The 71,876-nt window shown below is 40.4% G+C and overlaps 4 protein-coding genes across 6 annotated transcripts; 3 read left to right on the forward strand and 1 right to left on the reverse strand.

Annotated features, from left to right (window-relative positions):
• Positions 1 to 16,808: 16,808 nt before the first annotated feature.
• Positions 16,809 to 33,622, forward strand: cry1b (cryptochrome circadian regulator 1b). Of its 2 annotated transcripts, none has more exons than XM_044356043.1 (12): positions 16,809 to 20,116; positions 20,642 to 20,808; positions 24,613 to 24,721; positions 24,908 to 25,050; positions 25,146 to 25,330; positions 25,491 to 25,579; positions 28,138 to 28,278; positions 28,430 to 28,741; positions 28,873 to 29,024; positions 29,782 to 29,984; positions 31,787 to 31,924; positions 32,393 to 33,622. In XM_044356043.1, exons 1-12 carry the CDS (start codon positions 20,015 to 20,017, stop codon positions 32,491 to 32,493), a joined length of 1,842 nt encoding a protein of 613 aa, XP_044211978.1. In that variant the 5' UTR covers positions 16,809 to 20,014; the 3' UTR covers positions 32,494 to 33,622. The 2 variants fall into 2 exon arrangements, with proteins under 2 accessions (XP_044211978.1, XP_044211979.1); XM_044356044.1 differs by having other exon boundaries at positions 16,811 to 20,116; positions 20,523 to 20,808.
• Positions 33,623 to 35,139: 1,517 nt separating this feature from the next.
• zgc:153031 lies at positions 35,140 to 40,857 on the forward strand. The gene is made up of 6 exons (XM_044356772.1): positions 35,140 to 35,423; positions 36,602 to 36,651; positions 37,146 to 37,251; positions 37,394 to 37,520; positions 39,141 to 39,256; positions 39,919 to 40,857. Exons 1-6 carry the CDS (start codon positions 35,317 to 35,319, stop codon positions 40,007 to 40,009), a joined length of 597 nt encoding a protein of 198 aa, XP_044212707.1. The 5' UTR covers positions 35,140 to 35,316; the 3' UTR covers positions 40,010 to 40,857.
• A 3,248-nt stretch (positions 40,858 to 44,105) lies between these two features.
• On the reverse strand, positions 44,106 to 46,747 carry mterf2 (mitochondrial transcription termination factor 2). Of its 2 annotated transcripts, none has more exons than XM_044357663.1 (2): positions 46,625 to 46,747; positions 44,106 to 45,508 (listed from the first exon to the last, which is right to left on the reverse strand). In XM_044357663.1, the coding sequence occupies exon 2, from the start codon at positions 45,480 to 45,482 to the stop codon at positions 44,355 to 44,357; it is 1,128 nt and encodes a 375-aa protein (XP_044213598.1). In that variant the 5' UTR covers positions 45,483 to 45,508; positions 46,625 to 46,747; the 3' UTR covers positions 44,106 to 44,354. The 2 variants fall into 2 exon arrangements, with proteins under 2 accessions (XP_044213598.1, XP_044213597.1); XM_044357662.1 differs by having other exon boundaries at positions 44,106 to 45,598; positions 46,625 to 46,660.
• Positions 46,748 to 61,541: 14,794 nt separating this feature from the next.
• Positions 61,542 to 70,803, forward strand: si:ch73-62b13.1 (Carbohydrate sulfotransferase 1-like). The gene is made up of 3 exons (XM_044356864.1): positions 61,542 to 61,624; positions 67,891 to 68,062; positions 68,921 to 70,803. Exons 2-3 carry the CDS (start codon positions 67,924 to 67,926, stop codon positions 70,048 to 70,050), a joined length of 1,269 nt encoding a protein of 422 aa, XP_044212799.1. The 5' UTR covers positions 61,542 to 61,624; positions 67,891 to 67,923; the 3' UTR covers positions 70,051 to 70,803.
• The last annotated feature ends 1,073 nt before the right edge of the window (positions 70,804 to 71,876 follow it).

Consider the following 71,876-nt stretch of genomic DNA (forward strand, 5'->3'; position numbering starts at 1 on the left):
TGCCAAAGATTGTAGATGAGTTCCTGTCAGGCAGACTCACTCTGTGCCATAAATATGTACATCTGTGTAAATAGGCTCAGGTTCTAGTCTTAACCCTTACATACTGTTCATATTCTGGCCCTTCACAGTATCCCTTCATTAGTTTCTATACCAAATTTCTCAACAAATCCATTTTTCATTCATAAATACACTAATGATAAATGTCATAGATAAATAAGTCATTAATAAATGGGTGATAAACCCTTAATTGTAAAAGCTTTCAGAGAGCAGAGAAAGTATTCTTTAGGTTTTGCTATTTGTTTATAGAGAGAAAACATTCACAGTCACACTATATTATGGTCCTGTCTTACCTTGAACAGCCATAATGATTTTGAATATGAATAAAGCAAAAACATTTTTGGTTTGGTGTTTTTTTTGGGTCAACTTTAACCCATAACACTAATCTACATAGAAAAAAAGAGTATCAGCTGCACAAAACATATAAGTTGAAATATTACCGTTTCTGTATATTCTGGTTCACTTAGGGAAAAGTCATAAAATTATCAGGCTAAAAGAACACTGTGTTCAGGTGGTTTTTACTGTTCTCAAATGTAAAAACAGGTCAACCCAAACAGTATGTAAAGGTTAAACCTGCTGTATAGGACTCTCCACCTTCGGACAAATAGTCTCCCTCTATGGTTAATTGTCAGTCATTGTCATCGTTGGAATGTCAGACAACAGCTTTCCGGTGTCTGTAATATCATGTACTGTTAACTTGATTAACTGTAAGCTGACCCTACATAATGCTAGTTCCTTTTTTTTTATTGCTTGCACTTCAGTTGTATACATTAAGTGGTGTTTTACATTTAATAGTAATTGTGAACTTCTACATATTACTTCCATGGCTTAAATGAATGCCATATGAATTAAATGTTTTAATTTAGTGATGTTTTACCATTTAATAGTGAATAATTGTAATCACTTTCTATGTAAACAAATTCCATGAGTTTAATAAATTCCATGAGTGAAATATATCTTCTTGCCAGTTGATGTACATACAATAATAAGCTTTTCCTAGTTCTTTCCTTACATGTATTTCAGTTTATGAGCACACCCACTTGTTCAATATGAGTAAATACAACAAATTACATTAGCAACTGAAATGAAAACAATGAAAAATACAATAATGACAAAGAGGCATATTTAAGTTGGACACAAGTTAATTTAGTTATTTGTATCTGTGAACATTTAAATAGTCTCAAAAATCATTTGATATCATTCAGTGCTTGAAAAGTCATTATAAAAGTAAAAACATCAAGGTGCCAAACACAAAAACTGTTCAGTATAAAACTTAAGATCATCCAAGACACACTCTCTTCTTTGTGCATTGTAATTATTTACAGTTCATTCAAAAAAGATATAATATTAATAATAATCAGCAGTGCAGCATTGAGATACCTGAAATATATGTTTGAGGCAAATCCAAAGTGAAATATATTTTCTTGACAGGTTATGCACATACAATAATAATTATTAATAAAATATAAATAATTTCCTCACACGTTCTGTTACAGGTTCAGTTTATGAGCATATCCACTGGCTCAATATATGAGTAAATACAACAAATTACATTAGCAACTGAAATGAAAACAGGATTAAAAATTGAAATGTGTACAAATGACAATCAAGTCGAGTAAATCAAGGCACTACGGGCTGTGTAAGCAAGTCCACTCAACAGGGCAAATAAGTAAATATTTACAAATATACAGGTTCAGGATCTTTTCAAACGTGAACTACCATCCTCAGTCAGCATCCTCATGGATGATCTCACCCCGCATGTTCACAAGTGCTGCACAGATTCGGAGGATTTTGTCCATTTTGTGTGCCAGGTTGATGGGAACAGTCTGGGAGATTATTTTGAACACCTTGAGCCTCCTGATGACTCCACATGTATGTGGACATTTGCAATCCTCCTTGTGCTTGTGACATCCTTGTCAGACAACTGCCCTCTTTTCTGAGTGAATGCAGATTAACTCTTCTCTCGAACAACAAATCTCTGATAGTAAAACCTCTGTCTGCCATCTCTTCATCACCAGGACGCAGGTGCTCCAGAAAGCCAGACTCCTGAGTAATGAACTTGTCGCTACATCTCCCTCCATAAGCAGGAGAAATGAACATAACAAGTCCACACGGGGCAACAGCAACTAAATACTTAAGAGTATTACTGGAATAATAATGGCTGTATGATTGGCCTCTGGAGTCAAGATTATGTGGTTTCTGCAGCGTGGTCTCAGTGCAGTCGATGATGCAGGTTGTGTTGGGGAACTTCTCCCTGAAGCACTGAGGCATTGTGCTCTGGATTGTCTCCCGTGGCAGCCAAGGAATATAAATCCTCATGTGCTCCTCCATTGTGTCTATCCAGTAGAAGAGGATCCTACTCACTACCCCCTGGGACACAGCAAAGCTTTCTGAAAGATCACCATGGAATAAATTCAACTTCAACTTCATCATGGTCATCAATATTTGATCTGTTATGTGCATTTTAAAGTTTGCTTTGTAGAACTGCTGAAGATATTTAACATGATTAAAAAAGACGGTGAGAGAAAGGCCTGTGTATAACAAAGAGCTAGTGTCATTCTTCAGGATGGAATCGGCAATGGGTTCTTCTCCACCACATTGTGCTTCCCTGTCACATACAAGTTTCTTATTTTCTCCTGATGAGTAGAGTGATCCATCAGCGCCTGAACCTCCCAGCATCCCAGCTGTCAGCATCTTTATGCTGTGGTGTCACTGACAGTGGACCAGTCTGGTCAACCTCAGCATCACAGTGCCTGTCATCTGCCAAACATAAGACCACCACCAGTTAAGCATACAACATAAAACATACCCAGACTATTTACAAGTAATTTAACACACCAGAAGCTAATATCTACTACATTTTGCATATGCCCTGTGCTAGCAGTGATGAGCATTATACAGTATAACTTATCTTAAAGACAGTTTGCTGGACAAGCTTTGTATGAGATGATATATTAACTGTCATTAGGGGCGCCAACTGACACTAAGTTACTTTTAAGAGTTAACATTAGCTAGCTTAGAAAACATTAACTGTTAGCCATTCAAATGTCCGTTACCTGCGGCTGTCGATCTCTTGACAAGACCTTGGAGTTTTAATTGGGGCTTCGTAGCCCAGCCACCTCTCTGGTATCGGGTGGTCTTCCGTGGGTCTTTTGTCGACAAAATGGAAAGAACAAACATACGGTCGCTTAGGTGGTTTCTTCAAATTATAAGCTTTTAACCACCGGCGAAGGAATTCCTCATTCTTCGGAGGTGGATGAAGGTCGTAGGGTGCCTCGCATCCACACTCAGCTCTCGTATGCGGTCGATGTTCAAAACACTCGTCCTCCAAGAAAATCTTTCATTTGTACCAGTTGTTATGGCACCCCCTGACTGCACAAACAATTCCGGTTTTCCTCGAAGCCATCATTCAATTCAATTCAGTTTATTGATATAATGCCAGATCCTAAAAAAAAGTTGTGGTTGTCCAAAGAGTTGTGTTAGCTGCTGCTGTGAAAAGAGAGTTAATGTTAGCTAGCCAACGACCGGAGGTGCCTGACTGGAAGTCTCGCACAAAAAAAGGTAAAATGGCCACAGCCGTATTTCTGTTGAAAATAAGGTGGATAATGTAGTGGTTCTCATCCATTTTGATGAGTGCTCCCTAAAATCAGAGGAATGCCTTTTTTGAAATTGTGTAGTTTACCAGAATAGCAATTTCTTTAGTGTAGCTATTGATCTTTTTATGTTATTTATATTGTGTATTATAAGTTGGCAGATTCGAGTAATTCAGGCGCCCCCCCCCCCCCCCCCCCCCCCTCCTCTGCTCTCTTTTGTGTGTCCATGTTTTTTGGACTCAAAAACTTAAGAAAGAAAGGCTCCAGGGACCTTAGGTACCTTTATCGATTTGGAGGAGACTTTTGATTCTGAAGAACCAAATATCTCTCTTTCTGAAAAAATATGTGGGTTCAGATCGCTAATTGAGAGACATTTTGCATTGTTTTGTTTAAAACTTCAAGAAAAGCACATTCTCCCCAAAACTATTTGGCATACTATTACAAAACATTGATTGAACTTTTTAATGAACAATCTAGAGACCTTCTACAGTTCTGTTTTGAAGAAGCAAATATTGAGATTGTCATTCAAACTTGAAGTCCTTGGTTTAAGGCAACCTCTTTGGGAAATGTTTTGATGTTATTGTGTTGGACTATCAGTTTGTGAGATACTGTATAAGAGAGTTTGGGTTAATTGAACCAGTCAAGTATTTACTTGGATATGACTCAACAGGAAGAAAAGAGACTTTCCAGTACATTCCCATTTTGGAAGTTTTGGAAAAATATTCTCAAGAGATGATGTTTTTCATTATGTTGTGGTGGACACAGTTTTTGAAACACTTCAAGACTTCACAGATGGATTAATTTTTCAACAGCATGTCTTTTTTAAATGCTCTGAGACACAGTCGAGGCTCCATTTATATACTGATGAATTTTAAATTGTAAATTGTTTGGGATCCAAAAAGCAGATTCACAAAATTTCAAGTGTCTGCTTTGTTCTTGGAAATATTCCTATCATTCCAGTCTTCAAAATATACATGTGGCTGTACTTGTTGGAAACTGATGGTTTCAGAAGTATGGTTATGAGCCAATTTTGCATCCTCTTCTTTGTGACCTTTGTGAACTTCAGTGCTGTGGTGTATCAGTTGACTTTGAGGACCAGTCCCGTGTTCTCAAAGGCTCTGTGACTTCCATTTGTGCTGATAATTTATCAGCCCATTCTTTGGCTGGCTTCAATACTTGTTTTAGTCGGCGACGGATCTGCCGGTTCTGTCTGTTCCATCACAGCGATATTGGTAACAAAACTGAGGAAAGTGAGTGTATTCTCTGGACTCCTGACACACACCATAGACATTTACAAGTGCCAGATGGTAGATCTTTGTATGGTGTTACTGGACGCTGCCCTTTTGATAAACTGCCTCATTTTGAGGTTACTCAATCCTTTCTGCCTGACTTGATGCATGATACTCTTGAAGGGGTCATTCCACAGGTCCTGAAATTAGTCTTGCTAAAGCTTAGCCATGAAAGACTGCTAACACTACAACAGTTTAATGACCAGCTACAACAGTTCCTTTGGACAAAACGATGTCACTCACAGGCCTGTTTTACTGAAGTGTCATCCCAGAAAAAGCAGTTGAAAAACTGACCCTTTTTCAACTCTTACCTCTTTTAATTGGAAGCTTCGTCCCTCAGGAAAACACTTACTGGGGTCTCTATTTGCTATTTAGATTTATATGTGACATAGTTCTTGCACCTGTGATCAAAACAAGTTGGCTGAGTCCACTGTCTGCTCTCATCACAGAATTTCTGTAGAGTTTTCAGAAGCTTTTTCTTTGAGAAATTCACCCCAAAGATTCACTTTCTGGTTCACTATCCTCGATTAATCAAACAGCACGGTCCACTGAGAGCACATTGGTATCTCACATACGAGGCCAAATTCGTGTGCTTTAAATGCCTTTCATCAATTGTAAACAACTACCAGAATATTGCGAAGACTCTGGCAAGGCGCTATCAAATGCACCAGTGCTGGGAAGCACAATCAACTGGAAACCTTGGTTCGGAGGATGTCCCATACTCTTTAATAGAATCTAATAGAATTTAATCTTTGTGTGCACCACCCTCTGAGCTTAGAGAGATTATTGCAGAGGACACAGCTGAATTGAGCGAGATGCTTTGGAAAACTAAACAACTACTGTACGACAGAGTCAAATACACCACTGGAGACTTCTTAATCTTTTACCTTGTGCATGCTGAGGAAATCCCAGTTTTTTTTAAAATAAGTTATACACATTGTGAAGTACTGCAGTCAGTGGAAATTGTGTGGAAGACTCAACAAAACTTGGTGCTACTCTGAGCATGTGCATGTTTACGGTGTCCAATCAACAACTCAATGGTTGGCCATTACACCTGGGGAGGGAACTGACTTCCACGCCCTTGATGCATACACGGATCAAGAGGACAACCTGTGCATCACACTGCTTCATCAGCCTGTGAGATATACTAAGTTATTTGCAACTTCAAATTGATTTAAAATTAATAATCTGTTTGATTGCAGTGATGAACAGAATCAGAAAACACTTAAGTTACCAAGTATAAGTGCACTAGGAATTTGCTTTGATGTCAGTGGCACATAATAGGGCTGTGCAAATATGTAAAGGAAAAGGTGTCCATTATCAGGGATTAGTGGATGAGGGGGAGTCCAATAAAGGTTCTGTATGTAGGAATCAGAAATTCCTTCTCATTAGTGACATCTGTTGCCGTTAAATGTGGTGTAGTCAACATCCTGGTGCTCGCGCTGGCATGCTTGCGGTGTGAGACTATTGCAGGTGATGTCTTTTTCCTTGCTTACACTTCACATAATTACATTAAAGATCCCTAACGTTGTTTTGCACCGTGTTTCAGCAAAGCTGTATAGGTGCGCTTGCTTGCTCACACAGACACACACACAGAGGCTTCTGCTGCACTGTGGCCGCTGACCAGTGAGAGCGAAACCACACTGCCCAACTCATGCAAATATACGTTAATCAACCACCCAAACCTGACCCGACCTGCAAACCGACTTTTTTTTTTTTTTTTACCAACCATGTTTACTAAACACGGGTAGGCCCAGTGAGCTGTGGCTGGGGATCAACGCGCTGTGTCTGGGGAGCAATGAGCTGTGGCTGGGGAGCAACATGCTGCGGTTTTGTTGTGAAATGTGTGCTTATTATGACCTTTAGACTACCAACAGGAAAAACAAAAGGGGTAAACTATGTTTTGCTATCGCTCTGGAGCTTGTTTTCTGCTCCTTTGTTGAGGAAATAATATTGTTTTAGCTGTGTGTGTTCGGGAGTGGGCAACTTGTCATTGGCTTACCTTACTCTGGAGTGACAGGCATTCCAGATAGTCATAGCCCTGCTAATGATAGCACTAGCGTTGACTTTGCTTTGCTGTAGGAAATGGGCATGTACTTTGACATGCAAGCCAAAAACTGCAGACTGACTGACTATAGTCGTGTTTATTTCATTATTATTATTTAATTATTATTATGATATCATTATTGACATGAATTTTATTGCTATCCTGTACTGAGATCATTTCAACGCCCAGCCCTAGTTGTGTTTATAGGTGAAGCAATGTTATGATCGCTATTTGGCCAAACAAGACTAAGCTGGAATGCAACCACGTTGCTTTCTCATTAAACACACAGACACTGTGTCGGTCTCCGGGAGACGGACAGTAGTAGGAAATCATGCCAGCTCCTCCTACCTTCTTGACTAGCTACACAGGTCTGTTGTGTAATGAAGAAACACAACGGGCAACACAACATGGGTGGGATACAATTGTCGAGTCGTGCCATGCTGGTCAATGGAGGAAGTGCCATATGTTGAAATCTGTTGAATTTCGATTGTTTTTGCATGTGAAGATGGATACAATTCAGGATTTGGAAATAATGGGGGCTTGAGGAAAAAATGCTGAAAATGCATCATATGCCCTTGAAAATCAATTAAAGGGGGGCAAAAAATGCCCTGAGAAAAAAGTTAACTTCAAACTCAGTTTGCGAGTGTATGTATTACTCATTTTCACTTACTCACTCACTCACACTCATTCTAATGTTAAAAACTCTTGACTAGTTCTTTATTTTGTTCAGAAAATCTAATGTAGGACTAAGCCTGTAGGCCAAAAGGAGACCTGCTTACAGGGCTGCAGTAAATGGCTATGGGCCAGAATGTTTGTAAATCAGGACTCTCTTCCACAAAATGTAACATATTTTAAGCTTGTTGCAATATTTTGTATTTCTATATTGTATTTTTTACAATATTTTGTATTTCTATGTTGCATTTGTTGCAATATTTTGTATTTCTATATTGTATTTGTGGTAGTACTTTTTAAGGGCAATATATTGTTGTGTGTGTGTGTTTTTATATATTTATTTTTTCCCTGACTTGTTAGCATTGAATTTATTTGCTGAAAGAAAGAAATATAAAAGATTTAAAAGGATAATATATTGTTTCTCAGTAAGCATTTAGTACAGGATTCTTAATCTTTTAAGTCACCATTTGGTAATGTTGGGCCTCAAACCACGAGGTCACACAGAGAGGGCCTACATGTAACCTGTGAGACCTGACCACGAGGTGCTTTGTTCCTTTGTTTCCCCTGAGACAAAGGAATAGCGCCTAAATGCTGCTTACAGACAATGGGAGTCCATTGCAAACTCCATTTCCAAGGATGCTTTGCAATTTTCACACCTCAGCAGGGAACAGTCAACATACAGCCTCATTGGCAGAGACGCTCCTGCACAGCGGAGCGTCCTGATGATGCAGCCATGACATCACCGCCCCTTTAAAAACTGAACGTGCCCTGAAGCACACGCCTTTCCCATGTCACTGAGCTAGGGGTAACTACCGTTCCTCTTTGAGTCAGCTGACTAAAGGGGGTACCCCACGCACGTGTTTTCCCCTCATCGAAGACTCCCCTCGCCGGACGAGATGAGACTTCGCCCGTGTTCACCCGAACACATTCCCGGATCCGACAGAGACCGCTGCTGCAACCAGCGTCCTCAGATAACATCGGACAAAGCTTTGCTTCGTCTTTCCTTATCCACCATCAGACACGTGTGTTTTCCACAGAAGTGGGTGAGTGCGAGACGCCGTCCACCAGGCGCCGCCGTCTTGCTTCTGTCTAACCAAGACACCGCCACATTTCTGCCATCCGGTTCTCGTGCGACATGACTTCCTCCCATAGTCACGTCCACGTTGCAGACCGACGACGTCATCATGTCAGGCCCCGTCGCCATCTTGTTACACACACACACACACACACACACGCATTCCCCTGCATGTGTCCAACCCTGTACATAGCTGTTGTGTTTTGTTTGGTAGGATTAGATTTTAGAATAGTTGTTTATTGAATGAAGCATTTGTTAACTTTGTTAATTTTACTAAGTTTAATAAACACTGTTATATCTTTAAAGAGAAGTTCTTCTGTCATTATTGTGTGTAATATTGTGAAAAGTGGCTGATTGAAGGAGTCAGAGCTCGAATTCACCCTTCTTTGTTCACCTTTGAATGTTGATATCTCTCAGATATTAACATTCTAGGTGAACTCCTTTTATGAGACTACCTTGTTTGGTTATTGGTCCCGGTTTCCGGGTGGTGCCCTGTATTTAATTCATATTAATAATTCTATTAATTGTTATAATTAGTTAATTATCCTTGATAATCCTCCTCCTCGGAGTCTGAGCCAGGTTCGCGGGGCACGCCGGGTCCCTCCAGCGCTGAGAGGTTCTTTTGAGCCATCCTTAGAGTCCAGAGCAAAAATAAATAAATAAATGAATAAAACTAAAAATGGCGTCGTTCTCCTGATGCGGTCTCTTTGTCCTCTCATCCTCTTCTTCCCCTCTCCTCCTCTTTCTTCATACTCACCTCTCACTGCCGTTGCAGTCGCTATGCATCCTCTCACACCTCGTCCTCGGAGTCCAGCGCTAAAAAAAAAAGAAAAAAACTAAATAAATAAAGAAAGAAAGAATTAAATAAATAAATAAAAATTTTAAAAAAGAATAAAAAAATATATACATAAAGTCAAAAAGTAAAGACAATACATAAAAAGAATAAAGACAAAAAGACTGCGCCGCGGTCTCTTTGTCCTTTCATCCTCTCATTTCCTACCTTTCCCAGAGCCTTCTGACTCTGGCTTGCTGATGTGTGAGCTGGTCTGTTTTATTCAAGGGGTGGGACATAGTTGAGGGTTGAGAGAGCTCGGTCGGACAATTCATGCTTGCTCAATGAGTCAGAGGAGGAAGCTGGGAGTTTGTGTGTGTGTGTGTGTGTGTGTGTGAGTGTGAGTGTGAGTGAGGGAAACTGTGAGGGAGAGGACGCAGAGGAGAAAAAAGAAGCAGGACGAAGGGAAGGAAGACTTAGACTTAGAAATTTCAAGTATCCAGTAGCAGCATACACACATGACAAAAATAAACATTAAATACACCTGAAAAACAAGACAAAAAAAAATGCTCTTAAGGACTGAAAAAGAAAAATATTATACAATAAAAAAAGAATAGAAAAAACTGTATGATCCCTTAAGGAGATTGAACTGTGGTACATTATGTATGCAAAAGAGTTTACCAAGTCTGTTTGTGTGGCTCGGTAGGGATAATAGTCTGTCACACACTCCTCTGCCTCATGAATGTGCTACACAGAGGGTCATGAGCGTTGTTCAGGATGGAGTGCACTTTCTCCAGTGTCCTCCTCTCCACACCACTGTGACCGGAGGATCCAGCTCTGTGCCCACAACAGCCAGCCAGCCAGCCAGCCAGCCCCCCTCACCAGTCTGTTCAGTCGTGCCGAGTCCCTCTTCTCCCTGTTTTCTCCCCAGCACACTACAGCATAGAGGAAAGACCCAACGCCGACGGGGAGGAACGGGACGTGCCTGTGAGGGGAACGGCGAGGGAGAGGTCACGGAGGAGGAGAAGAAGAAGAAGAAGGAAAGGAGCGACCTCGCGTCGGGTCACGGAGACACGATGCTTACGGGGAGGAACGGGGGCGTGTACGTGAGGGGAACGGCGACGGAGAGGACATAGAGGAGAAGAAGCGGCGACGTCGGGTCACGGAGACCTGATGCTTACGGGGGGAGGAACGAGGGTGCGTGAAGGTAATAAGAGAGACAGTGAAGAGCAGAAGAAGAAAAGGGAGACCGCGGGGACAGAGTGCAGCCTCGTCTGCCGCTGAGACGCTCCAATTCTCTCAGCCCCAGTAGCGATGGTGGCGGCGGCAGCCTCATCCCCTGTACGGAAGAGTTCTGCTGGGATGACGGCTTCAACGACGCTCAGACGATCCAGGTCTGCTCGCACCTCGTCAGCATGTGCGACGCCATACAGAGATGGTCCCGACGAAATTTACAGAACTGACTAAAGTGATGTGTGTTAGTTTTTTTTTGTGTGTGTGACCTTTTGTTACGATGACAACAAAGAAAAGGATAACTAAAATAAAGTAGTGGCTCTGTGATACGAAGTGTTTGTGTCATCATTTCCTTTATTCTGTTTCTTACTCTGTTCCTATTATTCAAAAAAACCAAAAGATAACTGTTTCAAGAATCACAAATGTCATGCACAACGAGAACTCCTACTGCACGCACCCAGGCATGTACATACGTATGCACACACAAAGGGACGTTATCAGCCGCCGGGTCACCTCGACCCAGAGGACAACGCTAGGGCTACAATAAAGTAGCGGCTCTGTGATATGAAGTGTTTGTGTCACCTTTTTCCTTTATTCTTTTTTTTTGTTTTTCTTACTTTCTTCCTATTACTCAAAAACAAAAGATAACCGCTTCAAGAATCACAAATGTCATGTGCACGACATATCCTACTGCACACACGCACAAAGGGACGTTTTCGGCCACCGGGTCACCTTGACCTAGAGGACAACACGAGGGTTAATTATTTTAATGATGAATCACCCATCCCGTATTCATTTGATCAGGTTTTCAGGAAGATCCAACACTCTTTTCATTTTCGCGATTTTTTGAGTAATCCCCGGCCCTTACTCGTTTTACCCGATTTCCAATCTTACTAATTTGACCCATTTCTCCATTAACACCCACCCCGCACTCATTGTAACAGGTTTTCAGGAAGATCTGACTATTTCCATTCTCGCCCCTTTTCTGCCATTTTTCCGGTAACCCCCGGCCCTTATTCGTTTTATCCATTTAATGGCCGACACCCAATCTTACTAATTTTACCCATTTCACCATTAAAACCCACCCCATATTCACTTTATCACATTTTGGGGAAGATCTCACTCTCTTTTCATTTTCGCCATTTTTCGGCCCTTTTTCGGGTAACCCCCGACCCTTGCTCGTTTTACCCATTTTTCAGCTGTCACCCAGTCTTAATAATTTTACCCATTTCTTCATGAACACTGTTGGGCTGTGGCTACAAGTTTGGCTATCAGCAATAATTAATGATTATCGAAGATAATTAATTATTAAAATCAATAAAATTATTAATAAGAATTAATAATAGCGGGGCACCACCCTGGACTCGGAAAAAGATAGCCAATTCAAAGTGTACTAATCTATGAATTTGGGACTTTGATTAATAAGTAATTTAATAACTATAAACAAAATCACCATATCAATAGCTAGTTATGGTTGAAGGATTTGGAGTTCTTTACAGAGCAGGGGTTGGCAAAACTCATTCTTGTGCAACATTAAAACAGACAACAGGTATATCCAAAAGCATTTATTTAACAAAAGGGGCGCCAAACTAGGTTTTAACCTCTTAACTGTGTGGTTCTCTATTCAAGGCCAATTGGTGTATGCTAAAGGTGCCAGGTTAAAATGAGGTTAGTTGCGTGCAAGGCCTAGTTACTGGATGCAACATGTGTTAAGCATGCTAACATTAACCTAGTGGTGTGGCTATGCAGTAACCTGACTATAGGCAACAAGGACATCACAAAGAGCTTCTCACACCACACATGAGGAGTCGACTGGAAGGCTGCCCCCAACTGCAAACCCTGATTATTGAAGCAATGGAAAGGTGTGGGGTGACAAAAGCCACAACCCAGCCACAGGAAAGAAGCAGACAGGGCCAACCAAAGAGAAAGAGGTGTCAGATCTGCCTGGGTAACAAAAATCGCAAAGTCAACAATAGGTGTGGGAAATGCAATGTACCTGTGTGCAATGATCACAGCCAGAAACAGGTAGTTTGTCTGAACTGCAAACAGTGATGAGACAAGAAGGCAAAACAGGGAAAAGAGAGAGGAACTGTCAATGACTGGACAGTTACACACACACATGCACACAATAGATGTTCACATTTTTCTATTGCTCTTCTGAGTAATTTTCTTTTTCAAAAATGTTAAAAAGTGAAAAATAAAGATATTTCAAACATGAAATCATTCGTGTGGTCCTAAATATAATACTAAACATTATACAAGTGATTATTCTTAACCAAAATGACAAAAATGGCATAAAAACACATTGATTCTAATATGGGTCATTTTTGACCCACTATGGAAGAGTGTAGCGTCCAGTCACTCATGCATCTAAGGGTTAAAGACTTGTTAGGGCAGCCTGATAATAAGGAATTGCAATAATCCAGCCTAGAAGTAACAAATGCGTGGACTAGTTTTTCTGCATCTTTTTGGGACAGGGTGTGCCTGATTTTTGCGATATTACATAAGTGAAAAAAGGCAGTCTTTGAAATTTGATTTATGTGGGAGTAATAGTACATATCCTGATCAAAGATAACTCCCAGATTCCTTACGGTGGTGCTGGAGGCCATGGTAATGCCATCAAGAGTAGCTATATCATTAGATAATGTGTTTCTAAGGTGTTTAGGGCCAAGCACAATAACTTCAGTTTTATCTGAGTTTTGTAGTAGAAAATTGCAGGTCATCCATGTCTTTAAGGCATGCCTGGAGTTTGTTTAAGTGATTGGTTTCATCTGGCTTCATTGATAAATATAATTGGGTATCATCTGCATAACAATGAAAATTTATGGAGTGTTTCCTAATAATATTACCTAAAGGAAGCATATACAAGGTGAATAGTATTGGTCCAAGTACAGAACCTTGTGGAACTCCGTGTCTAACTTTTGCCTTCATGGAGGATTCATCATTAAAATGTACAAACTGAAATTGGTCTGATAAATAGGACTTAAATCAGCTTAATGCAGTTCCTTTAATGCCAATTAAATGTTCCAGTCTCTGCAAAAGGATTTGATGGTCACAAATCCTTTGTCCAATGCAGTTAGGAGGTCATTTGTGATTTTCACCAGTGCATCATAGTACTCTGTGCTATGATGTGCTCTAAATCCTGACTGGAAATCCTCAAATAAACTTTTGTTATGTAGAAAGTCACATAACTGATTAGAAACTGCTTTCTCAATGATCTTAGAGAGAAATGGAAGGTTAGATATAGGTCTATAATGGGCTAAAATGCCTGAATCAAGAGTAGGCTTCTTAAGAAGAGGTTTAATTGCGGCTACTTTAAAAGACTGTGGCACATGGCCTGTTACTAAAGACAGATTGATCATATCTAGTGAAGAAGCGCTAACTAAGGGTAAGGCTTCCTTAAGCAACCTAGTTGGGATGGGGTCTAAGAGACAGGTTGATGGTTTAGCTGAACAAATCATTGAAGTTAGTTCAGGAAAGTCGACTGGAGAAAAACAGTCCAAATATATGTCAGGATTTACAGCTGTTTCTAAGGTGCCTGTGTTTGGGGAGGAATCAGTGCCTGATGAGGGCAGGAGGTGGTGAATTTTGCCTCTAATAGTTAGAATTTTGTCATTAAAGAAGCTCATAAAGTCATTGCTACTGAGAGCTATAGGAATACATGGATCAATAGAGTTATGACTCTTTGTCAGCCTGGCCAAAAGGAACCTAGGGCTGTTTTTATTCTCCTCTATTAATGCTGAGTAATAGGCGGCTCTGGCATTACAGAGGGCCCTCCTATATGTTTTAAGACTATCTTGCCAGACTAAGCGAGATTCTTCCACTTTGGTGGCACGCCAAATCCTTTCAAATTTTTGCAATCTTTGTTTTAATTTGCGGGTTTGGGAGTTTAGAGTTTGTGAGAGCTAACCTCCTATGTTTTATTATCTTCCTTTTTAAGGGGGTGATGGAGTCGAGTGTTATTCGTAATGAGCCTGCAGCACTATAAACAAGATTATCAAGTTGGGAGGGACTTAAGTTAACATAAGAGTCCTCTGTAGTATTGAGACATGGCATTGAATTCAGTATTGATGGAATTGCTTCCTTAAATTTAGCTACTTACTATCATATAGACATCTAGTGAAGACGTTTTTGTCTAATGGTGTGTAATCCAGTAATAGGAATTCAAAAGTTATTAAGTAATTGTCTGATAAAATAGGATTTTGTGGAAAAATTATTAAATGTTAAATTTCAATCCCATAAATCAGAACAAGGTCGAGGATGTGGTTAAGACAGTGGGATTATTAGTGGGATTATTTACACACTGAGAGAAGCCAATTGAGTCTAACAATGAGATAAAAGCAGTGCTAAGACTATCATTATCAACATCCACATGAATACTAAAATCATCTACTATAATTACTTTATCTGTACAAAGGACTAAGTTTGAAAAAGAAGAGAATTCAGGTAGGAATTCAGAGTATGGGTCAGGAGGACGGTACACTAAAACAAATAGAACTGGCTGTAAAGTTTTCCAGGTTGGGTGAGAGATATTAAGAACAAGGCTTTCAAATGAGTTATAATTAAATTTAGGTCTAGGGTTGATGATTAGGCTTGAGTTGAAAATGGCTGCAACTCCACCTCCTCAGCCAGTGTCTCGAGGAATGTGAGTATTAATATGACTGCAGGGAGTGGATTCATATTCTTCATGACACAGCCAGGTTTCAGTAAGACAAAATAAATCAATATGATGATCTGAGATTTAATCGTTTACTAATATGGCTTTAGATGACAGATCTAATGTTCAAGAGTCCACATTTAATTATCTTATTTTGTTGTACTATTGCAGTAGTGGTTTCAGTTTTTATTAGATTTTTATGAATGAATCCTCTTCTGTTTACTTTGGATTTAATTGATTTAAGTGGTTGGGGGACAGACACAGTTTCTATGTGGTTTTGGGTGGGTAACTGCTCTAATGGAAGCGCAGAGAAGCGTGTAGGACTGCAGCTCTGCCTCCTGATCTCAACTCTGGGTTGTCATGGTTTTGGTCTACTAATAAACTTGGCCATATTTCTAGATATGAAAGCAGCTCCATCCAGAGTGGGATGTATGCTGTCTCTCCTAATCAGACCAAGTCTTCCCCAGAAAGTCTGCCAATTATCTACGAAGCCCACATCGTTTGCTGGACACCACCTCGACAGCCAGCGGTAGAATTGTGACATGCGGCTATACATGTCATCACTAGTCAGATTTGGCAGGGGCCCAGACAAAACTACGGAGTCCGACATTGTTTTTGCATATGTACACACCGACTCAACATTAATTTTGGTGACCTCCGATTGGCATAATCGGGAGTCGTTACCGCCGACATGGATGACAATCGTACCATATTTACGTTTATCCTTAGCCAGCAGTTTTAAATTTGATTCTATGTCGCCCACTCTGGCCCCAGGAATACATTCAACTATGGCTGCTGATGTTGCTAACTTCACGTTTCTGACGATTGAGCTGCCAATAATCAGAGTTGGTTTCTCAGCAGGTGTGTTGCTGATTGGGGAGAACCTGTTAGAAACATGAACTGGTTGGAGGTGAACCGTGGGCTTCTGCTTAGGGCTATGCTTCCTTCGTACAGTCACTCAGCCACCCTGGCTTCCTGGCTGCTCGGGAACCACCGGGAGAGTAGGAGCTACACTAGGTTGGCCCGCACCGGATTCTGGGGGCATGGCTAACCACATTAGCTACTAATTGTTTTTCCATGGTGCGGAGCCGCGCTTTGAATTCACTGAGCCTTGCCTTTTCATTTTACCCATTTTTCGAATTTTTTGTTGAAGTAATATAGTGCTATATGGCACCACTAATTATTCTATGTAGCACCATTTGGCAAAAGTGCTATATAGCACCAAAAACAGTTCCCCTATCAGTAAAAGCCAAAGAACCACTCTTAGTGCTATTCAGCACCATTTTTTTAGTGTGTGGTTTGGTAATGAAATTCTATTTTTTTTAAAAAGGCATCTTCCCCGACAACTGCAAGACTTTCCTTTTTTATGTTATTGATAATACATTTTTCGACAGCTATGTACAGCTGAAACCATACACGACAAACATGTGATGCATGTGCATATCAGTACGTACAATGTCTGTGTTGTGCTGGAAAGATATCGATTTTGAAATACAGTCAAATGACAACATGAAAGAAAAAACGTGTTTCTCCAACATTGAGTTATAGTAGTTTGTCTCCCTGCTCTGAATGTGCACGGTGTAAACAGAATAATATCTTTGTATATCAAAGAGCACCACAAAGATTTAAACAATGTAAATGCAGCAGGATGAGAGAAGTCAGAAACAGCTGACAAACCTTGCTGGATAAGCTGATAATATGAGTGAGAGGGGGGGACTCACAGATCACAGAGCATCTGTATTCGTGAGATATTGTAGGAAATTAGGCAGATAGTCAGTAGTGATGTGGCTGACTTGGACGGGATATGATAGGATATGTCCACCTCCAATTAACCATGTTCTTTGTCTCGTGGTATTGTCACACAATTTGCGTGTGACAAAGAGGAGAGGACAGGGAAAAGGGGGCATTGTTGAGAGCAGGTCCTATAATTATAGTGGATAATGAACAGAGAAAATGTGAGACCTGGCTCCAGAACATTAGTGTCCTCTTCCAGCAGGTTCAGCGAGGATAAAAGAGAAAGAAAATAGAGAGATGATTTTAAAATTAAGTTAATTTATTTCAGTAACCTCAGATGACTTCATAATTTCTCCATTCTTTGAGGAGAGCGGCTGTAATGTTGGGCACCAAAGAAATTTGGAGAATTAATGTCTTTAAAATTAAAGTGGTTAAATCAGGTTTTGAAACGACCCTTGAAGGTCTTTTATAGTCCTGGAGGATAATTTAATATCACAGTTTTGTGACTATGTTGGGTGCAAATTAGCCTCTCCAGCTGACGGACTGCTTTCATCAAACTTAATTTAGAGGGAGCAGCATGTCAGAGGGAGCAGAACACAGAATGAGGTAATTTTAAAAAAAGTGATTTTATGGCAAACCTTATATTTTCTTGTTAAAATCAGGTGCCTAAAGCATGTAAAAACCTTTAAACAATTCCTGGTTAACACTGCCATCTAGTGACCTTTTGCAAGGCTAAACAGAATGACTTGTTTTCTCCTGTATATTACAGTGAAGTTGGAAAAAAGTTATCTTAACGCAGCCTGATTCAATTACTTGTTAATCGTGTAGTGTAACCAGGTCCTTGAGCAATCATAATAAACTAATCACTGTAATTCTTTAGCTTGAAAAATGCATACTATAGATAAAATTGGCTTTTGGTAGAAGTGAAAAGTAAGGAAAGGTTCATAGTGAACTAGCATTCAGTACCAGCCAAAAGTTGGACACAAAAGTTTGTATGTTTGAAAAAATGTCACCAAACATCGGTCAGTAATTCAAAGTTCTTGTACAGTAAGATATCCTGAGCTAACCACTTTAACTACATGATGCTGGAAAGCCAGGGTATGCCCTAAGACACAGTGTGTTTTGGATTAGGCAAATCCACTATAATTTACTCAAGAAGTGACGAATGTATGTTGAGGGAACACTAGGCCACAAAGGCAGTTTCTGAAGCTGCCGAACAAGGCAGCTGGTTTGCGTTAGAAAGCTGCAGAAACACATCTCATGACAATGCCAGGAGTTATTATGGATTAGCCACAGAACAGACTTTACTGCCTTACATTAAGCTTGCAGTTTAGCTCTTATGACCTTGGTTTCTGAATCACTGAGCAGGATGTTTTAAACGGGTAGATCAGTTTTACCATTAATATAGCACACAGAATACAACAGAAACAGAAATGTAAGGTGTAATGTTCTGAATACATTGAAAGGCTTTATAGGTAGATATTCACTACAATAATAGATATACTGTATGACTTAACAGGCCTGGGTTCATGGCAATAATATATTTTGACATCCTGCTCCAGGGGGATACAGTATCAACACAGTGTGTTCTTTGCTCTTAGATGGGCATTTCTGTGTGATATGAGATAGTAGGAGAGAAAATTTGCATATAATCACAAAAGTGATTATATTAGAAAATAGCTAACTGTAGGCCTACTTAAAATCAAACTTTCATTGTGGAGTAGAAACAAGTTTGGTAAACGATGCTTTTAGACTATTTAAGTTACACAAAAAATGCATTAATGTATGCCACAATTATGACAAACAATACAATGGATTTCTATCAGTAATGCTGGTTTGTCATGCTGTACGTTTACAATGTTAGTTAAAGTTCAACTTACATTTGAATTCACAGTTGAATTTTCAATTTTTCCATAGTCATACAAATCTCTCTTAAGCTGAACAGCACAGAGACAGACTGGAAGTGTATAGAGACAAATCTAAGAACTGAACCCATATTTCACAATGGCAACACCTATGTAATGCTTATTTTACTGGTATATGCAAGCAAGGCCACGTTGTTTGAGTCACAGCTGTAAGTACAAAAGTCAGATAAAACTCATTATTTCTAACAATGATAGATTACAGGCACTGGACAAAATAAATTGTCACTGATAATCAACTTAAGGTTCTGACACAGATTTTCACCTCAGGAATACAGCTGGGTTTGTTGACATATACTGTTCACAAATAACTAGAATATTAACAATAACAAGAATAACAACAACAGCTCAATGTAATTTATGATCTAAGGAGTATTTCCTCAATGTAAAACTGAAACTGTAATTTACGTTTTTTTTTATTTTGTTTTGTTTCATAAGTGTTGTAACTAATCTTATTTGTCGCAGACAACAATAATCTTATATGATTAAATATTCGCTACAGTAGAATTAATATCACAGTTCACTTTTATGTAATTTAAAGTGCATGACATTGTTTTCGGATTATCGCTGCTAGAAGCGGGCGGGGTTGCATAACTGCGACCAAACGTATAGTTGCAGTGTGAGCGGTGCGGACTGTGCAACAAATCGAACACACCCGCTCCTCGCCGCGCGGCATGTGCCCATCCGGGTACTTCTAGCTTTTACTACATAACTCTATCCAAAACCTCTGATGAGCTGCTTGTAGTTGAAATGTTTAGGGTTTTTTTAAATTCTGACCTCCAAAATTGGACCCTGTCACAAAACGTCTGGATAATTTGACCGAATATCAACGTTTGGATGATTTAAAACAACCGTAGATGACGTGTCAGCAGGGGTTGGACAGCACGTTAAGGAAACGTGATGGAGGAACGGTTGCATAACGGTTTATTCTGACCAATCAGAGCGTGCCATTCCTCCCTGCGTATGCCTGTGGGAGGAGATATGTTGATACAGAAAGGACGTCTTGCATGGCCGAAGAGTTTACATGGCGTGACTATCAATTTATACTCAATGTTTAACGTGTTGGTGAGTACATTTTTCAATTACAATTAGTCTAACATTTGCGTTTGGAAACTACTCGGAAAGCTTTGCGTGTTTCTACTTTTGGTGAGCTTGTAGCTTTATTACACCGCGACTCATGCGATAGCAAAATAACAGTTCAAACATCGCAGCTGCTTGAAAACGTCTTTTTCCGGAATTCATCTTCGTGTAATGTGTTCACTTCGTCGTTGCTACTAATCAAGACAAGTGCCGAGTTGCTGTTTTTCTTTTCTTTTTTTCTTTTTGCGTCTGCTGTGGTTACCTGCAGTCCACACATGCGGCCGCTGCTGGTCAAGAGACCCAACTCTGTGGATATATTCATGGAGCAAGGTTAAAGTTACACCAACCCCACAAATCCAGCGACCTGCTTAAAAAACTGTTTGGTCCTCAGGTGTGAATGGACACCTGACTATTCTGCTGCCAAACAACGCAAGAGGGCGCCTTTTTGTTGTTTGTTGGGGGAACCCTTCCCTCTTTTTGACCCCACCTGGGATAATTAACTAATTTAAGGCAGGCGACATGGTGGTCAACACCATTCATTGGTTCAGGAAGGGACTGCGGCTGCACGACAACCCCTCTCTGAGGGACTCCATCCCGGGGGCCGACACCTTGCGCTGCATCTACATCCTGGACCCCTGGTTCGCCGGGTCCTCCAACGTGGGCATCAACAGGTGGAGGTAAGTGAGTAGGACAGGATGTCAGGATGTTGAAAGATGTGAGTGACAGATGGGTGGAGATTATGTATCATTACTGAAAATCAAAATCCAATGAAACCCCAATTAAATTCTTACTGATGACCTATCCAATCATCTCCCACTTCCACTGACGTCACAACCTACCTGCCATTGCAGATGTGCCATATATTAGCATTTTGATTTAATTCTCTTCAGCTGATTGAAGATTGCACATTTCTAAATACTGGCAAATTTGAAAGTAACTCACCTGTAAAAGACAACTTACTCTATGGTCGCTATATAGGAAAATGTATGTAACATGCATATGGTCTGTTTCCAGTTGTCAAAAAACTATGGACATAATTCAGGTCATCTACAATGCATGATTGCACTTCTTTAATAACCATTGCTTTATCAATACTGTGGTATCTTAGAATAAATTAAATCCACTATAGAGGATGTAATTGTCATTAGAGAGTTAGGACAGCACTACAAAATGCAGAGCGACATCTGTGAACACTCTCTGTGTATTGTAATAGTAATACTATGTTGTAATGGTATTGTGATCCACCATGTTGAAGTTGCCATGGTCACTCCCCCCTGTGTTGCAAGCATGCATCAAAAGCATGGGGGTGGGGGATATTGTGAATAATGGTTGTATAGATTAAAAAAGAATACTTTCTAAATAACATTAACTAAGCACAGAGTTTTCAGAATGAAATCTGCAATAAGAACAGAATTTTTTTTTTTTTTTCAAACCTGTCCATAGACAACCACAATTTATTAATTTGAAATCCTTGTGAATTCAACTAGACTGACACATCTTGCTTTAAAATAGGACCAGGTGTTTAACGTGCCTTTAGGCTTTGCATCATTTTACTCTCCACATGCACATGTATATATCAGGAAACAACATTTTTGTCCACAGACCTCTGATCTGTCCACTCTGTTGCACCAAGCGCTGTCTACTCTGATGGCTGTTGCTTTTTCAAGAATTGTTTGCTTTCCTCCTCGTGTCATTGCTCTCCTCATTTATTGCAGCCAGAACAGACAAGATTTGCTACTCAGTTGTGGTTTGGGTGGTTGCACCATGAAAAAAACAGGCATCAATTCATCCTTGTATTAGTAGGGTGTCTCCAACCGGTGTCTAATTAGAAGGTAACCTAGGCCAAAACAGAAAAATACTAAAATATAGGATGTTAAAAACATTGACTGGCAGTGTTTGTTTTCTTGTTGTCATGCCAATATTTATTCTGTATTCGACTGTGCAGTGCAGGTTTAGGATTGGTCAGTTTTCCAATATTATCATCAGCCCTGATTTGTGATGGAAAATCCATAGAGCCGGGTAAGCGTGCAGTCTCCATTTGTGTCTCTTTCAGTTTTATCTGTGGTATGATTGTATCAGTTGGCCATTCAGTAATTCTAGGAAATAGTTGCTGACAAGAATGTAAGTTACTTTGTATGCTCATTTGCCACATATTGGGACATTATATACATATATGGTCTTTGAATCTTTAAGACTGCATTCCACAACCGAGCATGCAGTTATTTGCCAAAGTGTAAAGGAAAGACTTTGACCTTCGTGTCCTGAGCAGACTGAGTTGTCTGAAGGCTCCAGGCAGTGAGCATGGTGCCTCACCACCATGACGATATGCTCACTCACTTTTCCCGCTTACTAACTCTGCTGCTCAGCCCTGAATGAAGGGGCTGGGAAAACTGGGTCAGTGTGTGGTTATGGTCAAATACATCATGCCCTCTCACAGCTTTGACCTACAGTAGATTTAACACACTCACACTTACTAGACACCCTCCCCCTTTAGTCAGACTACAGCACCTCATTTACTATGTGCATGCTATTTCTGGCTCGTCACAAAGATCCATTTTGTTCAGATTTCCCCACCGTTACTGTTCCACAGGACATCAAACAGCTTTTAAGTATATTAATCGGCAGTATTTTCAATACAATGACATGTTTATTTCTCACTGTATCTGATCCAGCTGAGCTATTTATGGCAGCAATCCTCTTCATCTTAAGTTTCTCCTTTTTAATGCCTCAAAACACATTAAATCTGGTCTTTGTTTGGAGGCTGCTGCTGCTGTTGTGCTGTTTTTCATAATGGTTAATTTTTTATTATGTGGTTTGTGAAAACTGAGGACAAGAGAATGATAGTTTGCTTAAACAGAGGACAGAATTCAATGGAATTCAATATTCATGATTATACTACAAGAGACTCCTCGAATAATACTGTTGGTTACACATGCTGTGGTTGGCAAACAAGTAAGAGTTGTGTTGTAGACTTTTTTAAAATAATTGTGACCACTTGTTGAGTAAGAAGCTTAAAGTTGTGTAGTAGATAAAGACACTTGCACATCAGCATCACAGATTTTAGGAATAAAGTCTTTGTTTTTGTTCTGGCCTTTAGTTTATTAGGTGTAAACGGTTGTTTGGGAATCAGTCAGCAGAATTATTCTTAACAAATCACTCATTCTTAACATTGGTTATTTGGAACCAGATCTTGATACCCAACCATAACAATGGCAGGTAAAAAACATGAAAAGAAATATTACATTGATAGGATTGTAAAAAGTCCAATATTGATAATGAGACAAATAGAAGTCCACCAAATTAGTCTTGTGTGAGTATAAAGTTTGACTCTTTCTGATTTTGAGTTCAGGTTTGTCAGTGTGCTGGTTTTAGGTGCTCTTTTCTCTGAGCTGTGCTGTAGGAGAAAACACAAATGCAGGAGCATAAATTATTCAAAATTGTCTACACCTGTTTTCTGTTTTCAGAGTAACAAGTGATAGGAAGGTACTGCACTTACAGAGGACACATCCTCCAGGTTTCTCTGCTGCATTATGTGTCGTTTTCTGTCTGCTACTTATGAAGAGCAGCATATTGTGCTGTGTCTAAAAAAAAAAAAAAAAAAAAAAAAAAAAGGGCTGTCTCTTCACACTGAAACACTTTCATGCGTTCTACAATGCATGAATGCATTGTGTGAGAGATTTTTGTTCTGTTATATTGTTTTTTATGTATATTGTTCACATCAGATGATGGCCTTAACTGCCAATTTTATTACATTATCTCTTTTCTTTTTTTTTTCTTTTTCTCATGTCGGTGCTAGTATGTTCACGCGGATGCAAAATACTTGTGTTTCTGCAGAGTTTATTAAATTTCAATTAAATAAGTTGTAAGCTTAGTATTTCATTCTAAGCCTAATATTTAGTTACTGTAAATGGTGGGTTGTGAAAATAATATTAACACTAACTATTGTTGCCTATTGTACAGTAATGCTGGTGATAGTTAACTTGCTTATTCTTGAGAATAAGGATTGAAAAATTCAGTTGCATTGTGACGTGTAATGAAGTGTTGCAGTATCGTGTATCATCAGCTGCAATTTTATAATTTTCTCATCATGACATTTTTTTAGGTTCTTCTTTTTAAGGGTTGAGCTGTCAAGACTTTTAATCCTTTTTATTGACATTTTGTTACATTACATAAATAGTCACAGTTGATAATCAGATTATTTCTATGTGGAAATATTTTTTTTTAGTTTTTGACAGTTGAAATCAAACATTTCTCTTTTTTTTAACTGCCACACATGTCAGTCTGATTCTTACAACTATTGCATTACTAACCAGATTAATTCTCAGAGACAATACCATGGAAATGTTACCTTGTGACACAAACATCAAATTAGCTACGCCTCTGATCAGTGTATTTTGTGTAGCCGTGACCTTTGGCAGGAAGTTAGCTCACATGCACATAAAGCTAATCAATTAATTTATTATTCTGTCTGTTGCTTCCAGGTTTTTGCTGCATTGTTTAGAGGACTTGGATGCCAGCCTGCGCAAACTCAACTCCCGCCTGTTTGTCATTAGAGGTCAACCTACAGATGTCTTCCCTCGTCTTTTTAAGGTATGAATCATATTAATGATTGTGTGAAATTTTAACACTCATCCGAATTCTTCAGCTGCAGGATGAATACAGGGGAAATGCTGCATTGTGGTCTCTGTCAGTCAATCTTTGGCATGAATTTCAGGTCAAAATTATACAATAGATTATATCTATCACTGTGCATGTGTGTATTACATTTTTCCTCAGGAATGGCAGATCACCCATCTATCTTATGAGTATGACTCTGAACCTTTCGGCAAGGAACGTGATGCTGCTGTCAAAAAATTAGCCAGTGAGGCCGGAGTGGAGGTCGTGGTGCGGATTTCACACACGCTTTATGATCTGGACAAGTGAGTGACTGTGTAGAATGTATACCCCTGTTTCAAACAGTGTGTTTGTAGGTTTGTGCTTATGACCTTTTTAATGCTGTTTTTCTTTCCGAAAGGATCATACAAGTGAATGGTGGTCAGCCTCCTCTGACATACAAGCGCTTCCAGGCTGTAATAAACTGTATGGATGCTGTGGGCCTGCCTGCAGAGACTATCACATCTGAGGACATTAAAAAATGTGCCACACCCATCAGTGAAGACCATGATGACAAGTTTGGAGTCCCGTCCCTGGAAGAGCTTGGTGAGTTTTTCTCTTTATTTGTAGGTGTGTTTATGTTGTGTTCATGTGCACATTAATGCACTGGGATTGGTGTATGCACACAAATGCTATCCAGCATGTCTCAGTGTCTTAGTCACCGACTAAAAGCAGTTTTGGACACTTAAATGTTGTTTTTCTTCAGGTTTTGAGACAGAGGGCCTGACCACAGCGGTGTGGCTAGGTGGAGAAACAGAAGCCCTCTTGAGACTAGAGAGACACCTGGAGAGGAAGGTACAGAAACATTACTACACAGTGTATGCACAAAATAAAAATACATTTATTTTTTATATATATACTTGTCATTAAACTCAGGCTTTAGCTGATTCACCAAAAAACTAGCTCAAGTCCCTGACTTACCGGTGTGGACCATCGATCAAATCATTTCATTCAGTTCTGTCAGACTTTGTATAACAGTGATTTAAACATACAGTAAATATGAACATTGGCCGGGGACACATGTTTCATTACAAATAGACCTAGGGAGAGGGCATGATGATGGTCACGATGCAGTCAGTATTCATTCAATAGTGACGATAATAAATTATGCAGATTGATGTTTACACATTGTTCCTCACAAATGGATTATTTTGTAACACAAAAATTTTTGTTCTTTCTCCAATCAGCTGTTTAGGTAGAAAATCATGTTCAGTTGTTCTTCTTTGTGCTGAGTAACTGCCATAAAGTGCTGTGTGTCTTTATGCGCAAAGATTCAATTGACAAAAATAGTTGGATACAGGCATGATAGAAGTGTTGAACAAAATGTGATATTATTTAGGTTTTAAGCTTTGTTACATTACAAAAATACATGTATTACACATATTTGTCTTTAAACTTTATGTTTTCTGCGTGCTGTTTCTGTGTCCCACCACAGGATTTGTTGCATTGTAACATGCATACAGCACACCACATACAAAAGCCTGAGACATTAAACTGCATCTGGGTCACAACAGCCACATAAAATAAGAGTTCATATTTTGCACTAGATAAAGACTAATCTGAAAAGAAATGTTCTTTGATGTTTCAACGCATCTCCTTTTTTTTAAAAAAAAAAAAAAAAAAAAAAATTGAAGCAGAGGCCTGAGGTGTTCTCACACAACTGAACACATTTTCCTACTGACACAGCTTCTGATGCCAGGAGGGAAAAGTGAAACGAGGAGTGATAGAGGAGGGATTCAGATTATTGGGGTAGAATACATCTCTTTGATTTTTTTGTATGCCCACTATTTTAAGTAAAATAAAGTGAGTAACAAGTGAGAAGTCTACAGTTTGGTTCCAAAAGATCCATTTTACTATAATCATCTGAAAAAATGATTAAGAATCAAAGATTTGTCTTTTAGAAAATAGGTTTAAATATATACATTCAGGACAATTTGACTGAATTTCAGACATTTTAAATGGATTTCGGACATCTTGGGCTAGATATATAAACAATACAACGCACAAAAACCATGCATACGCCATTCCCTGCAAATAAACTGGTGTTTATAAACACAGCATATGCTCACTTCACTCATTCTTCAAACCAGGTGTACACAGGTTTTTCCAAAGGGATATGAGGGTGAATTGATGAAGTGGAGATGAAAAATAATGTGAGAGACAGAATCTTTAGTAAAACATCGTATAGGTTGATAACTAACTGCACTGATTGTGTGATTTCTTTTATTTTTGTGTTTACACAGATTTGTAAGATGCCAATCAAAGGCACATTTATAAATGTAACATTGAATAATTACTTTTGTATGATTCATATTTATCATACTTTTAATTTAGATAGGAGTTCACATTTTATTTTGCTCTTAATATTCTTTTTATTTTATCCTTAGTTGTGTCACCTTGTAAAGTCGGTGTAGATATGACTGCTACAAACTAATCATTGATTACGTTTCTGAGATATCGCTGCCAACGTTGGTTTACAGGTCCATGTGATAAATGAATGACATGGACGGTACAAAGAGCTGCACAGCTGTGCATAATGTTCGCGTGTAATGACAGCTGTTCTGCTGTTGCCGGTGCAACACAAGCTGTGAAACGGCACTTTTTCTTTCCCATTGATTTCACTGACAGGTTTACAGACTGGTGGAGCAGGCGGCGAATTGATATGAAAACAGCTGGTTCAAGGCGTGTCTTCATACATTTATGGCTAATTATGAGGGTGAAAATGAGGCTCGTGCACTTGGGCCCAGTTCCTCAGTGACTGAGATTTATAAAACAGATCCATGTGTACACACAGCTTTAGTCATGAATCTACAGAGTTTTATGCATGTGGTCCCCGGTCTTTGTTCCTGGTTTTATTGTGTGAATGCACCAGTTGTATGCCACATCAACAACAACTTCCTTGTTTTTTTCACCTCTTTTTGATAACCCATTAAAAATTCACCCAAATGGTACATGAGATAAGTATTGAAACAAGTAAAGAGAGGAGACATTGATGTATTAACAGCACTTAATATGCATCCAGCCAAAGGTTTGGACAAACTTTCTCATTCAAGTGAACGGGAAGGTCTGTCCAAACTTTGGACTGGTGCTGTATATGCACTACAGGTTTCAAGTTTCCACATTACACTTGTCTAAGTTGCATACTGGACCTCAATTGGCTTCCAGACTAGTTGTGATGTCACAAATCATACTTTCAGGTTCACACCATAAACTCATATTGAAGGAGAGCTCAGAGAAACTTTCCTCCTTTTATTGGGTGAATGTGAAAACAACCTTCTAGTGTCAATAAGCAAAACACATTTTGATCACAGTGGTGTTACATGAGTTACAACTGACAGGTTGTCTTTTTACAGGCATGGGTGGCAAACTTTGAGCGTCCTCGTATGAATGCCACCTCCCTGCTGGCCAGTCCCACAGGCCTCGGCCCTTACCTGCGCTTTGGATGTCTCTCTTGTCGGCTCTTCTACTTCAAGCTCACTGACCTGTACAGGAAGGTATGAATGACCACAGATAGGTCTTTGTCCCTTTTTTGAAATTTTAAGATTGGAGAAACATAATGTGATGTTGTAAAAGGTTTAAGAAACCAAATATAGTCAATCCTGCAGAAGACAATTTCTGAACCTTTTGTGTGCTCTAACTTATCAGGTCAAGAAGAACAGCACCCCACCGCTTCCCTTGTATGGCCAGCTGTTGTGGAGGGAGTTCTTCTATACAGCTGCAACCAACAACCCCTGCTTTGACAAGATGGAGGGAAACCCCATATGTGTCCAGATCCCCTGGGACCGAAACCCAGAGGCGCTGGCCAAGTGGGTAGAGGGACAGACAGGCTTTCCTTGGATAGACGCTGTTATGATCCAGCTGAGGCAGGAGGGGTGGATCCATCATTTGGCACGGCACGCTGTGGCCTGCTTCCTCACCAGGGGAGACCTCTGGATCCGCTGGGAGGAAGGCATGAAGGTAAGCACAGAGAAGAGGGATACAGTACAGGAATAAATGCAGGTACCTGGATGCTTTCCTGATGCTTTTTGCTATGATAAATATTACTGCCATGCATTGTCTCAAATATCCACTGTCTGTGTCTTGTACAGGTGTTTGAGGAGTTGCTGTTAGATGCAGACTGGAGTGTAAATGCTGGCAGCTGGATGTGGCTCTCTTGCAGTTCTTTTTTCCAGCAGTTCTTCCACTGCTACTGCCCTGTGGGATTTGGACGACGCACAGACCCCAGCGGCGACTACATACGGTCAGTCGGTACCTTCATAGTAAATGGACTCCACTGATACAGCAGGACAAAGCGCTTTGCAGTTTAGTTCTCATTCTCACACACACACACACACACACACACACACATACTCCCCAACGGCCCGCCCATCAGAAGCAACTCAGGGTTTAGTGTCTTGCTGAAGGACACTATGACACATGTAATGGAAGAGCTGATCAAACCACCACCCTGTGAATAATGAGGGACCCACTCAGTGTCCTTAACCACAGCCACCCACTGTCATCCGCATCACATGAATATTGTAAAGCATGAAATGACGATGTTGTGGGTGTTTGTGCTGCCTGCAGTCATTTTAAATAGGGGAATAATATCTCATGGTTAACTTGTGCTCTCTTTTGGCCTCACATGGTAAAACAGTTTGGTTGGATGGTCATGGTTACATCAGGACTACAATAATAAATAGAGATTTTGGTAAATGTGAAGCTGAGCATCAATAGAATCATGTGTTGTTATGGGTAAACACATGATCAATATCTGTGACCTCATTCCCAGTGTGAAAAAAACAACCTTTCATGCTCAATATTAATGTTGGTTTGTCGCCATTTTGTCTAAAATGGCACATTTGTAACATCTCAGACAAGCCTGTCACATATTTCTGTAGTGAGCCACATTAGTCCTCTTGACCATCAGTCATGTTCCACTTGTATTTATTTTATTTTATGTTATTTTTTAAAAATTTCACACTTATGTCCATACTCTTCTCTGTCTCTGAATCCAGGCGTTATTTGCCCATATTGAGAGGCTTTCCAGCCAGATACATCTATGATCCGTGGAATGCCCCAGAGGAAGTGCAGAAGGCAGCCAAGTGTATCATCGGAGTCCACTACCCCAAACCCATGGTGAACCATGCTGAGGCCAGCCGCATCAACATTGAGCGGATGAAGCAAATTTACCAGCAGCTTTCCTGCTACAAAGGACTGGGTAGGGACATGACCCAGTTTCGCTCATGACTTAAAACTTACATATTTATTTCATTATATGGCATAAAAATGTTTCCTAATTTGGAATGTTACATGTGTTTAGATCTGTTTCATTCCCACTATACCCATGTTTCTTTAATAAGTCTGTGATATGAGATCCAACCCCACACACCATGATTAGCATCCCTGTAATAACTCTGCTATTTTGCTACAATCAGCAGCTTAACATCATAAGCATCTACAAGCACTTAAAAACTGACAGACAAATGTAGAAACTAGGGCTGCTGGAATGAATTTCAGGAGTTGAATATAATTCGAATAGTAACACAAATTCTAATCAAATGCTGATATTACTATTCGAATGTGTATTTTTTTTTTTTATAAATACGTTGGCTAATGTTTGCAGAGTGAGACGTCTGTCCTCCCTCTTGCTCTCTGCTGTTAACCCACTTCATGTCTCCCCGGGTTTCAGTGCTTGTTTTCAGCACAGACTCTCCCGCTTTCTGCCTGCTCAGCCTGCTCTTGCCTGGTAGGCAGGTTTCTCTGGTTAACACACACCTTCTCTCTCTAGAGAGAGACTGCACACTTGCTACGCATTGAGCTATCCCTTAAAGGAGCTACGCTACTTGTGTAACACATTTTAATATAGAAAACATTTTAAACATTTTTTAAAAAAATCCCCGATGCTTAGTCTGGGCAGGGGGTCAACTCCGCCAGGTTTGCACTGGCGGAAACAGTAATGTTTTCTGAGTCTGTCTGAATCACAATCTCACATTCAATGTACTAACGTAACGTTACAATATCAGAAATGGTTTAAAACGACACCCACAGAAATCACCACTCCTGACCATTTAAGAGGCGATGTATGGAAAGTTTTTTGATTTCCATCAACAAATGGAAACATTAAACAAAAGCAATCCCACAGTAAAAGACTTGAGCCTGAGTGATCGGTGCTGCAGCCTGTAGTTTGGGGTTTGGACACAGAACTCCTGCTCACGCTATCATTTGGGCTCACAGTGCATCCCGACACCAAATATGTCTCGTATTGATGTAAACAAGTGCATACTGACGTGGATTTATTTATATTTCAGTTAAGTGTGTTGTTTAATTGCTATGATTCAGTACGATGAAAGCTTATTTAATATTTACATTTTAGTTAACGTTATTCATCTTATGCCTGAGCTTAATTATCACTTAGCAAGAAAGCTGTCACCTGTTTATTGGTAATGTTGGAATGCCCTCTAGCGGACAGAATGCATAACAACCAAATGCTGATGGTGGCATTGCATAATCCTGTGTATACAGTGTATAGCTGCATAGTAAATATTAATAATAGGCTAAATTTGAGCATTAAAAATTCAAATATAATTTGTATATTAAAAGTAAGGAATGAATTTTGGATTGGATTATAGAGGAAGGTTGACAGCACTAGAAGAATCACTCCTTTCCTAGAAATAAAAAGCCAAAAAGGTCTAACAGAGTTAATTTAACAACCCTAGTTTTTCCTCTGCAAATAATATCCATGCACATCTGTATTAACGTGTCTAGGAGAGACTACAGTCTTAACAGCTGGATGTTGCCATTGTTTCAGTATTTATACCTTGGTGCAAAATGAGTGTTAAATGTTTCTTTGACCTTGGAGCAGAAAATTGCAATGCACTGCTTCTGATATTCTCAGGATCAGGTTTTATCAAGGCACTCAAGCACTGTTTGAGTTGAATAACCAGGATTTTAATTAATGCACTGTATATTTTGACACTCAAAGTATTGTGGGTAAATTATACTGCTTTGGTTACCTTGCAGGCCTGCTGGAAACAGTACCAGCTAATCCCAACAACGGAGCAAGTGGAAGTGACATCGGAAGAGTCAACTCAGGGACTAGTCAAGGACTAGGGAGGTCCTCTGAAGACCCTTTAGTGCTGAAGGGAACATCTCAGACAGGTACATGGGTTGGGTGGTTGACATCATTGATAGTTCAGAGTCACTTTTATGCATATAAACAGACACACATATTTTAAATTGTACACTTCAGACAAGATACTAACATGTTATTGAAAGTCATTACACTGATGGCTAAAATTAAAACCCATGAGACTTGGGCTGTCGGCACTGTGATGTCAAATCTTTGATGACGCTGGCCTGCAGGATTGCTGTTAGTGTGTGAGAACTGGCAACTGAATATTGGGCTTTATTAAAGAGCATAACTGAACCACTGTCTTTCTGCCAAAACAAGCCAGAGATATTGGAAAACAGTAATAGCCAAGTTGCTACAGGGCAAAGGGATGTAATACTTTACATGTATATACATGTCACTGTTTTTTTTTCCATTTTCTATATAAATTGTTAGTTGATACCAGATGAGTTTTAAATCATCTCTTGATGTATGCCCTGTGTGTTGTTTTAATGCAGACAGAGGACAGTCCACGCAGAAGCGGCGGTGTGAAGAAGCCCCACCTGAGAGCAGCTCCAAATCCTGGAAGCAGAGCAAGTTGTTGCAAAAGGCAGAATAAAAGGGTCCCTCAGTCAGTCTGTATCATCTGCGTCCTCTCCTGCAGTGCCTTCAGCTAATACACAGTAATAACTGTAACTAACAGCCATAGAGGAGACAGATCGGGCATGTTGTACCCAGCTGTTACGACTGACTGTTTGTGTGAAGGACTCTCCTTAGCACATGATATCTGTAATCAGTTCAGTCTCATCGGACAGTCAGCTGTCAACATGTCTTGACCTTCAGATAAGACACAGTACACATCTCAGGAACGAGGGAAGGAACCTTATAGTAACACCAGGGTAAAACAGACAAAAACATTTCTGACTACAAACTCTTCACATCAAGGTGTTGTCTTCCACTATGGTATGTTAAAGTGATGAAACCACTAATTGTCAATATAAATGGCTGATTTTTTTTTTTTTTTTTTTTTTTTTTTACCCCTTCAACCTCCTTCATACAATAAGTCAGGTCAGGACATCATCAGGCTGATAATTGTGTCATCTATCTGTCCAGTAGTTTGTAATTCAGTCAGCTGGATGTTTGTCATAGCATCAGTGCTCGTACATAGATGGTGAACTGAAATCTTTTGGTAATAATCTGACTGCTTCAGCCTCCACCCCTGCACGTGAAAATGTGCAAATCTGAAATTGATGCCCGTCTCTGAGTGACAGGAACCTTTAGCACAATCGGGAGACTGTTGTCTACAGCTTCATAACACCTTCACCCACTGTCAAACACGCTGGCATCAGATGACCAGCTTAACACAGTTTCTCAAAAACAAGCCTCTAAATGTTTCATATCAAAAATATGAATACACACAATGAATGTAAGGACACTTTCAAAGATTTAGGACACAAAGGTCTGATGAACAGTGGTAAAATAAACATATGAGTAAGACTGACAGGCCGTCCTTAAAAAGGCAATCAAACATTTTGTAAATATTTATTGTTTTTGATTTCCATCTTTTGTATATTTGGTCAGGGGGGTTTCACAACTCCTTTTGTAAATATTGTGTTACCAAAAACTCAAAAGTTCTACCGTGACTGCATGTGCGTTTGTCTCCCATGTGATTTGTAAATCTTATTATTTTTGTATAAACAATGACCAAATTCTAATTGTATTGAAATGGCAATAAAAGAAAGAAATAACATTGTATTCACTTGTTTTTATGTTTATATATTTGCATTATAATGCCAGCTGATTGTTGTTCCACATCTTTCTCCTTACAAGAACAATTACAGTGTGAGTATGGCAGTTTTAAAAGTCTGCAATAACTGTGAGATGTTGTGAGATATGGACTCCGCTAAACATATGATGCTAATGTTAGACTAACAACATCTGTATTTTAAAAGGTCATAAATCCCTCATCCTCATTCCAATTTATACAAATGCACAGCACACATATTCATTGTGCTAACTGGTCAGTTGGACCAGAAGTCTGCAGCAAAGCAAATTTGAGTCAATAATTTAGTGGCCTTGAACAGAAAAACTTCACACAAACTTGATTACAGCCAACTTGAAATGGGTTGTAGCTCAGTGAACCTTTGTCCAATCTACCAAAAACATTTCATAAGAGAACCCCGAAGTAGTCTGCATCTGCATTTTCAAAACACCACAAGGCCAGAAGATGATTATCTAATCTTTTAGATACAATTGGATGATTCTTCATGTCCTGATCATGTGTTGTGCCACTGGCCAAATCACACATAGGCTCTACTGCCTCTGAAATGTATTCACCAACTATGAACTTCTCATGTCTTATTACTACTTTCAATAAAGGTGGATTTACACTCTAACATAAAATAATTTTCTACAAGTTGGTTTAATTACATTTCAATATAAAACACAATTTATTCTGTATAATTCACCTTAAAGTCATAGTTTAGACCTCAGTCTAAACCAGAGCTGGCAGTGTTTGAAAATTGCAGTTTGATCACTGTCAAGATATGTCAAGCAGACCCTCCTACAGTATAGGGCTGTTAATGCTGTGTTCTCTAGAAATATTGAGTTGAGGGAAGTGAATTAATATTTCATATATATTTCATATCTTAGGAATCTCATGATTTTGATAATCTTGGAACAGTTTATAGATTTGTATTTACTTTGTTCTTCTGTTAATCAGTGTCAAAAAGTCGAATGTCCGATTGATTGAAAGGTATAAAACAATAAAACAAAGTCTAAGGGTTGGTGAATACTTTCTCAGGGCACTGTGTGAACTTTGAGCCAATGATAATGAGACTGTGTGGCTTTTCATGTCATTTCTACAAGTTCTGACTTTTTATTGTTTTATCCAAAACCTGGTGTAGATTTTAGTTCTAAAAAGCTCCATGCTGACATATTTTAACTTCCATATCAATTGTCCAAATTACAAACTTTATTGACTTACAGTATGTTCATTTATTGCTCATTTATCTATTTTACACACATTGACCGTTTGAAGTTTTTTTTTGTTTTTTCTCTTTTTTTTGCTTTCTTGAGAGAGGCTCTTTTGTCAAACACGGAACTAATTAAGAGAATGCAATGTAAATCAAGAAATTACACGTGTCCATAGCGGAGAAAGCCGCTTGTAAGAGTGAGTCACATGTCACGTTGTTATGGTCGCCTCGGGTTGGGGGGGGGGGGGGGGGGGGGGGAGTCGAGGCTCCACCGTTTAAAGTCAGGATTTTCAGGATGCATGCACTGAAACTCAAACTCCACCGCGTCCAATAGCAGCTGCCGGTCGGTGGGCGGTGATAGTTTAGCTCAGTCCTCAATAAATTGTTCCCGCACAGACAGACCCCGGTCCTTAGTTGCAGATCGAGATTCTGAGCTGCTTGTTGGTTTATTTGACTGCCTGTTGAAGATGGAAGTGAGCCCGGACAAAGTGCAGAGGAAACCCATTCGCCTCATAGCTGCAGTTTGCAATGACAGGGGGATCGGAAAAGATGGAAAACTGCCCTGGGATTTACCGTAAGAATGAAAACATTTGTGATGAAGTCCTAAACGTGTTTTATTAAGTTACGAAATGTTAATAGGCCCCAAAAGACCATTTTTGCGTATAATCAGCAGATACCACTGTCATATTTATTTGTGTGGCAGCCAACTATATAGTGAGTTATGAAGTTCAACAGTAATACAGTTTTTAAATATATTTCTATGTATCCTTGAGGTCCTCATGCTCTGCAGAGCCCTGTGTGCAGCTGTGAAGTGAAGTGTGAAGTGAAAATTGGGAATATTGTAATTACACCATTATCTCATTGACTACAAGTAAGCCCAGATAGAGAATCTATTCTGCTCATAGGTTTCACACTCTTCACTGTTAACCTGTCAATCTACAGTGTAGACAGAGATTGAATAATTATCTTATCAGATGGGGATCCCTGGGACTACACCTTATCAAATATAGGTCCATGGCCTGATGTGTATCAATTTGGGGTCCTTAACACCAAGAAGGTTGAGAACCACTGGTTTAGATAGCGTGAAGGTAGCCAGTACTAATAATAATAGTAATAATATTTTATTGGATCAAAAGTCAAACATACAAATAAAAAAAACATTGAAATTCTTAATCATTTTAATTTTGTTGATATAATAAAACAGGAAAGCAGCTTTATGTTTGCCTTCTTTATGTATCTTTGTCTTTTAACATCTTGGGACCATGTTTGAAATAAGTGTTTTCACTTTAACATGTTGTCCTTTGGATTTTGTTATTGTGTCAGTAATCCATGAATAAATCATATCACAGCAAAAAGGAAATGTTAGGTATTTTTACTTTATAAATTATCTAAAAGTTTAATCAGACATCAAAACTGAAAGCAGTTAGTTTTGAAATAAATACAATAAAGTAGTAATGGAAGAAGTCGCAGTTGTAGGGAAAATAGTAGTACAGTAGTACAAGTAGCAGTAATAGCTAAAACAGCTGGTAGTAGTAGTAGCAGCAGTAACATATGAACATATAATAGAAAAATATACATATATAATAGGCCTATAATATAAAAATTATATATAAATATAATGTGTGTTTTGATGTATCATATATATTTCTTCTTCATTAGGACATTGTTTGCTGCATGTAGAAACTATAAGCAGCAGTACTTGAATTAATGAGCTGACTGTTTTTTGCTTTATCTAATTATTGACTTCTGCAGGTCTGAATTCCAGTACTTTCTCAACACTATCACAAGAGTGTCACGACCAGGTATTCCTCAACATCAACATTATATCATATCATAGTTACCACATTTACGGTTGGGTATCATTAAAAAAAAAAAAAAGTTCAGTCCTTTAAATATTTATAAAACTAAAATAAAAACTTGCTTGAAATTGGTCATTTAAATCAGGGAATACCAAGGCCGTTGGAAGTACGGGTGCAGAGGGTGCTGCAGCACAACTATAAACCCTCTGAGACCCACAGGGCTGTACACGAGGCTGTAGTGGGTTCAGTTTTAAAGCTACAGTGAAGATCCTGGTATCATATAAAATCGTCATCCCCACAGCACCCCTCACCTGAAACATGTTCCCACGGCTATGGGGGATACCTGATGACAGAATTAGTAAATAAGACTTTAAAAATGTTCCATATCCTGTGCTACAGACACAATTCAATTGGCACTCAAATTCTTACTTTTGGATACCCAGACCGGTAATATGATGCCATCAACAGAGTCACATCTTCCATTCTATCTTTTACAGGAAAGATGAATATGTTGGTCTGGGGAAGACTGTGTTGGTACTCCCACCCAGAAAGTTTCTTCCCATTGGCCAATGCCCTGCATGTGGTGCTGAGTAAGACACTGAAGTGAGTGCTCTCTCTCTCTCTCACGCACACGCAAACATCTGCAGCAACAAGGAGAGCAGGAAATTTGTGGTAATAGAAACCACATCTAGGTTTTACTGTTATTCACCCTTCTCAGTCTATTGTCCCATTTCTCCTCTTATAGCACGGTTCCAGATCATGCCCACTTCTTGTGTCAAGACTTTGAGAGCGCTATCCGCCTGGCAGCGCAGCATCCTCTCGCTGACCTAGTCGAGACCATCTGGATTATTGGTGGGACTCGAGTCTACCAGGTAAAACTGGTCTAAACAGTGTAATTAATAATATTAATGATGGCTGAATTCCATTTAGCTGCTTCAGTTTTGGGTCCTTGTATTGTGCATGCTGGCTCACTGTCACACTGTCATGACTTACTGGGACACCTGAATGGAACGGAGCCAGCGTTAATGTGATTAGTACTTTTTGTACAATAACAAGTAAAAGTATCAGATGTGAAAAAGGTCAATTTAGAGCTGTACAGCAGCAGTTTGTTGCTCTCTACCTAGAATTTGACTAGTTTACAACAGGTCCAGTTAAACTGGTATTTTAAACTGGTGATTGTAGCAGGCTCTTTCTTGTTTCTCATGAGTTCCTCTGAAGCTTGCGGATGTGTTTAGTATTAAGCACACAATTTACATGGTCCATTGTAATTGGACAGTTATTTACTCTACAATACGGGTGTATAATGAAGTAGCTCATTTCCAGCAATGTGTTTCTGAGCATCATATTTCTTATTCAAGTCCCTGTACCTCATTAAAGTTATATCATATTGACTGGGAATGCCATCAGTCGGCTTTTCCCCCATTTGTCTGAAGTGGTTTCACATAGTTGAGTCAGAGTAGAAAACAGCTGTGCTTCAGATCCTCGAGGGATTCAGCTTGATTGGTTGTTTTTTAGGTTGTCACTCCTCTGTATCAGAGGACGTTAGCAGAAACTTGAACCTGTTTCATCTGCTCCAGGTCACACTGCTAGTCTTGAATCATGAGTCGTGGTACCAGGCTGTACCACTTCTAGTCCTCTACAGTAGTGTTTGTGTCTTTGTGTGTGAATGGGGTGTTATTAGGCTAAACCACAGCTTCTTAGATCACGACAATCCGGTTCACTGCACACACACTTGGTACACCCCACAGGTGTTTTAATTTATTACGCTGGAATAATTCCAGGACTATGTGGGCGTGTACAGACGGTGCTTGACTGACATTTCCCTATCTGTCCTTCTAGTTTTCCTGCACCTGTAGTTTCATCAGTTGTACAGGCCTTTTTCACAGAAGACATTCTGATATGTCACAGTAGGAAAAGCACAGGTGTAAATAATAAATATTAATGATGGGTGAATTCTACTCTGCTGCTTCAGTTTTAAGGGTTTTGGTACCGTGCTCTGGCTCACTGTCACACTGTCAGGGCTTAGTGAGTGACTTGAATACAAAGGAGCCATTGTTAATGTTATTGATTACACCTGTGCTTTTCCTACTATAGCAAGTCAAAATGTCTGTGAAAAAAGACTTATTAGAACGTGGAGTTGGTAGTCTCAGGTGATTCCCAGCCAGACTTCGAGAAGAGATCTAATCAGCCAGAATAATTAAATGCCATTTGTTTTAGTGTGCAGAACTTTTACAAGACCTTGTGGACTTCAAGACTGCACAGATATACACCCACCTTAAACTGCAGCCAATTTAATGTTGATTTGGCTGCATTAACAGGGTTAGTAAACAGGATAATACTCCCATCATTTGTAGCTGCCAACCCATAAAGTTATCTTACGCAGCTTATATTCCCTCTGCTGTACTACACATGACAGAGTCTACACAAAGCTTCCCAGGTTGTTAATACTGTCAATGTGATCAGAATCTCTGTTGATTTTTGTTTATGACCAGGATGCGTTGAAGCATCCCTGGTGTGACTTGGTTTACCTGACAGACGTCATGGCTGACTTTGACTGTGATGTCTTCTTCCCTGAGTTCGACAGAGGGCTCTTCAAAGTTCAAGAAAGGTATGTGCTCAGCTCATCCTCAGACCTTTAGTGCAGGCTGTCCTGGCCTGGAGGCTGTGGTCCCACATCTGAGCCTGCTGGCGGTGCTCGCGCTTGTTTAAGCAACTTTCCAGTGTATTAAACAGTGACAAAAGAGTGATTTAATCAAAAAAATTCCTTCCTACCACCCCATGAGACAGTGATTTTCCCTTTTTGTTACAAAGTAAACATCAGCACTATCTGTCAGACTGTGTTGTCATTGGTTTAAATAGTTAAGCTCAGAGGGATCTGCTGACTTCACCACCTCTGATTGTTGTTATATTACTTCTAAACAGTGTTCACTCAAGGTAGCCTTTGACCTTGTTTTTATACCTTTTTTATATATCGTTAAGGCATCTTGAGAGATGAGCCTTGTCTCAGAAGATGTTTTCTATCATTAGAAGTAGTCAATTATCAGTTTAAGTAATCATGAAATAAAGTAAACTGAACAAGTAACTGACTGAGCTCATTTATATCCCATTTCATGGTTGGATTAAATGGATGATGTATTTTCCGCTATGCTAGCTAGATTTAGCATTTTATGAAATTGTTTATCCATTTAATTATGTAATTAATTTTTTTTTATTTTATTCTTTTTTTTCCTCTGATGAACTCACGAAACTTTTTTTTTGTCTTCAAATAAGATTTCCTGGTGTACCGAGCGAAATCCAAGAGGAGAACGGCATCAAGTACAAATTCCAAGTATTCAAGAAAGAGACAGGTGAAGCGGTGTAGATAACAAACAGAAGAAATGAAGAGATTATCAAGAAACATGTCACTCTGGTGTATTATGAGTCCTTGAAAACTCCTTGAAAAAACAATTTTCAACATTTATTGCTGAGTCAACTCCTGTGTAGACTGTAGAGACATGCTTCTAAAACCAAAAACCACAGTGTGTTTTTGGACTTCTTGCCTCTAGTCTCATTAACTCTCTTTGTATAATATAGTCATTGAGCATTCCAGTGTAAATATAACCTTATATTCTTTGCAATACTGAAATACTGTGAGCACAGACACTTTAACAGCAGTCCAAGTGTTTATGTGAATTTATTCCTTAGATTTATTTTCCTCATTGCTGCTGCTTGCTTGGATATTATTCTCAATGCTGTTAGAAAAACAAAATCCACTGCCACCTTCTGCTGTCACCTTATCACTTGTCAGCGTTCCCATCTCGTCCTCCTCCTCAGTAATATTGCAGCTGCACAGAAAATATGCTCGTCAGTGAGTCAGTCAGCGACCTACGTCAGTGACAGCCTGCGCTCTGGGTATCACAGCAGATCTGGTCCCATCTAAGCCAACAAGACAGATGCCAGTTTAGAAAATGAGGTGTGAATTATAGTGCTGGTTTGCTTTGATATTATGACTGTGTTGTTATCTAGATAAATATGGAGAAATGTTACATCTTTGAATTTGTCGTGGTAAGAAATGTTAAGATGCATATTTATTAATGAAAAGTTTTTACTGCATAGTTTTTTGTGAATCTGGGAGGTTTTTAATGAAAATAAATCACCTGTGCCATTGTAATGAAGAAGTCCACATTTTGTGAATTAATTTTCCATTTTCAATAAAATTATGCTTATTAATCTGGCTGTATGTGATCCCTTTTGCCACTAGATGGAGGCATATCATTAAGACAGGGCACAGTAAATTTACCTTTGTGCTGCTGGTGAGTAATGAGCATATTGTAGATATTACCACCAATTTCCAGCCAAATATAGTTTCAGTATTTAGCTCGATGGTTTCATGACCTTGAAATGGTCACAGCCACTTTACTAAGGAATCAATCTAAATAATATATATGATTAATAGTAAAAAGAAATGTAACAAAACACTTGCATACACAGGGAAACACCCTCGACTTGCTTTTCAAGTGCATCAAGTTTCACTTGAATTTGAGTTTTCTGTGAGTTTCAGTTGACCTTTGAGAACTGGATAGACAACTTTTTTCATACCTGACCAGGTTGAAAACTGCTCTAACTAGTTTGTGAATCTCAGATGCAATGTCCTATATAGACATTTATTTTTTTCCTGCAGCAACCGTGTACAGTATTTGTGTCGTCTCATCAAGGTGCAGGTACTACAGGAGTCTCTTATAAGAGACAAGTCACAACAAAAAAAACAAACTTCTTGATGTAGTTGGGGTGAGAAAAGCTGAGCTGTGTGCCCACTGAAGTCCCAGTCCATGATGCAAATATTAATAAAAGAGAAAATACAACACAGCTATTCACTACATGTGGTTAAAGAGGTTTGCAAGGCTGAAAATGCTGATAGACTGACATCAGTATGCACAGAAACCAAACATCAATTTTTAAATATTGTTATTTTGGGTTTCCTTTGTGGTGAACACAAGATGTAGATATGGAATATCTATGTTGCAAAAAGGTTATTTTTCACCTACATTTACTACATTTGAAGAATACACTTTAAATTAAAAAAAAAAATCCCAAGCCTTGATATTAACTCACACTGACTTCAAATAAGGAATATTTATTGCAGCAGTGGTTGTCCGTGCTGTTGCTTCAGCTGGAAATCATAGCTTTTAATTGCAGATGTCATCTATTTCTGCTGAGATATGACCCATAAAAGCAATATGTTAAGTGTGGCTAATATCAACCAGTGTCATGTTCGAAATGAAAAAGGACAATTTATTCTCCCTCTTATTAACCTCTCTGGCTTGCCTGTGTAATTCAAGAGCTCGGCGCAGGACGGCACAGCAGTCAACAGAGGACAAGAGAACACCGGCTGAGAAATAGAGGTGACTTGCATTTATACACCGGAGGCCTTGTTTCATCTGCCTTGCCTTGATACGTCCTGATTAACTCCTTGTATTTATTACATATCACCATTGAAAAGCACATGCTGTAACCCTGCAGCATGATGAATGAAAGTGATGTCCGGCTTAAAATTAGAAACCTTCAGTACATGAGCTGCAGTGTACTTGAGGTAGTGTTGGAGCCCCCCGGGGGTTCCATGTTGTGAATGGTTTCAAAATGAACTCTAGTCAAGCATCCATCTGCTGAGCTCAAATTCATTACCAGATGCACTCACTTTTGCATCATCTGCCCAGTGGCTATTGCCATGACTACGGAGCCATGCTGAGTGATGCAGACGACAGCAGATGGGAAGTGGAAGTTGTTAACGTATATATGCTCCCCTCCCTCCTCCTCCCTCTAGACATACAAGCCCTCTCTCTCTCTTTGTCGTGACCCCCATCGCCCACATTAGGAAGATGAGGGAACCTTGAGGCAAAAAGTCATGGCTTCATTAGCTGTGAAGCTCAATCCTATTAAAAAGGCACTCTTAAGCATGTTTCAAGGGCTTTTGCTGGCTTACAAACATTAAGAGACAGGGGAAAAATTTACAATGCCTTCTCTTGGCTTGGACAATGGTCAGTAAGATTGCGTATTGATTTTGTGGCCTTCACTAAAATAAATGCGGGCACTAACCTAAAAGCTGTCATTTTACCTATACAGTATATGACGCACAGAGACATGAAAACCTCGTTATTTAAGTCAAACATAATGTAAAATCAATTTTACGTGAACAAACAAAAACTCAACTGTTTTTTGAACAGTGCAAAGTACGTTCAAATAAATCACTTCCAACCTAAATCAAAGGAAGTTTTTTTTTATCTCATCATGTGGGTGCATTTGAATTCATTTGAAATGATAATGAAGTGATATTTCAGTGGCACAATAGCTCATAATAAAGTGTCTCCATCTGTAAAGTAACAATAAAAAAAATCTGAGACGCAGTTAGACTGCAGCCCTGAGGGAAACAGTTGTGCTGCCAAGAACAGTGTGTGAAAATGAGACACTTGCACAGACTGTAAATAAAATGGTTTGAAAAGCCTTGTTTGTTTTCAGTTATACTCAGTAATACATTCGATAGACGTGTCGGCACGTCTGTCATTATACACTTATGTTATGCAGCGTTTTATGTCAAGTTATTGTGATGAGGTAATAAGCTGTAATAAAGTCTTCATTCAGCGAGGGACTATATCTTCACTGAAAAGCGTGACAAGTTAAGATGCCATTACATTTGTTTCACTATCTGGTATTACTCTGGGAAGTCTTTATATAACCATCCTCATCTTTTCCAACATGAATGCAATAGAACCTGCAAGAAAAGTGCCCTGATTTTCATGTGTTTGAAATAATACTTACTTTGATACATTTTTGCATTTGGTGTGAAGATTCACACTACCCAGTTAGAGGAAAGTCACATGACTCACAAGTAGTTTGTTCAGTGTCTTTCAATAACCTGCCGATTACTCTCTCAATTTATCATTTAGTCTATGAAATGTCAGATAATTGTAAAAAAAAAAAAGCCTGTTATAATTCCCCACAACTGAATGACATGTATATAAATATCTTGTTTTGTCCGATCAACAGTCCTAAATCCAAAGATATGCGGTATACTATCATGTGCAATACAGAAAAGCTTCAAATCTTCACAGCTGAGAAGCTGCAACTGGCAAAAATTTTTGGAATTTTTGCTTTAAAAAAAAAAAAGGCTGTTTCTGTCAATCTACTAATTGATTAATCACCTCTGGTAACCTGTCAAGAGAGTTATAATGGAAAAGTAACGCACACCAAGAGTTGTAGTGAGGTGATGATCATTGGAAGTAGACTTGAGAGCAGGAAAAAAAGGTGTTGCACACTTGGAACGTCATCTAAATAAAAAGAGTAAAGCATATGGAGCCAGAGTGTGCGACCCTTTTTTCCTACTCTCAAGCAGGAAGAGAGTTAAAACAAATCAGTTTTTCAGTGTGACTGACATTTCCCTCATAAGAGTTCTTAGCACATCAAAAAAAAAAGCTGAATTGAAGTCAGTTTTTCAACCCATTTAATCTTGTGTTTTCAGATTGTTTCCTGCAATTTCACCCATTTTCACTGTCAAGATTCAGTGTAAATGTCGTCATTGTAATTTGTCCAAACAAACTGAACTACAGGAGTCAGAGTTAACAGCTTGAAGTGAAGCCAACCTCAAACTTATGGCACTCATATCTGATAATGACATAGAATAAATAGAATTGAGCACAAGTTACAGTTGTAATTCACTTGCATTTGTTCACACATCAGTCATCTCCTTTTAAAGGGGCGACGGGGTTAAAAAGAGGTCTCTCTCTTCGTAGTTGTAGTTTTCCATAGCTCATCTCAAAGTCCTTCTTAGTGCCATTGAGGACCTCCAGACTACCTGTCCTTACATCATAACCGTGTGCCCTCAGTCTCTGCAAGCGATAATTCACTATCTGCGTTGTCAGCTCCAGAACGGTCGGAGTCTCTATGATTTGAGACATGCTGATCCCCGCACTGAGGAGGCCCTGAAAGCGCTCTGCCAGAATAGCTTCATGGTAGTAAAGTAGAGCTGGGCAGTTGATGATGATGTCCCGCAGCTCTGCCTCGGAGCAGCCCATGGTGTCGTGAGAGTATGCCAGGGTGCGACGCATGCTGTCCGGGTTGAGCTCTGTGACAAAGCCCCTGAGCTTGGAGAGGAGGCGGAGGAGCTCCGCCGTGCTGAAGCCCCTGTCTCTCAGGAACAGCAGGTTCTGCCTCAGCACCTCGGGGGGTTTAAGGAGAACAAACGGATTCTGGCTCAGCAGCTTCTGAAGCCAGATCTTCATGTTGGCCTCCTCTCCACCAAGCTCCTGGTAGGCCTGCTGGAGGGTGCGGACCATAACCTCGTTCTGCTCCACTGGCCGGCTGAAGCTCTGCGGAGCGCTGGCCATGAGCTTGGTGATGATTCGCTTGTTGAGGTTTAAGCTCTGGAAGAAAGCAATGTTGTCCCGCTGGTTGTCATGGTGGCTGGAGGAGGTGAAGAAGGAGGCCGGGAATTTCTCAATGATACCAACCAGCTCTTTCTGGTTCGGGCACACGGATACCCACAGCTCCCTCTGAGCCTGCATCTGATCCGGGTCACAGAGTACCGCCTCAGGGTGAACCGCTAAGATCCGGGCGATGATGGACCCCGAGGCCCCCATGTCCTTAAGCAAACCCGCTACCTCCTTAGTGTAGGCTGGGCTCTGATATAGGACCCAGCCCTTAAGTTTTCGGACCTTCTGGATATCCACAGAGAGATCATAGAGAGCCTCCACGGTCTGCTGGTTCTCTGCTGAGCTCAGTGTCACACATGGTCTGTAGTTTAAAGGTAGAGCTGTGACACGCTGGCACCGGAGGCACAGGGATGTTGCAATCAGGCGCAACATTGATGCAAAGTCCGCAAGCTGACCACCTAAGGTGAAGGAGGAGAAGAAACTACAGTGGCTGACAGCAAAGCAGGCAACTAACATGACTACAGACTAAACTATACTAGCTTCAGCCTCTAAAGTAAGCAGAGGAAACCGAAAAATGTCAACTTGAGCAAAGATACACATCCACACACCCATCTGTATCATAGTGTAATAACTCTGGTGATGCTCTGTAAGGCCAGGGGTCTGGGCCTGATGTTTTAGGACAGGAGGCTGTCAGTCATGATTCTTATCATTATAATGTTTGTTCTGTCCACATAAAAATACAATACAAACATGTGTTCCTGACATTATTCAGAGAGAGAGGATATATTTCTGGAACTTCCTGTGGACTGAGCCTCACACATAGGAAAAGAGATCAAACAAACACAGCTGTGTAAATCATATGAAATTCTCCTTTTTAAAAATAATAGACTGACAGAAATGTGTCTTCTGTTACACATCTTCTGCCAGAAACCCTTATGAGTGCTACCTGTGTCGTTTGAAACGGTTTATCTAAAGTGATTTAATCTCTTAAAAGCATCTTGTAATTTAATCCCCCTGCTTTGACCGATGGTGTATTTTGTTATGCTGTCTTGGGTAATGTGACATCACAGCAGATGAGGGTTACACAGCTGCTGCCAGATGTTTCATATGAGAGAGTGGAAAGGCATCAGCCAACTCTTCTCTTTGACACTGTCAGTGCTGCTGGCAGACGTACCGAAACATGAGTCACAATTACTGACAAAAAATATGACAAATTACCACAAAAATGGCACATTGCCATTCATAAATAATACAGATGTCATAATTAAAAGCCTGGGAAGGTACGCTTCCTTTTGTTGCTCTTATGGCACTTTATTGCCTCACCGAGTAAACATTTTTGCAGAGGTTGCCCGGGCAACTGTATCAAATCTTTACCTCTGTATTTTTATATGAGGAAACATGCTGAGTATTTCAATGGCTAATTACTAGAAGAGACAGTCCCATTACAATGACATTGCAGGACATCACGTGATTTAACCTCGTGATTAAACATAGTTATCGTCAATTATTCCTGTACAGAAATGTGTAAATATGTGTATATTTAAGCCGGTACATGTCCACATAAAACGAGTTACCTTTAGCAGCGGTCAGAGGATGTGACGTTTTGTTATGAAACTGATTTTTTCTTCTTGAGTTTTAATGGCGGTTGGCAAACCAGCTTATAGGCGCATTACCGCCACCTAATGGACTGGAGTGTGTTGGGCAGTAAAACCTAGAAAACCTAAAAATAAAAAAATAAAAAGATTGTCTGCTTTCCATGATGTCTTTCCTATCAGATTCCTCAATGTCATGAATGCTGAATGTTTTTCACCATTTAGTAGTGATATTAGTCCCCTTCTTTCTTCATCATACCTGTTGCAATCTAGCAGTACTGATTCTTCTTCTACAGTGTGTCTGTGTTCTCTTGTTCACCACAGTGCCATGCAGAGGCAGTGACTGGTCCTGCAACCAAGACCCTAAATGTGACCATGAAATAGCCTTGATTTTTTTTTTTTTTTTTTTTTTTTTGACAAAAATCGTTTTACATGCAAAATGTGGGAAAGTCAACGCAGACATGTGAGTGTTATTTGTTTTTATGCTCCCACTGCCCCATTTTCCTCCTGCTCTTCATAGCTCTGCTCTTTTATTGCAGGCCATATGTCCGGTAATGAAATAATTTTGGCAAAAATCTGTATCTCAAACAGCAGTTGGTGCGCCTCCAAAGCCTGCAGCATACGGGTCCCCGATGAGTGTAATCAGTGCAGGGCTGAATTGGACTGAACACACGGAGAGTTTTCTCGCAGTTGGTGCTTAATCATGATGCTTGATCACCAGCTCTGCAAGCTGTTCCCTCAGCAGCACGAGAGCTGCTGCTGCTGAGTGGGAAGCTGGGTTCATTAAAGTTTATGTACTAGTAAACAGATGATCTGCCTCAAAGGGAAAACAGGTTGGTGCTCTTTTTCCTTTTTAATGCCCAATATGTTGACAGGAATGAGCAGGTCATCATAGTGCACTGATGGTCTTGTTATTAACAGTTTGTGTCACTCAGACAGATCAGTGTATGAAACCACAAACACGGAGAAGAGAGACTTAGATGAGATTTTTAAAACATCTTCACTGAGTCACCCGTGCTTCATGGGAAACAGCTTTCATTATGGTGGAAGCTGAGGTACACACAACAACATGCGGGCCTACAGACTAAACAGTGTCAGTCACTCTCCTCCTATTTGCAGTCAACCTGTTGATAGTGTCACTGGTGTTTATCAAGGCTTTGAGCAAAGTCACGCAATCAATATCTACCCTTCATTGCTACAATGCTTCTCTTGTTTCTGTGGGAATGTAACTTAAACTTAAAACATAAACAGGGATGATAAAAAAATAATAATTTAAAGGGTGCTAATGTAAGCAGAGGCACTTAGAAACAGTGTCACTGGCAAAGTAAAACGAACAGACACTTAACCAATAGGTGCAACAAATGCTTAGATTACACTGGCATGAAGAGCCCTACAATTCAAGCCCCATGATCTGTTTGGGACAGGAATCCAGTATGATCCCCTCTGTACTGGAGACATTGAGTCTATGGGCTAGTGACAAGCCCTTCTGATAAATACATGTATAGCTGTAGGATGTCAAACTTGCCTAAACTTGAAGCACAGACATGTTACCACATACTGAAGCAATTTTGTGTTTGCTTTGGGGGGTGCACGGAAATTAAAAAGGCAACTGTAACCAGGTTACAGCACAGCCTCCAAAACTCAGAGACAATAGCATCAACAAATAAGCAAGAGACAAACTGGAGAGCTCAAGACGAGATGTTGGCAGAAAGAAATATCCAAAGGCAATGAACTGGAAGAGGAAAGGAGACACTTTTCCAAATTGCCACTGGGCAACACAAGCAAAAAGTTGATACAGGCTCTCAGACCTCTTGCAGATGCTCACAGACCTCATGCTGATTTGTTTAGTTGCAATAAGAAGTAAAATATGCGTCATTTTGTTCAGAGAACTTTATAAAATGTGCTTATTTTGTCTACCTACTTGACTTAGATGGTATCTGCCACACACTGGTCACATTGAGGGATTTCATCAACCTTATATAACCTATCTTTACCTTATCTTACTAGACATCTCTTTGTCCTTGTGTGTTTTCCCCACATAATGCCAAAACCTCCACCTGACCCACTTAGCCCACAGGTGGATAAAGTACGGGATTTTCCCAGATATTGTCCTTTGTCACCAAAACACTTGAGTAAGTTCCAGGCATTTATAATTAGAGAAACCAAAAGAGATAAAGCAGGTTTGACTAACAATATCAAAAAATTGCCTCACTTTTAAGCTAACAAGCATCTTCCTTGCTGCAGTGTAAAAAGAGAAATTCAGCTTTACAAAGTAAACAACAGGTTTAACCTTGCGTTTTTCCTATTGTGATTTCCTTGTGTAATTTAGAAGCAAGTTTTTAACCTTGAATGCAACACCATTGAGAGAAGTATTGATTTTTAGAGTAGTACACTTATTTTTTGCTATTCATCAGCTGGAAATAGCTATTACTTTAGTGCTTCATACAGTGAAGGAGTCAAGTAATATGACCAAGAACATAATAGTTGTGTCCTACTGTTTTACAGTAGATCAAAGTCAAATGCCCTTGTGGTGACATATTTACTTTCTGGGCCAATCTTCTGCCAGATTTTACAACTTGCCATATTACTTAACTCTTGCACTATACAAAACCAGAGGACACAGCTTTCTCCTGGTGATAAATAGCACTTCCAGGCAACAGATACGGATTACTTGAAACTTCTAGATTTAGTTCAGATTAGTGTTCTTCCTGAATAAGACCATGATGGTACATCAAACATGCACGGCATGCATTTGCAAAGGTGCAATCATGCTTGCACAGCTGGAATTTCCACAAAAACACGCATGCACATACACTCCCTCTAACTGCTGTGTGACAACCTTGCATGGCTGCTGACCGCACCCACAGCTGAGTAAAAACCTGTCCAACTACACATCAACACTGTACAACCAAGAGCATATTTAATTTTAATTCTTTCAGTCTCTGGGCTTTTGTTTAGCCTTATTGGTTGTCTCAGACTTGTCACAATTCAATTAATTACTTTAATGACTTTGAAGATTTTCCACCCACTCCTATCACTCATTGACTAACTTGACATGTGTGTCTGTGTGTCTCTGCATGCCTGTGTGAGTGTCTTACGTGCATGTATGTGTGTGTGTTCCTAAGTGTGAGGGCGACAATAAGAAGAATGCGGAAGAGGAGGAAACTGAGATATTAGCTGGAGGCGGAACCTAAGTGACAAACGAAAGTGGCTACATTAAAAACAGGCTTACTGTAAACTCACTTCACAGAGTGTGGCAAACATATGGCTCGGGACACGCAGGCAACATGACCTCCTTCAGGTTTCTAGAGTTTCTGCTTTTCCTTCTCCTCCACCAGGTGCGCAGTGAGGAGGCAGAGCTCGTAGTCAGAGCAGAGGGCAGCGTCATTGAAATGGGCTACTGTTTCGGGGTGGATTATATTGTTGTTTATAGATGTGCTCCTGAGGGAGACCAGCTGCTTGGCAACTCCTCAGCTGACAGCACGCCCATCACACCTCCTGCCGACCTACAGGGTCGCATCCACATCAACCAACATCAGCACCTGCTCGGGCTACAGATCAGTGACCTCAAACACATGGACTCAGGGATTTACAGGAGGGAATGCTGGCAGAACCGGACTCTTGTCAACCACCACACACAGCAGCTCTCTGTGTGTGATGAAGAGATTGGATCAGAGGAGATCATTGTGAAACAGGAAGATGGTGGGGCTGAGCTACAGTGCAACAGTACTTCCATAGGTCTGGAGGGAACCTCTGTGCGCTGGTATTATGAAATGTATCCGTCTTATAAGCTCACGCTGTTCCTGGATAGCAGTTTGTCACTGGACCCATTGGTGGAGGAGCTACATGGTGTCGTAGAGGTCAGGGAGAGCGGGGCATTGCTCTTGCTTAACAACAGCATGTTAAAGAATAACCAACAATATTACTGTCTTGTGATGAAAGGTACGAACTGTCTCAGTTACCAAAATATGTACCCACCTGAGCGCAGTGAGAGCAGGGACATTTTTGCCTCACAGGGAGACAGACTGGTACTAAATTGCCCCTCTGATGGTAGTAACCAGCAATGGGAGACACCAGTGGGAAGCATTAATGGTAGCAGCATGGAGAACAATCAGATGTACATATCATTCGGTAACAACTCTGAAGACTACTCACTGGTGATTCGTGCCGTCTCTGATGAACACAACGGGAAATACTCATGTATTTCCCCTTCATCCGAGGTGGAGTACTCGCTGGTTCTTTGCCCCAGAAAGGATCCCAAAAAAAATAGTTTTGAAGGTGGGAAAGTCTCACTAAAATGTGATGTTGGCCAAGATGAGGCCGAAAGGGTGCAGTGGTACCGCCAGGAAACATCAGGGGAACATGAACTTATCCATGACTCAAATGATGAGACCATACCAGTCCCAGAGGATCTGAGGGGCAGGCTGACTCTGTCTGAGAACGGCTCCTGTCTGACACTATACAACCTGAAGATAGAGGATAGAAAGGTGTACTGGTGTGTTGCTTTTGGCTCTGAGTTTCTGGAGAGTTATGAATACAAAGATGATTATGATGATGAGGAAGATACCGAGGAAGATGGGCTCAGTGATAGCCAATACTGGTATGACACACACAAGTGCATCTTTAAACAGGAGCATTCGGTCTTGATGAAGAAAACAGGCAAAGGCTCGGGTGTAGGGCCTGTGACCTTTATACCACCGAGCGGTGACCTTGAAACCAGTACCACAGATGACCCATCAACAGACTCTAATGTTACTGTGTATGCTGTGGGAGGCGGACTGGCTGTGCTACTGCTGGCTGTAGTAATTGTTGCAGTGATTGCAATAAAGAAGAGGTCAAAGGCCTCAGCGAAGCAGAGAGCCTCTCGGTCTAGACTAAATACAAATAGGGACATAAAGATGAACGTGGATCCTGGTTGTACTGACAGGTTAACTAACAATGAGGAAAATGAGGCTTAACAGCTTTTGTAAAGTAGCTGCAAGGCATTTTATATCCAATTGTCATTAAGTATACTATGAAACCTGTCCACAAATCTGTTTTCACCAGTTGGTAATTAACAAACGCTGTATGTATGCTTTCAATTTCATGTTCATGCTGTCTTTCTCACCTTTTCCTCTTAGGTGCTAATGAGTAATGCTGGACTTTATACAATGGAATATGATAAAATGCAATTTTTTCTTTCAAAACCCTTTTTGGTTTGTGACTGAAAATCGTCTGTGTCTAGAACAAGACAAACAGCAACTCTCTCACAATGTTCCTCTTCAGTTTTAGATGCTAAATGTAAATTTCAGTGCACAAACCACATAGCCTGTACAATGTAAAAAGATGATAACATGTTTTAAACTTATCTGATGGAAAATGTGGCATGGCTGTAATGTGACATTAAATGATGACTAAAAACCAGTCAGGCTGCTCTCCTGTCAACAGATTGTTTAGTGCCATGAAAGCTGAGTGCTACAGCCAAAAAGTACCTGACACTCTGCTGTCAAAAGAATCCAAACAACAGAAAGTTATTTCACTGTGACACCATTACTCTGCGGCACATGAAAGTAAGGAATATAGTAGATTGTCCACATTTTCTCTCTTAGCCCTTGCTGAATTCATGGCTTCATAACTTTGCAATCTTTGAGCTAAACAATTGTCTTGAAGTTGCCCTAAATGATGGATTTGGCCACTTGGGGGCAACAAGTTGTAAACAGCATTCACATATTATCACCCTAGAAAGTTCATATGACTAATTAAACTATATTTTTATATTTAAAAAAATACAAATAGTCAGTGTTAACCTGGAAACAGGCTGAATCTAAGCCTTGCATTGCTTATAGTACATGCTAGCATAAGTGCTTATTTACACATCCAGCAGATACAGAGCAACACTAGCATCCTTTCTGAATCTGATTATGGACGCATGGTAAATGTAAGTTCAATATGTATTCTCATTTTAGCTCTGTTTTAGTGTCCACCATCTCCTAAGGAAATAAATGTATTTTTTACTTTTTGTCTGTCTGCTGTTTTGTGCTGGGCAGGAAGCATACAGTTAGTTTTTAAAGCTTTTTTTGCTGAAAAAAGCTGCCTGCCACTGTCAAAAACAAGGTTGATGAGAGCGGTGAGGCTGAACCAAAACAGTAAAGTTGTTGGTTGCAAATCCAAAACAATTAGCAGAAAGATGCTAAAACGTTCTGTCAAACTGATCAGAACTGCAGACACAGGTGACAATTTTCTGTGGGTTTTTCTCTACGAGTGACGCCTTTCATATTACACATAGTCATTTGTTCCATTAATATATAAATATTGATTAGAGCAACTTTAAAGAAGAAATATGAGGATTTGACTGGAGGAAAGATAGCAGATTATTTTTTAGATATTTTTTGTGAAAGTTTTAACCATCACTCTCAAATAATCTCAGGTATCAGGAGTAAAAAAACAAAAAGGTTTTAAATGCATTCCACAAGACATCAGGATGAATTGGCATTGCTACATATATAATTTTCTTTCAATGTAAGAAAACCAGAAGGATCAAGAGACTCAAAGAAGATTTACATGTAGGCTGCTACAGCTTTAACGTTTTTGAAGACTGGCGTGTGTTATTTTTTATGAAAAGAAGAAAGAAGCAAACAGTTCACTTGACAAATGCATATGTTCATGCATCTTACATTTCTGTGTGCGAGTTCTCCTATCTTTGATTGAAAACATACCTTAGGCTATCTAATCGAACACTACACACACACACACACACACACACACATAAACTGCAATACTGAATCAATATCTACTGTACCCCGGAGTACTGAGCAAGTTTAGCAAAACCCTGCTGCAGAGTGAACATCGCTATTGATCCAATATTGCAGTTTGCAAAACACAAAATGAGGTACAGTACATAAAGTGATTATGCGTGTTATTGACTAGCTGTTCATATTGATTCAGTTGTGCATTTTATTACATGTGATAATGTACACTGGAATATGCAGTTTGTGTAGGTGTGCTCAACCAGCTGCAAACTCACAAGACTTCAAACCAGGATCAGGAAAAAGAATCAGTATCATTGTTTAATCTGAATATGAACACACCAAAGTGAGAGGAAAATGTCTCATTCTTGCAGTTTGACTAGATAGTAATTATCAGTTTACAATCAATAATGTGTTGACTTACATAACACATGAAGCAGCTGAAGTTAAACCCTCAGCTGCTGAAACACTTGTGCTCTCCCTCAGGTTGTCAGTGACACCGGGGCCAGACAGGGCTCCTGTTCTCCACTCACTGCCTGACCAGACTTCACAACAAACATTAATAATGTATGAGCCCCTGTGTGCTGCACTCGCTGTTGTCAAACTGAAGCAAGCCTATTGTACATATATGTCATGTAAGTTTGTAAACTTGTCCATGAAATCATAAGAAAAGTTCAAACACTTGTTATAGTACATATTATATTACAGACTGTGGAAATAATGTCTCTGGCATTACTGTCATGACCTGCTGCATAAAAAGTGAATGTAGCTGCTGTCTCATTTATAGCTGCAGGTTGTTAAACTGATCAATAAATCTTGTTTGCAGTTATAACGTACATAACATTTTAATGTTTGCAGCCATAAGGGTTTCATTCAGTGAACCTAAAGTAATGAATCTTGCCTGTGGTGTAAAGTGGAAGGAGCTTTGTAAAATGCTTTTTTATTAGGTGTTTTAAGTCTTTCTTCAGTGTTTAAACAGTTAACACAGTAATAACATCTAGTAACATCATGTTAGTTGTTTCACTATCTGGAAGGGGACGTTATCTCGCTGGAATGAAGAAACTAGAAGATAAAGCAATATTTTGCTCAATGACTTATCCACCTGGAAATTAAATAATCAAACCCATCAAGGAATAGTTTGTCATTTTGGAAAATACGCTTATTTACTTTCTTGGAAAGAGTTAGATAAGTAAAATCAATACCACTCTCATATCTGTACGGTAAATATGAAGTCATTTCCACCAGCCGCTGAGTTTAACTTAGCCTCACACAAAGAGTGGAAACACATAACACACGACTTCCCCATAAAACCACACCCTTCACTTTTACACTTTGGATTTTGTACGTCTTAAAAAAAACAAGATACCGTGTGTTAATTAGTGAGCTGTAGAGGCACTGGTAGGTGGATTTTGTTAATTTTTAGACAGAGCCAGCCTAGCTGTTTTCCCTAAGCTAAGCTAAGCTAACTGGTTGCTGGCTCTAGCTTCATAATGACAGTGGTCTTGTCATTTTAGGGTTTGAAACCTGTGTTCTTTAATCCAGTTGAATCAGACTCTAGTTTTTTTCCCCACTTGGCGCAATTCATTTTTGAACACAGCAGTCATGACAGAGCTCAGTGTGTCATACAAACCATCCCCACCAGTGGGGAAAACAACTGGCGCCATAATATGCACCCAAGGGCTGAAACGTTGACAAAATACCTTTAGCTAGCTAAAAACATTAGTTTTCAGCATGTCGATGGATTATTTTAGCACCCTGTGTCTACCAGAGAGGAAAAGGTAGTTTATAGCATATGCTGAAACCTGTGACATTGTATATGCTAAGATGCAATACATGAATGCAAGAGCTGACGACGTCTACGGTAGAGATAGCACAACAGTATAGCAAACTCCACCACATAACAGGCTGGCATTACACTTTTCACAGCTCATACTACAGTTAGTAAACATAGGTGGGGAAATTACACACACAGACATGCAATCATTTCCCATTCAGGCTCTTTTTACAGTTAGCATTTCAGTTGAATACAGGTTAGCTACTCTGTGATTAAAACATCTATTACAACACCTCATACCTTTCAATTAAACAGATGTTCTGTTTTTACTTTCAACCTGCATGTTCTCTGTGACTAGCAATGTGTCCAGATATATGTATATTTTTATGGAGGTTTTTGAGCTGCAGGCTGTGCAGCCAAGGTCGAGTCTGTCTCTTCCACAGCCCTGTATTCACTTTTATCTTTTAAAAAGGCTCAGTTTTCTGGTTTGGCAGCTTATAAAATTTAGTTCTGGGATCTTTACCCTGTTGGCATTTTTCTGTTGTTTCATCAGACAGAAGTGACAAGGAGGCACCTTCACTCAATACAAAGTCAATGGAGAGCAATGAATTGTTTTCCCCTCTGGGGTGGGTGGGACTTAATTGTGCTCAGTCTCTATACTCGGGTGTGAACCAAAACAACCGCACAGACTCTCGGTCCAGCCCCAAACGAATTCCAGAGTGGTTTGTTTGCAGTGGGAATGTAATCCAACTCCGATTCGACCCAACTACTTAGCATACTCTGCTAATTTGAATTAAACAGCTCCCGTAACCAGGTGCAATTTGCATACTGGGATGCAGATGAGTGAAATCAACAGTTGCTCGCAGCTAGCCAAAGAGTGAATCGAGAGCCGCCCTGGACTAGCGCAACAAATTATGTTGCATTCTTCATATTTGGCCTTCTTCCTGTGTTCACATTCTTGCTCCTGGCATAGACACGAATAACCAATGAGTGAGTGACCTAACTTTTAGTGATGCATTTTGGTTTACTTGGATTTATTTCTGTGTGAAAAGACACCGAACCAAGGGGAAAAGGCAACAAGTCTATCAACTCATCCACTGATTCAGACCAAAGCAAATGAACCATTTGAAAACTGCAAGAAACCAAATAAGCGTTTTTTCCAAAATGTTGAACTATTCCATTAAAAAAGTAAAAGACAATAATGACACATTACCTGCTCTTCCTCTAACACGAATCTGCTACATTGCTGCTACATTACTTTTGACATGCAGAAGTCAAAAGTAACAGACACAACAGTCTGCACACACCCAAAACACAAACAGCTGGGCAGAAACAAGCTACAATATTCATGACAGGACTCAACATTTTTATTTGTAATGTATATTTACTAAATAAAGATTTTCTGTAGCTTCACATTTTGCCTTTGGGAGCTGCACCATCACCAAACTGAACAGGTAAGTTGAGAACTATATCATCACCTCTGAAACTGGCATAAAATGCCGATTAAATATGGTAAAACTCTGCCCCCTTGAGCATCCTCAGTGCAGTCTGGCTTAGCCTCTAACATTTCCCTGAAACTCATCACTGTATGTCAATACAAATTCCCCCTGTCTGTGGTTTTCAATGTCATTCAGCAGCGTCCTGCTTTAAATAGACTTGATTTAAATTCCTCATTTACTGAGGCCTCTTCATATTCATTGTGCTACACATTTCTGCACAGTGAGCCAAAACAAAAATATTTTTGTGATTTTTGGTAATGCAAATGCCATTAAATGTAATTACCGATGTGATTTGTCTTTTCCTCCAGTCTTGAAGCTTTCCATCTTTAATCTGGAGATCTTGTGCTTCAGCAATATTTTCAGCTGCCAGATTCTATTACTCCCACACACTTAACCTTTTGGAACCCTGATAAATATTTATACTCCACAGCAGCGCCAATACAGCCAAAGAAGAAAAAAATGTGTTGGGAAATATTTGTTCAGCTGGTACATATAAAACACTAAATCTTTTCCCATTGTTGTTCATAATTTTTTGTTGGGCCAATATCTGATACTGCAACTGCAATGAAGAGGAGTAAAAAAAAATCCTAAACCAATTATTTACCTGTTTATAACAGTATTTCCTTTTTGAATATTATTTCTATGAAGTGAAATGTTGATATCTTTGAGAAACCTTGCCTTAATAGCAGCTAACATTGTCTCCAAGCCTGCAGTTTACAAAGTATCCAAAGTGTTAAAAATGGATTAAAAATAAACCAACTTTATGAAAAGCATCATATATGGAGAGCTGAGCCATGAATTAACCACAATAGCCACGAGTAAGAGGAGGATTTTGGACATTTTTCCCAAAAATGTATCCTTTGTTTACATTTTTAAAAAGTTATTATAACATTCATTCATGATCATGAATGCTCTCAGAACAAGGTGAATGTCTGTTGACAGAGCATAAAACAATGAGATTGATTATCAAAGTGTGTCTGGCAACCTGATACAAAAGGATTACAAGGATTTTCATGGGCTGATTTGTTCAGCACTGGTTGTTGTCAATTCAGTGGTCTGTCCACCGACCGTGGTCGCTAACACAGATCACTGGTTACTATCACTAGGGTGCGCTGAAGCTAGCGGTCCGGACCAGTTAGTGAGTGGTCTGTGGAGTGGTCTTCGTGGTCCTGACTCACCTTCTCCCTTCTCTGGCCTTGTTGGCAACGCTGTAAGCTGAATAATTGTCAGAGATCATAATCCTTTTTTTATATTTTATATTGTCTATATTCTTATTGTTGCACTGTATATTGCATTTTGTGTGGTTATACCTAGATGGTAATAAATCTCTCTCTCTCTCTCTCTCTCCCTCTCTCTCCTTTGTGGTCCGGACCAGTTCCTCAATGGTCTGTCGCATGGTCCTAATCCACCACACACCTCCTCTGTCTTATCTCCCCTTCTCCCTTCTCTCTCCTTTGGCTATGTGGTACACTTTGTTAGCTATCGATACATTGTTTTTGTTGACAGAGACAAATAAACACCACAAATCATGACATTTTGTCTATGAATTATATTCTGTTGTCGATTTGGCCTCAATTGTATTGTTATCGTTTGTACTGTATTTTGAAATTTGTTTGATGATAGATAGAAAGATAGATAGATAGACAACCCCTCTCATTTTGTGTCTAGTTGTGAGGGAAGCACTGCGGAATCAGAAGAGTGAAATAGAGAATGAAGGAGGGGGAAAGAGGGTCTTCCATATTTGCCAGTTTGCTTTACATACGCTCCTTCACAAGCTTGATTGATGGAGACACAGATGTGGAAGGGGAGCAGCTGTTCGGTGCTCTCAGGTGTAATTAAGAAAGGGCTCGGTCACACAGAATTGCCCCAGGAGGCCCAACGGAGCGCCAAGGAATCAGCATGCCTCAGAGAACAGCAAGATCCAGCAGCAGGCTTCCTTCGGCTCGTTACAGTGAGAGACTCTAAATGGATCAGCTTAATTGTCGAGGCATCTCTCAGACCATCTGTGTGTGTAGGAGGGCGTGTTTGAGCTGCAAGTGCTTGTCTGTGCTCGGTCTGTGCTGCATGTGTGTTCCAGTTTAAGCAAACTGCGAGTGATCACGGTGACAGAGCAGAACTAAAGATAGAAAAATAATCAATGAAATCATCCAGGAAATTGTGTTTAGACAAGTTGTTACTCAGAGTCTCTTGTTCTCACTTGGGCTGGTATAACTTCTGCAGAACACACAGAAATGTGTGACTAGACTCCCAATTTAAAGATTATCTAAAGTTTTCTCTGCCACACACACACACACACACACACACACACACACACACACGCACACACACACACACAGAGGTCCATTTCTCTCACCAATGCAACAATCAAAACCACAGTGGGCGGATGTTCACATGATCCCTCCCTAGCTCCCTCCCTCCCAGGACACCTCTTTCTTTCCGATCAGGAGGCCATGTTCTGTAGAATCAGCACGTCTGCTCAGTGTTCCCTGGTGGCTGCCGGGCTGAGCCTGCTGAGGCCCGATCTGCTGTAATTTGCCAGGCCCATTACTCCCACAAATGTGATGGCTGCGAGCCCTGCGAGTGTGAAACAGTTGGTGGGATAAAGAGCAAGAAGGATAGAAAGAGAAAGAGAGAGAGACAGAGAGAAGAGCAGGGTACCTCGCTTTTGCTGCTGTCTAGCCACAGTGTCTGAGAGTGTGTGATGTGTCATGCTAATGGCACCAATTATGCACCAGAGAGCACAGCTGATGGGCTAGTTTTACAGCAAAAGTGCTGGGGAAAAAACGGTTGCAGAGGGAGGCCTTTGGGTCTAAAAACAAAACAAAAAAAAAAAGAAAATTATGTTAGAGACAGAAGGGAGACGAGCCACTTGGGGCTTTTCTTTCCTAATAGCGGTCTGCTTGCTACCCAGACATGTGGAGGTGTCTGGTTGGATCTCAGCCACTCAGGAATTTATGTCTGTTATTTTCAGAGGGGCAATCCAAGCGAGACCAGGACCAATCAAACGCTCTCAATAAAACTGACTTCCCTCTGGAAGTCTCAAAGGCTTTCAGTAGATTTGATTTGAAGTCTATAACCTAGAAACTGGTGGGCGTGAGGCTGAGATGCTGTGATACTCACTCTGTCAGACTGTAAAACTTCAACTCCCCTGTGTGATGGAACTGTTGAAGAGCAGAAGGTGTATCACACATAATCATTCTGTTTTTTAATCCCCTGGCGTGATTGCATTGATGTTTACAGGTTGTGTTGTGTGATGCAGAAATGATCTGATCTACTTTTTCTCATGTATTGATGTGATGCATCATAATAGAACATTTTGTGAAGTGAATGCTCTTGCAAGCAAAAGCAGCGATCAACCAGTTAGACTAGATATCTCTTAGTCATGTAATTGGCTCCTCTGGCATGTAAGAGTCTTCTATGAATGTGTTGATGGGTACCAGGAGAAAACTTAAAAGCTTAAAAAGTTTTAATTTTATTGAAAGGCGTTGAGCTACCCGCATGCATACAGCAGATAATTACAAGTCTTTTTTTCAGGAGCAGGATTTTTCTTTTTTTTTTTGCGCACAGCAGGGTTCAACAACACAACAGCAGAGCCGACTTGTTCACTCATGTGCAGATACTGTTAGATTAAAGCTGAAATAAAAAAAAAGAGAATGGGAGATCTCAGAAGACAGGGGAGTGAAAATGAGACCATCTATATTCAAGAGATCTCTCGTTCAAAAACAATCACACAGACGTGCATCGTGAACGCGGCACAGCCACACCTTTGATGCACAGATGGTGTGTGTAAACTTTATCGTTCCCCCCCTTCCCGCTCCTCCTCTCCTCTGTAATCTCTCTCTCTGTCTCTCACATCCCTCATGTCCCACATTCTTCCTTCCTCTCATCACCCCGTGTGTCAGTCAACGGATTTCTCTCACTCTGCCAGCAGCAAGGCACCTCGGCTGGCAACCCGTCCTGCCTAAATTTAATAAATGAAGCCTTTGCAAAATTGGCAAGCAGGGTGGGAACACCACGGCTGGGTAAATGTTAGCTGAATGCTTGGGTTTATAAAGACGGCCCACTACTTGTGTAATTTGGAGTTGTCATAGAAAACAGCCAGTGATGGAACGGGTGAGACAAATTTATGCCAGATGACCCTCGTCTCCTTAAGTGGCTCACTGAACAGGACAGCAGAGAGCCGGGTCAGGAGTTCTGCGGGCTTCAGGATAACAAGCAATCAAATAGACTCAGACACTAAGTCTGATTGGGGTCAGCGTTGTTGAATTCAATCATGACCTCCCATAAACAGTCAAGAAATATCAGGCAAAAAAACCCCAACCTTCAGCAGAGTTTGAAAAAAATTAGAGCAGATTAAAATAATTCCTCCTCATACATATATTGATGATTACATTATTAAATGAAATCATTTTGGGGAAGAGTTAGATGAGAAGCTTGATACTACTCTTAGGTAATCACTTGTAAATGTGAAGCTTAGCTTAGCACACAGACTGGAAATGGGAAAAGGTCTCCCTTTTCACCAGGCCCTGGTTCCCGACGGCACTAGTGTTTCTCTTTGTGTGTGTGTAAAATCAATCATTTCAGTCCAATTTGTTAATTCATCAGTTATGTTTCAGTTGAGTAGTTTGTGTTATTTTTTTGTTGAAGGGCTTCACTCCTGCTGTGATATGTTCCTTTTTTGAAGTGTTTTGTGATGTCAGCACTGATTGCTTAATCAGTCATAGTGACAACAGGTGTGCATCATTAGCTGCACTAAGAGGTACTGTCAAGGTGAGGTAGGAATTTGATAAAACTTTCCTGTGGTGTAAATGACATTCAACATCATTTGGAACACTCATCGCTGTGCATGTGTGAACTTAGAACAATTGTGATTGTCAGCAGTAACAGAGAAATTCTACATCAGTGTTGTTCTAATGTTATTCTATATGTTCACCATGTGGTAACCTGAGCATGTTCCAGTTAGGTGAGGCCGAGAGGGTAAAAGGTCAGTCACTGGTCAGCTGTGATGAGTGAACGAGAGAGTAACTGACCGCTTGCTTTGAGATTTTATTTGTTTCATTTCTCAAGTTATTTTTCATTTCCTGTGTTTTCATGAATATTTTTTTGCACTGCCTTCTGACCTGCTTCCTTCACATCCTCTTTAAAGTTTGCCATTGCCAAACAGCATCTCCTGCCCTTTATATGGGGCATCAGCATTACACTCTCTAAAGGACAAAAAATGACATTTCACCATTATGTGCCACACTATTTGTTGCCTGGGACCAGTAACTTCCTGTAGTTTCCACTGGTTGCCTGGCAACTGGTCCCAGCCAAGAAATAGTGTAACACAACTTCAGTTTAAACAAATGAGATATAACTTGTTCATTAGTGAGCCTTAGAGGTTCTAGTAGGCGGATTTTATTGCCTTTGGACTGAGCCAGGCTAGCTGTTTCCCTCTGTTTCCAGTCTTTATGCTAAGCTAGCTAACCAGGTGCTGCCTGTAGCTTCATATTTAACAGATGAACATGAGACTGGTATCAATCTTCTCTTCCATCTCCCCGCCATGAAGCAAATAAGTCACACTATTCCTTTAAATGAAATAGTTGTGTGTCTGCATGGCATTATTACTGTCCAAGCGACAATATGACTGTGAAGAATTTCTCAGATGTTGTCAGTGCCAGTGAGAAATAGAGAAAGCGTGCTGGAGTGCCCTGTTTCTGGTTGTTTGCTGAATTAAATTTAGCTGTCTCTGCTGGCACACTAGTGGGTGAGATGAGATTTCTTTTCACCTGCTTATTGCACTTATAGGAGGGAGGGGAGGGGGTTGAATAAAGGGGGCTGCTCTTCGCTCCCTCAAATGAGTGTGCAGAAACACTAGCTTTCCTCCACAGGCAAAACTCCTCCTAAGATAACTTTTGCAAGACCTGCTTTCCCTTGTGACAAGCTGATTGACAGATCTTGTCTTTAAAAGAAAGTGGAGCAGAAGTTGCCAAGCAAGCCCAGACACAGAAAAGCAGTCAGTTAAGTCAGTTAAGAAGACACGGTTATCCTGAACTGTGGAGAGTTTTCAGCTGAACACTTCCATCCACTTTATGATGAAAGACTGCTGTCATGTTAAAGATCAGATAAAGGGTGGATCATAGAGATATGGGGAATGCAGATTGGTGAGGTGTGATAGTTAAGAGCCTGAAAGTCCCGGAAAAGAAAAATGAAAGGTAGCCTACTCCAATTCTCTAATGCATGTGTACACGTTTGATTTTGTGCTCTTTGAAAGTGTGTGTGGTGGGGAACAAATGTGGGTATAGCTAAACAGGGAGCCCCGTGGAGGATTCAGCTTTCGCTCACAGAAAATTCAACTTTTTCTCATTGCCTGTTTCACATCTCGCCAAGGAGGTGTGGGGGCGATCGGCTGCTCAGAGCTGGGGAATCGATGCTGTACTGTAGGCAGGCATAGCGAGGGATCAGCGCAGAGAGGTGCGGAGGACAGGACTCTCTTGTATCACTCACTAGGCGTTCTTGGCAGCTTCTTGTCCTTTGTATGTGTGCTTGTATGGTAAAACCTTTGGCTGATAATATGCTGCAGCCTCATATCACCAGAAAAAGCTTGTTCTGTATCTGCGTAGGTAGACTTCTAGCCCTCTGGTTCCCAATTCTGAGATCATTTCAGCCTGCCTTAGCTTTGGTGTATCCACTGCCTGAAAGGTTTAAACACAGGTTAGATAAGGGCAGAAAAGTTGGAACAACTAATCCCCCACTGAGAGAAAGTTTAAGGATCCTTATGCTTTGGCAACTCATCCAATTGTAGAAAAATCCAAAGACAGCCATTATTTCACCAATTTTCTCTGCGAATCTCAGTAAAGACACACTTTTTAGCCAGCATGACACTGCCACAGCAGGAGATAAATCTGAAAGACCGCAAACAGAATCGACCCCATTCCCAGGAGTAATGGAGCTGTCACTGGCTAAATCTGACCCCACAGTAAGCCCCAGGGGGCAATGATATGGCACCCGTCCCTCCACAGCAGGGAGTCAGCAGCACATATCTGATGATAGCAGTCATCCTCACTGGAATGAGGAAAAATAGAGGTCATTGTGTCACTGTAATCTCATGGGAAACGTGTTCATGTGCGTGTGTGCATGTGTGTGTGTGTGTGTGTGTGTGTGTGTGCGTGCGTGCGTGTGTTATGAGTGTGTAGTGATCCATTTGAGGGTATAGTGAGAATCCCTGCAAAAGAGCATGACAGTGACAGAGAGGGAGGAATGACACTCTGATGGTTATGGTGGGATGCTGAAGTGATTGTTGATGCCTGCCAGGAGCTGATGAAAACTGCCTTCATGAAATATGAGAAATGTCCGGTCCTCTTACACCTGCAAACATGTCAAATAGACAATTAAAGGAAGAATCATATTATAGTTGGACTCACTGTTTACTGCCTGTTGAGATCACATGTGTCCAACACATATGCCCACGTAATGAAACGTACCCTCCAGCATCAAAGCGTAATGCACGGCAAGGCAATCTTCCATCCAATCTAGACTCAGCTCCAGTAGCCTGTGTGGTCTCTGGAGGGGTGAGACATACCTCCCCACTCAGCATCTCGCTGCTCTCCATCCATGGCGCATCTCCGGCACTGAATCCAGTTCGGCTCTGGACACCGGCTGCAGCACACAGCGCTCCCTCCGCCTCACACACACACACACACACGCGCGCACGCACACACAGACAAACACAAACACACACTTTTACAAATGCATCGTAGAAGACTGGACTGGCCTGGAAAATATCTGATCGAGCGCGTTCATGGTAAGGTAACATTTTTTTTTTTTTTTTGTGAGGGGAGGGGGGGTCAAAGCCGTCATCTGTTGTGCATTTTACGCGCACCGAGCTGCAACCTAACCGGTTATCTAACAAACAAGATGCGATAATCTGGCCATCATACAGATCATAATGAGGATGTGTAGAGATAAAACAGTAAATGTGTCAATGATTTTATTTTTTTCCCCATACAGCTACTTCAAGTGTGTCCGTGGTACTCAGTGGTGTGTTTATAGTGACCTCGTCTTACTTTATCGGCTGCGGTTCCACCATAATACTCCACAGGGACTCAGTTTTGTTGTGATATTTGTTGTTCTGACATTTATTGCAACAATATTACAGATAATTATCGGTTATAACTCGAGTTTACAGTGTTTCAGTTACTGCAGATTAATTTCCAGTGCTCTCAGATGCAGATTTATGCTTCTTATGTTTAACATCCACAGGATCGTATAGCTGTAAGAGAGGCGGGATAAACTCAAGTTGAAGCTTTCTTTTCTTATTCCTTCCATCTTCTCCTCTATTACTCTAATTTCATCATCACTAAACTTTAGGCTACATGACTTTCTCATTTTATTTCTCATCTTTCATTTTACGCTCAAACATCGCGCACTATCCGCTCGCTTGTTGTGCTGTTTGTGAATGAACCACACAGTGAGAACAATGCGCGGTGTCTTATCAGGGAAATATAATCACGGACAAGATCAGACAGAGAGTTGACCTTTTTCTTCATTGTGTTCCTTACTCTCTTCTCCGTGTGTGTGTGTGTGTGTGAGAGAGAGAGAGAGAGAGGGGGGGGGGGAGAGCTGGAGGAATCATGTAGATGGCAGGAGCTCCTCTGTAACCCAGGGTCAGTTGCAGCTCCTCCGTGCGCTGCAGCGGTCTGTGTGTGTGTGTGTGTGTGTGTGTGTGTGTGTGTGTGTGTGTGTGTGTGTGTGTGTGTGTTGATGGACAGGAAAAGGAGGATGAAGAAAAACAAACTGAGACACAGAACTCCTAGTGTTGCCACTGTTGCTCAACTCTTTGGACTGATCACCAGGCTTTGCCAATAAACAGCCTCACTCACCTCATTCAGAGGATCTGAAAACACACAGAGGTGCCTTAATAGAAAAATCTTTGGCACTGTCGCTCACCCACTGTTCCCTCAATCGCTTCCATCCCAGATCCCTCAGTCCCACCCTCATCACTAACTTCTAACTTCATTTATTGCCTTCATTTTCCACAGAGGCAATTGCCTTTCCTTGCACCATGCACTAATGTCATTATCTCCAACACTTTAGCTGCTAGCTATGTTATCTCAGCAGCAACGCCTGTGCTCACTGAATTTACAACTCAAACCTGCCAGAGGAACGTGCACTGCACAGTGTAATCTGTGGCTGATCCTGTCCCTGAGGCTTTTATCCTCTTGTAAGCACTGAGGAATACAAAAACAGAGACCACCTGAAGCCTGCAGTCCCCTTCCAGCTGTTGACAGAGTGTCTATTATTTCTGGTGTCGAGTCCCAATGCGGGAACAGTTATAAGCCAGGGAAAAAGGAGGACTTGCAAATCAAATTGCTTTAATCCATTGAAGCATCTGTCTTCATTCTCGAGAGGGCAGCAGGGTGTGTAGCAGAGGAGCTCTGATCATGACTGGAGGAAAACAAAACCTGTCACTGTGGAATCGTATGATGTGCCTCGGTCAGCCAGCTGTGCAGTAGGGTATGAATGGCAAGACAGTCAAATTGACAGATTTTTTTTTAAGTGTCAAAGATGGTAAGAAGCTTGGTCAAAGTCTCTCATTATCTGCAGTCATTCATGCTTATATTTCTCTGCCCTTTCCTCTCCCTCCTGTCCATCAACAAGCACACAAACAGGAAAAGCTGCTCTAAAGTTGTTCTGAGACAAGAGACATACAGTACAGTGTCCTCATTGCTATCACTACTAGTCTAAGAAACAAAGTTTTTCTCTCCCCGATGAGTTCATTCTGTGATTGCTGTTTTTAGCCGTATTCAAACAGAATGGCTCATGATGTCAGCTCGATTTCTCTTCCCCTCACCCACAGAGTAAATGTCTGGTTTTGCACTGTTTGTGATTAATGGAACATCAAAAGCCGATCTCAGCTCAGTGTGATACATTCCTGAGGATATGAGTCTGCCAGGGACATATAAACATCATTAATGAACAAGAGGCAGACTGGAAAGACAGAGTGACAGAAAGAGGGTAAGGAAGCAAACAGGAAAGCAATATTTATTTTTGTCAGTAATATGATGTATATATACCTGTAGCTTTGATGGTGATTGCCTCCGCACAGCCACTCTGAGTGATGGAGAGACAGTTTGCGCCCGGATCTCATGTGATTACCTACCATCAGTTTGGTGCAGAGGGACAAATGGATGGCAGCACCTTTTTTTTTCTTTTTTTAAATCCATTTGGAAAATCACATCTCCCTTCGCTCTTTCATGCCCAGTGGCAAAGAACTCGGAAGTGTACAAAGGAAACTTCTCCACTCATCTATGTGAAGACAGCTATATTTATGTGGATATGTAACTCTCTGCTGGGCTTAGAGGCTTAATTACCCAGAAGAGAGGAAAGCAAAAATGAAATGCAATTATGCAACTGTGTGTAGGGTATCCTATCCTGGATAGTGGAGCTATTGTAGATGGGAACATTACAGCTACCATTTTCCAGTGGTCTAACCTTTGAGTCGTGTTTTCCTGCTGAAGAAAATCAATGGATCCTTTAGGAAACAAATCCACAACCTTTAAACTGTTTATTCAAAGCGTTTAAGCTACTTACGTTAGAAATACTACAAGGTGCTGTCTGTTTGTCCTCCTTGTGGAGACAACAACCTTTTTTCTGGAACCAAAAAAACACTTCAAATGTGTTTTAAAGGAGAAGTTTGACATTTTAGAGAATACTCCTATTCTTTTCTTACCAAGAGATAGATGAGAAGATTGATGCAATTCTCACATCTTAAATATGAAGCTACAATCAGCAACCTGCTAGCATTGTATGAAGACTGCTAGTCTGGCTCTGTCCAAAGGTAAAAAATAGATATAAAAATCTGCCTACGAGCACCTCTAAAGCTCAATAATTACAAAGACATTGTATCCATTTTTTTTAAAATTCATAAATAACCCTCTGTAACACCACAAATTGTCATTTCTACACTTCTGTTTTTGTATGGTAAAAAAAGGGACATAACATGCTAATTAGAACATTCTGTTACATAAATGATATGATAAAATATTCTGAACTGGCAGGGGAAATCTGGAAAGTTAATGTGACATACTTTACCCTCTACTGTTGAAGTGCCCTGGAGCAAGGCTCCCAACTTCTCCAGCAATAGATGCTCAGCGGCCAATAGTAGACGCCTGCAGGTGTGAATGAGCAAAAGCTGCACACATGTATGAAGATGGAAAAAATAGATCAAAATGACATCTCATTGTGTGTGTGTCTCCCTGGTGGCGTCAGAGTGAAGGATGTAGAGCCAGAGGGGGGGGCAGGATGGAGTGCTCCTGGAAGACGGTGCTGCTGCTGGTGTGTGCCTCTCTGGGAGTCCAGTACACGGCCATCCGCACCCTGAGGGATTCACTGTCTGGACCCTGTCAGGGATCCTACCACTGCCAGACCAGACATCACCGAGGTACAAATCAACAGCAAGTCCAGACTGTGCTACAAACTTAACTTCCTGTCTACAAGACCACAGCAAAAATCCGGAGAGTATAAAGTTTAGACATGTATGAATATACACTTATATTTAATGCAAAAAAAACATGCTCTCTTATAAAATTTGAATGAGCAGCATCAGCAGAGGGCACACACTTGAACCTTAATTGGTAATATTAGTAATGTTGTATTGTGATTAATGTTTGGAGGAAAGCATCATGTAAAGAGATTGAGTAAAGACAGAATATCTAAGCTGGAGAATCAAGCTGTGGCACCACACTGTGACTGAAGCAAAAGAAAAAAGGGAAGCAGATCATTAAACGAGGGAATTCCCAACAAGTGGGCAGGATGGAGAAATGAAATATGTGTAATTCGTTTGACAATTATCCTCCAATTTATCTCCATTAATCCCCCTCTCATAGCGCAGCTGTAGCTTGCCGGAGCTCCTGTGTACAAAAGTAACATCCCCTTTGCAATCAACTCCTCATCAGCCATAATTACATGTTAGCTATTTGCACTATATTTAGAGATCCGCCATTTCATAAAACCCCTCGGTAACCCACCGGCAGACAAGAAACTTACTCATGCATGTTTACCCTCTAAATTATTTAAACCTTATTGGCTTGATTAAGGAGTTTACTTTCTCCTGGCTTGAAGTTATGGCGAAAACGGACTCTCACTTTTATGAGCTGAAATAAGTGAAATAAATCCTCTTTTGTCAGAACTTGAAACAGATCGTTTTATTTAAAAAAAAAAAAAGAAATAAAAAAACAATCAAATATGGCTAAATTTAAATCACATTGTCAGTAAAGCGTACAACTTTTCTTTCCCCAAGACTCCAGGTGGAGAGCTTTGTGCGATGACAATTGGATGCCCGTTGAGTCGCCTCGGAAGCACATCCTGCTGTTTGCCACCACACGCAGTGGCTCATCCTTCACCGGTCAGCTCCTCAACCAGCACCCCGGGATGTTCTATGTGTTTGAACCTCTCTACCACGTCCAGCAGGCCTTCACCAACTCCAGCAGCAGGCTGCGTCGCACCTTGGACCGCCGGGCCCTACTGGGAGCATACAGGGACCTCCTCCTCAATCTGTACACCTGCGACCTTCACTTTATGGAGAGCTATATTCGTCCTGAGCCACAGGACCACATCACAAGTTCTTTCTTCCGCCGAAGCTCCAGCCACGCCCTTTGTTCCCCTCCTGTGTGCCTGGAAGGAGGGGATGGAGTGGGCTCTGATCCACCTGATGAAACCTGGTGTCCTAAGAAGTGCGGGGCACTGAACCTCACCTTGGCCTCTATGTCATGTCTGTCAAGGGAACACATAGCCATAAAGACAGTTCGGGTCCCTGAAGTGGGGGATCTGCGCACCCTGACTGAAGATCCGCGTCTGGACCTGAAGATCATCCACCTGGTGAGGGACCCCAGAGCCATCCTAGCCTCACGCATGATGGCGTTTTCAGATCAGTTTCGCGCTTGGAAAATATGGAATGCAACAGGACGGCAGCCACGATATGTGGACCTGTCACAGATCACCAGCACCTGTAAGGACATGGCGGCCTCTGCAGAAACAGGCCTGCAAAGGCCAGCCTGGCTGCGGGGACGCTACCTGCTGGTGCGGTATGAGGACCTGGCTTTCAACCCAAAGGACAAGGCTGCTGAGATCTACAGGTTCATTGGGCTGGAGATGGAGGACAGGGTGCAGATGTGGATCGCAAAGAACACCAACAGTAATGTGTCATCTCCGTCTGAGTGGAACTACAGGTACTCCACCACCAGAGACTCCAGAGCGACAGCAGAGAGCTGGAGGCTTCGTCTCGGCTTTGATATCGTGAGGACTGTGCAGAATCTTTGTAATGACACTCTGGCTCTGCTGGGATACAGGCAAGTTCACTCCGCAGCTGGACTCAAAAACCTTTCCCATAGTTTAGTGGAACCCCGGACCTTTCAGCCGGTCACATGGTAGATTTGATTTCTTTTTTTTTTTTAATCTCACTGTTATTTATTTATTTATTTATTACCGCTGACTTTCCCCTCTGTCATACAGAAATAATGAATGTATTTTATATTATTTTTGAATAATTTAAAAAGTAATTTATTATCACTCATATTTTCACTTTTTATGGTTTTGTTAGATATTAAAAGTGCCAAATTTAAAGAGTGTGTGATGCCAGAAAAGGTATTGATCTTAACTAAAGTGTATACTGCTGTATGTGTTGACAGAATACCCCTCTTTACTTGTACAGCAAAACCTTGAGGTATTCTAGTTTTATTTTATTTTTTCTCCACTATTTAATTTTCTCATCATCTTAGTGTTTACTGGGTTTAAAAGAGGAAAAAAGGACACTTCAAAGAATCCAGGTACAATTTCAGAGTAAATCTGACCTTAAGTCTTATAAAAAGTGATTTTCTTGAAGGTGAGACACACAGGAAGCGAGGGGGTTTATTTGCAAAAAGAGAAAAAAGAAGAAAGAAATTATAGGGCTTGTCTCCTGAGTGTCTCTAATGCATTCTGGAAAAGGATTAAAATGTCACATGTTGTAGGTAGAAAATCTTTGCCAGTGCAATCTTCTGAAGCACACAGCAGCTCTGTTTCCTAAGTGAAGATGTTCAGAATATATGAGAATATGTTTGTTTTTTTCTTTACTGTAAATGCTTAAATACTATTAATACTGGTTAACTGTTGCAATGCAAGTGTGCAAATGTTGTGTAGTGGACATATTTGTCAGTGTAACTATACTGTTTATATTTTTTAGATTTTTTTAACAATAAATTATTCATATGTAAGTAATACATATTCACACTGCTGAAATCTTTTTGCAACCACATTTGTTTAATGCCTTTTTTTATTTTTATTTTTTTCCTGCAAGGAAAATGGATAAGTGCTTGAGTTTTAGGGCTGAAAACAGAGAATGGTGCAAATCTTTGCCTTTTATCTTGTAATCCTGCTGTATTTCTCTCTGTCTTTCAGCCAAATTTCAATCTTAGTGATGTGTCTGCAGTAACAGACATATTTTTGATGCAAGAGAACACACGCTGCACCAACTGTGCTTCATTTTGAGCTAACTTTGAACACTAAGAAGAATAATACAAGTATTATTTGGTGGTAACAGCTGTCTGCAGCGGAGTACAGTCACACATTAGACAGCTGCAGGTTCTCTGCCAGTCCCACCATTTGAAATTGGTCTTTGTGTCTAAACAGAGAAAGGAAGCGTGTCATCTCCAGACACCAGCCCATTTATTTCCATGTAGAGCTGCTCTCTTGAGATAAATGCTGGAAGTAGTTTCTGAGGGAGAACTCATTGCATGAATCATAGCCGAACCACCGATTGACTGTGATTTTCTTGCCTTTCAAATGCGAGCATTGCGTCTTCCTATGGTAGCCCACTGGGAGCTATGAGTTTTACTGCTTATGCCGCCAAAGAAAGCCACTCCAGAGTAAGGAAAGTATGCAATTTGAGTGGAACGGTCAGGCTGCTCTGTGAAGACTATTAAATCTGAAGTGAAATTGTCCCTTTAATAATGTATTTTTAGACACCCAGGCTTCCCTATCCTTCCTGTAGCTGCCCTATAGCTGCTGACACCAGGGATATCTCAGCGCAGCCCAAAGAATTGATCTACAGATCCAGCGGAGGAGAAACAGGATTTAAGATGCATGGAGAAGAGAGCGGCCGTCTTTCTTTGAACTTAATCTGCAAGGCTACACAAACTGGTCATAAAGCAAAGCTTTATGACACCCAGGGAGATGCACTTCATCGGTTTTTCCATCCCCTCCCTGACACACAAAGCTGC

The sequence above is a fragment of the Thunnus albacares genome, chromosome 7 (assembly GCF_914725855.1).
Source record: "Thunnus albacares chromosome 7, fThuAlb1.1, whole genome shotgun sequence".
Lineage (NCBI taxonomy): Eukaryota > Metazoa > Chordata > Actinopteri > Scombriformes > Scombridae > Thunnus > Thunnus albacares.

Bases quoted from the DNA above. Each gene is read 5' to 3' on its own strand.
- mterf2 (XM_044357662.1), bottom strand. From the start codon at position 45,566: ATGTTAGTTGCCTGCTTTGCTGTCAGCCACTGTAGTTTCTTCTCCTCC.
- si:ch73-62b13.1 (XM_044356864.1), top strand. From the start codon at position 67,924: ATGGAGTGCTCCTGGAAGACGGTGCTGCTGCTGGTGTGTGCCTCTCTG. The intron at 68,063-68,920 runs GTACAAATCAAC...TCTTTCCCCAAG, and splicing joins CCAGACCAGACATCACCGAG to ACTCCAGGTGGAGAGCTTTG.
- cry1b (XM_044356043.1), top strand. From the start codon at position 20,015: ATGCCTGTGGGAGGAGATATGTTGATACAGAAAGGACGTCTTGCATGG. The intron at 25,051-25,145 runs GTGAGTGACTGT...TCTTTCCGAAAG, and splicing joins ACGCTTTATGATCTGGACAA to GATCATACAAGTGAATGGTG. The intron at 31,925-32,392 runs GTACATGGGTTG...GTTTTAATGCAG, and splicing joins GAAGGGAACATCTCAGACAG to ACAGAGGACAGTCCACGCAG.
- zgc:153031 (XM_044356772.1), top strand. From the start codon at position 35,317: ATGGAAGTGAGCCCGGACAAAGTGCAGAGGAAACCCATTCGCCTCATA. The intron at 36,652-37,145 runs GTATTCCTCAAC...TATCTTTTACAG, and splicing joins CACAAGAGTGTCACGACCAG to GAAAGATGAATATGTTGGTC. The intron at 37,252-37,393 runs GTGAGTGCTCTC...CTCCTCTTATAG, and splicing joins GTGCTGAGTAAGACACTGAA to CACGGTTCCAGATCATGCCC.